Consider the following 70,506-nt stretch of genomic DNA (forward strand, 5'->3'; position numbering starts at 1 on the left):
TCGTCGAGATGATGGCGCTCGACCCGCGCTGTTGGCTTAACAGTTAGCTTTCCCTTCTTCCGTCGTATCTTGGCCGTCATGGTGATGCTTCCAGGGGCCATGATCTCCATCTGAACCTCGATCGGCGTCCCTCGTGGACAAGCACGTATACCAGTTATCTCGAAACATCCGACCTCGATATTTAAACGGCCGTCATCCATCTCTCCTTCCATGAGCTTGAACTTGACACCAGCTTGGTTCTCTTCAAAAGTGCTCAGCGAATGTGCACAGCGGATCGGAAGGGGCGAGTTGCGTTGGACTATGCGCTCCATGACAAGTCTTCCATCCGTATTGTACACTTCAACGCCGACAGATCTCGGAAGGACGGGGTTGATCTGAATATTCGGATCGGAGGCAATGCGACCGGCACCTCTGGCAATGCTCCTCTCGGGCTCGTTGGTCCTGATGGAGGCATCTCCAAAAATACTCTTGCATATATCTCGTACTGAAGGCATTGCGCAGGCCCCTCCGATAAGAAGAATGACGTCAGGATTCTTCGCATCCTGGCGTTGATCAACCAAATCCTCCAGTATACGTCGTATGGAGTCATGAAGTGGCTTCGATGACTCTTCGAACATGGACCGAGTGATCTCCACGGGATCAAGATCGTCAGTGTCCTGCAGAGATGGGAGCTCGACCACAACACGATCCGCATTTGACAAGGCTCGTTTCTTGCTCTCACATTCGAGCATCAATCTCCGGAGATCGACCTTCTCCGGGTCGACTCCCGCTTTGGAAAGCACCAGGTCCGCTAGCGCCTTGTCGAAATCACTGCCGCCCAACTGGTTGTCTCCCGACGTCGCTAGGACGCCGTATGCGTGTTTCTCGCCCAAGGCCTCAAAGGACAGCAGGCTGGCATCAGTGGTACCACCGCCAATGTCGAGAACCACAAGTCTGCGAATCTTCTGATGTTCTTGCATGTCGAGTTCGACAAAGTCGACCGCACCGGCAATTGGTTCTTCGACGAGCTGGACGATGGCCGGGTCGAATCCACCGACTTCAGCGGAATCCAATGTCGCCTGCCGTTGGCGTTGCGTGAAATGCGCAGGTACAGCAATAACCACTCGTTCCAGCGGCTGGCCGCGATACATGTTGCATACTGCAGCCTTGATTCGACCGAGTATGAACGCTGCAACCTCTTCCGCCTCGACGTACTGGTCATGAACCTTATATCGTGCGCCGTGTTCGCTCAATTCTGCGGCGGGGATAGACTCGACGTCTCGTGCCAGCCGACCGTCCTCGCTGCCGCGTCCGAGGATTCTCTTCCAGAGGGTCAAGTGCGGCCTCTTGGCGTCGGCAATGTCAGAAGCTGACACTAACGTCCAGTTGGTCCGCGATACTCGCACAGCAGATCGCTGTACATCGCCATATTCTATCGGAACCGGCTTGCCGTTCGCAAAAACGCAGGAGTATGTGGTGCCGAGGTCCACGCCGATCGTGCACGTTGTGTTCGCCATGGTCTAGGGCTGTCAGTAGGGCCATCGCAGCGAACAAGAGTGGCGGAACAAACCGTCAGTGGATCGCACAAGTCACCCTGCGCGTGGTTCTGCAGATGAGTGGCACGCTGCGTTTCGGTGCTCCTTCGCTGCAAGGCCTGATAGAGACGAGCAAACATGGCAGAAATGCTGACTCGGGGCGTTGGGCGCATGTCGTTCTTCCCCTCTGTGATCCAGCCTCTTGTTTATGTCGCGGACCAATCAGGGTCGAGCTTGGGCACCTCGTAATCTTACCACCCTGGCAAGTGCAGGTTTCGCGACGAGAGCTCTCCATCAACCTTTCGCATCATCCGATCTTCGACAATCCGTACCAATGAGCCGTTCCGCGCCAGATATATGCGAAACGCTTAACTTGACGAGCGACGGCCTCCCGCGATGTCGAACCTTTGCTGGCCCTCGGGATAGTATTCTGGACTACGCCGACCATGTGCGATCCCGACTCACGAACGAGAAGCGAATGGACTTCAATACGGTGGTGACGCGTTTGTTTGACAGTGGCGAACTACGACAGGATGTCTTCAAGCAGATGTTGGAGGAGAGTGCGGGAATATGCACCTGGGACTGCTGCTACTCGAGCACTCCTCTTTGGGACCTTGAGACACCACACATCAAGAACTACTTCGATAAGGGCAAAGTTGCCGACCATACCAAGAAGCGGCCGGCAATGCGAGCGCTTCAACTCTTCCCCTGGTCAGCAGTCCAGGAAGCCTTGCAAAACGCGCACATCCGACGGGTGTCTGGTTACAGCCGAGGCTCCGCCAAAGGCAGGCTGACGCCTGTCGACTTCGTAGCGGCATTGAAGGATCTCCAGGTAGGACTCGGCACTCCCGGCGGGCCTTATGGCTGACATGGCGAAGGGTGAAACAGCCGGCACGCCTTCACGGACCAGTCCTGGGAAGCCAGCAACGCGTTCCGTGCCCCGTGACTTTCTGCAAGCATCATCCGCACCTACCAACTCCACATCCACTGGTGACGCGGAGTATGGCTCCAAGTCAGATTCCATGCCACCAGATTCAGCCAGCAGAGCGTCGCCGACCCGTCAACGCAGCGTAAGATGCCGCAGGTGAACCCAAGTTGCATTCATTGCTAAATGCCTCGGCCAGCGTGAAAAGACCGTCACCGAACAGCATGATCAAGGCCAGCAAAGGAAACGGCGCGCGGCATCAGCTTCCCCATGCCCGTCAGTAATCATGTTACCGGGCTCACCCACTTCTGAGGAGAGTGTTAGCAATCAAGAAAGCCATGCGTCGAGCCTCACACCGCAGCCATACGTCAAACGACCAAGGCGAGCAAGACCCTTTACCGACGGTGTGGACGAGGCACTCGAGTCCTGGTTGGAGAGCCTAGTGCTTGGGCACCTATTAGGCCCCGACTTCGTATTTCAGGCTCTCGAATGCATCTGCGACTTCGCGGCAGGCTTTGAGGCTGCACAGCCCGGCTCCACGATTACGTATGAATCCTTGGGCGAAAATGTCACGAGACTGGTGCCCGTGAAAGTCAGCAACGACCATTGGATTCTTGGGCGGGTTCAACATGGATACCCCGTCATTCTTTACGATCCAAAGGGCTCCTGCGATTCTACCGCTGGTCTTGATCATGTTCGAACCGTTGCAGGTGGAAGGTTCTACCGCTCCTCTCCCGTCTTCCAGCAAAACGAAGGAGAATCTGAGGTTCTGCTTCTCTACATTGCTCTTTGCCTCGTCGGACAGAGCGACATCCCACCAACGGTCGACATGTCCTTTTGTCGACATCTTCTGCACTCTGTATTGCACACAGACTCTCTCGAGGAAGCTAGCGGCGCCACTCGCGTTCGTCTCGACATACAGCGCCTGCTCAATCCAATAATAGTGGATTCGAGCACTTGGGGTCGGGCAGGTGTCCGGTTATCGGACGCACGGGAAGCACTAGAGCGGATACGTGAAGCAGAAGAAGCGATGCGGAGTGATCTAGCTCTCATGTTGCCATCGGCGCATCACGCGGCAGCCCTTTTTGAGAAGCTCCTTGCTTCTTACTCTAATGTGCCTTCCCAATCATCATCTCGCATCAGGATTGGACTCGAGTTTTGCGATCGTGTCAAGGATGGAATTCACGGCAAATAGAGCCTACCTCGGTGGCAAGTCCACGATGTGTTCTTTCCACGGGCCCGCTTCTGGACTGCTTTTTGCCAGCTGCAGTGTCCACGTAGCATTCACGTGCGGCCATGTGGCGATGAAGGTCTCTTGGCGTGGAAGGTCTCGACGCGTCCTGTCACATTGGCTTGTGCACTGTAATAGGCGTTGGGGCTTGAGGTTCCTCACAGCACGAGCACCACCACGATTCTCATTCATGAAGATTCTAACGTCAGTGAACGCCTCGTCGAGTGAGTGCTCTGGCTAGTATTGCAAGTCGCTCTAGTCAGCGATGTAACACAGCTTGTTGGCCAGCACGTGGTACGGTAGCGGAGAGCATTTCTAGCTGACCACATATGCCACAATGACAATGAATACTGCGACAAGGAGCACAAGATCCATGAGCAATCCCATCATGACAGCCTCAATCGGTCCACCGACTGGTTGTGCCTTCGCCAGCCTAAAAGGCAGCTCAAACTTGGCCTCGCCCGCGTGCAGCGCGACGTCGTAATGCTGTACGACCAGGGGAGGCATAATTTGTGGCGTCCTCTTGTGACGGACGGGAACGAGCACATATGCGTTTAAGTGCCTTCGATCAGCGCGAAACAATGTGCTCAAGGCGTATTATAAGCTTCGACGTTCGAGCCACGCTACTTGAGAAGGGTCTTCACAACGGATAAGGGCAGTGGTGCCGCACACAAGACCCTAAAACGGCACAAAGCAACAATGAGAGGAAGCGAGCTGGGGCGGCTACCCCGACCAGGGGACATTGAGTTCGCTAAGCCAAATGCAGCAGGAAAATTAACTGCCATGTTGCCAAACATGAAGTAGCAACAGTACCTGCATGCGCAAATGCTGTTTGGAATCGAAGCGGTTGAAGCACGCCGCCGCCGAGTCTGCTTCAACTTAACTGGAGGAATGGGAACGACAAGCATGAGGAATTTCTGCGATATAGAGAGCCCCATTATTGTACGTTTTAGTATGGTGCAGACCAGACATTTTTGGGGCTATTCCTGAGGTCGATTATTACCCGCTCTATTCCCACTCTAATTGATCATTCAAAATATGCTACAATAGCAGAACCTGTCTTCATCACCCTCCCTGGTGCTGTACCCGGAGAAACACGGCTCTGAGGCTCTTAGCATACAACTCCATGAGATAGCGGCTACTACAAGATCATTTGGCAACTCAAACTCAAGGTGCCATGATATGGGCACATCGAGCTATGCTTCATTTGGGTAGTACGCTGAAGCAATGGCGAACAACAGGAACGACGCAACGAACATGCTTCCTTCGAGCCTGTTATTCCGGTCAGCTGACAAGCGCAATAAAAGCAAGGTCTTAACCCACCAATGCGCGAATTCATTGTGAATCACGTGGTTGACCATAAATATGGCTAGTCCAATGATAGTCACCTGGAAGCCATCGAAGATCATGTCCATAACCTCACCAGTAGCCCAACCAACTATAATAGCGACGGGGAACACGAAGAGTGATATCCGAATACTGGAACCGAACGCCGCATCGACTATCCAGGCTATACCCTCCCGGCGGCACCGCAGTGCATGCGAAACATACTCAACTGACGCCAACACTAAGGGCATTACTATGAGTCCGACGAAACTCTCAGAGAGATGCAGCGTGTGTGTAGGAGCATGAACACCCTCTAGCAAGAAGATTGACGCGAACACCATGCCAACAACCGCACATATTAGAACTAGAGCATCCATATACCAAGGACGGCGGGTGTTGCCTATGCCCGGGTGGAATTCGAGGGCTCCCTCACGAAGAGCCCGTAGTGAGCATGCTCCTTTGGATTCGTTGAGTAAGTTCGTCAGCTCCGGGACAGCATGCGTTGCTGACAATCCGGACGCTACCAGAGCCGACTGTATGCTCGGCGTATCTGAGGCAATGTCCACGTGGGTGTGATAGAAAAACCAGAGGTAGCAAAAGAACTCAACTAAGAGGACCACTGCCGAGCCACGCGACACCGCAATCAACCCCGTACTACTTTCTACGTGTCGTTAGAATTGTGTCCTGTTGTACTGGCTCCAGAGAGAGCTACCTTTGGAAAATAGCTGAAACGCGGTCGGGAGAGTCACGCTCACCAAGCTCACAACGAGCAGCTGCGCATTCAGTCGGGCTATGACGAGGGGGTAAAACTGTTGCCTATGGAAAATCCCCCCGCACACTAGACAGGTGCCAAATGTCATAAGACAGCTAGACACAATAGAACCAGTCAAGGCCGTTTTAGCAATCAGGTGTTTACCATCTACCACGGCTGTGATCACGAAGCAAATCTCCGCAATATTACTAGCAACACTTCAGTACTGGATCTTTGGGGGGGAAATATTCGACTTTACCCAAAAACGCCGCTGAATAACCCGGCTGCGAATTCATAATCGTTTTCTTGCATTCGGGTAACGATGCCCCGTGTTCCAAATCGAGTCAGTGATGAGGTACATATCACAGCAACAATAGCTGCCACGAATTCCTGCAACGACTCCCGCGCCAGGAAGTGAAACGCTGTACTTGCAGAGATCGACACCAGAGAAACTGCAATAGTCAAATACAAGGCATAATGTTCAATTTGCTGCTTTGTTTTCTTCCAGGAGTATATCATGTCTACAGCTGAGTTGGTTGCAGAATCAGGCGCCACAGAGTTGTAAACAGGGCAAAGAATTAGGCGCGTCTAGTTTAATCGATGTTTAAATGGGCGGGTGTCACCTCGTTTTGTTGAGAGCACTTTGGCTCCGCGGCATCTTTGGTCTATTGGAATTGAACTAAGAGCCCTAATTGGGCAAGTGCATCAGGAGCCTAGATGCCGTTACGTCTTTCACGGGCTCTCTACGCCGAGCCGGATTGTGGTCCTGTATGGCTGGATGTCGCTTTGTGGCGTCGATTTACGTTTCTGTGCTGATTCAGTCTCTTAAAGAAGGACCTAGGTGCCAACTATGTACTGTATTACAGATATATAGACCGCGCGTGGTCGTGTGGATGTCATAGGGCATCAAGCAAACAGCATTGAAGAAGAATGGATAAGGACGACTCCTCGGTTTCTAGCTTGGACTGGGGGGATAGCAGTGACGACTGCACACCTGAACCTTCCACAAAAGCTTCGAATCCAACTGAAACGAGAGATGGGCAGGTTCCAGCATTGCCCCAGCGCCACATAAGTTTCTCTGCAAAGCCAGGAATCCTGAGAGCTTCTGAGTGGAGCGGCGGCCAGGCAGCTTCTTCCAGTGGCTCACAGCCCAGCAGGTATCCTCTCACGGCACGAGGCACGCAAGGACGGCCACGGGCACCATCGGCTCCGGCAGTGGGCGGGGATAATATCCCAAGAACCGTCAATCTCACCGCCCTGAGCATTACTGTCAACCTCAGGTCTGGACAAAACCCTTCACTAACATGGGACTCCGACGAGAGACGATGGCGGGGTGGTCCGCCCGGCAGAGAAGTCTGGCCGGCGAAATGTCTGAAAGCCTGTCTTGGAAGCCTTTCAATTGAAGCCTCGTGCGGCGATGGTGTGTCAAATGTGGTGTTGGAGAATGGGGAAGGGACAATATTAGACTCCACGGGTTGTCACACTCAAGTAAAATTGGATCAACAACAGCAAGGAAAACTGCTGGAGACTACTAGAGTCGTCGTGGAGATTACCTGACTGTCAGTCAAGTATCACTCGGATTGCAACTCAATACATCAATGTGCTGGACCACATAGCGTTACTGCATACGCCGTTTTGCCTGCACTGGTGCTCCGTCGCTTAGACAGCGCCTCCTGGTTCTTACCCTGGCAGATGGTAGAAACGTAGCAATGTCTTCGCCAGCTCTGCTATTTGTAGAATCTCGTCAGGTACTGGGGTATGTCCTCCCACATATGACCAGCTTTGCCTCGGATGTTCGGCTTTGAGTCGGGTATCGACCAACTCCATGATTGTCGCTCCATCCTCTTCCGCCGCGAGCTGCAGAGCTGTGCGCGAGAGTGTGGTCGCATGTATGGCATCTATCTGCGACTTGTCGCATTCAACTTCGAATGCGTAAAACATCTGAGCTCGACGTCTCTAATCTTTACTAAAAGTAGATTTGACGCAGGTTGTCGCCTCGCAGAGATTGTGGTCCGGCTTAGCTTAACTCAATTGCAAGTCACCAATTTCATGTTGACAAAACCAATTGGCAGATCATGTATTTAGCTACTGTAGCATGGAACACTAAGTCATCAGACTCTAAATGCTGGATGTGGGAGTATGAGAATGGCAGCTACGGGACCTGTGCAGGACGATGTTCTTGTAAAGGGTAGCTCAACATGAAAATGGCCCGCATTTGCCCCTACTCGCCACTATGCTGTACAGTATACGCAGCTGCTCACTCCACGCTTCTACATCACATACATGGACGTGCCTCCATCGTGAGCTGTCCTGGGAATTCTTCACTCAAAGTCGTTGAGTTTCAGTCTCGGAGCCTGCATCGGGCGTACTTATGTGCTGTGCGCATCTTCTTGTGTCTGCTCCTTCTGTGCATGTCCAGTGGTCGCAATTCTGGCGCCGGTACTGCATGACCGAAGGCAGGAGGCGATATGGAGTAGCATGCTCTGTGAGGCGGCAAGATTGGCCACTACCCTGGTAAAACCGGCCGAAAGGCTCCTTCTAGCTACGCAGCCAATTCCGTCAACATTGACAATGGGTGAGGTTCAATGACGTGGCTGCGGGCTCTGAAACATCAGAATCTGGCTGTAAGTACCACAGCGTTGTTGCGGGACAGCGACAAAAGTCAAGAAATCAATCGACGAAGGACCTCCATCCACCGGAGCATGCACGCGGATGAACGCGAACAAGCCTTCATTGAAAACACCAGCACCTACAGTGACTTTAATCACTTTAGCGATCGTCCTACCAAATGCGTACTGCAGTAGCTGGCGATTGCAGTCTCTCGGAGATGGACAACTTCTCCGGCGACCAACAAGCATCCGGCTTGGGCCGAGGAAATGGCACTTTGGTTCGTACTCCTGCTTTCTAATAGCTATTACATTGCTATTACCACAACACTGCGCTCTGCAGCTTTACCTGACGCGCGAATACAGCGAGGCAGCTTGCGGCGCGATGCAATCATGAACACTGCGACAACTAACTCCAGTTGCGAGGAAGAAAAAATGCATCATCAACTACCGTCTATGACAAGTTCCCTTACCCAGAGCCTAGAAGAAAACACAAACAAGCCACCGGTTACCCCACGGCGGCTGTATCGTCAAGATTGTTTTCGAGAGCCTGGGAAGACGAACATGGAAAGAGAACACAAAGTCCCCGAGCAGCCAACCTGGGGCTCGGTACTCGCAGAGGCGACGCTGGCAGAGAAAAAAGGACTAAGATCTATATTTGGCAAACGACAGATTCCTCTAGGGGAACCTATCGCTTGGGTGTGCAATGGAGTCAGCGGCGTCCTGGATTGTGATGTTGGATTCCAGAGCTACTTGCGTGAGTCAAGAATAGTAGTGGGGCGCTGCGGCCACTGATATTTGGCCCTTCTGATAATCTCTTCCTGGGGCCGATGCGTACTGTCTTGTATTGTAAGGGGGCATTCACGAGCAGCACTTGATATGATTTGTGCTTGGGCTGATTTTTCAGACCGACGTGGCTGGATCCTCTCTATGGATCACTGTAACTGGCCGCCAAAGTTGTACCAGGAAACGACTTAATTCGTCGGCTGGAGCCACTGGAGAGAGCCCTGACGAATCCGGAATGATCAAAAAGACCTCAGCTCAAGGCCCGCACGCCTTCATGCACGGTTCTACTTGGGAACAGGTTATTCTTATTCATTTGTTATCCTGTTCGTCGCTACGTGCTGTGCTGGCAGAGTAACAGCTACTCACAACTCCGAAATCCGTGCTCAGGCGGCCTGGCTCGCGAGTGCTGATGATAGCACAGCAACATACAGCTCTCTAGTTCAGCAGTCAGACTCACGCAGAATCACGTTCCACCCTGCCTTGTAGAAGATCTGTCCACCCAAGGGCCAATCCGTGAGAGGAAAGATGCCGCATCTGTCACGGATAGCTTTCAATGCATTGGCTACCACCGTCCACGACTCTAGTGTCTTGGAAGACTTGGCCTAATATCTGAATCAGCCCAAGGCAGGCAGAACGAAACAGAATTCGAGACTCACATCGTTGCATAAGAACACAGCAGTCCAGTGAGAGCAGCTCACGCGGCTGCAAGACGCTGGGCCAGCATTCATTCGTGGCTGGCTTCCGAGGTTTTCTAGATATTTCTCTGCCTGCTCAAGTCCATATGCGGTGACCGAACCAAAAACTGAAATGTTCGTATTCCCCGGTGTACTGCAAATAATGCTGGCTTCCTGCGCGCCAAGGTCCCACTGAAATGGGGCAAGTGGCACGCTCGGAGGAGGGTCACCAGGGGTAAATGCATTTGGCGTGGCGAAAGCGCCTGCCAAAAGACTGCTCAATACTGCGTGTCGCATCATTTACCAATCGCGAGATGAGCGGTATAGATACAGCTTGCCTGTAAAAGTATGATACCTGTATACAGGGTGCCATAAAGCATATATAAATATTGACACTTTGATGTTCCGCACATTACTTTGCGGTTTTGCCGACGCAAGAACTATGGCAGGAGGAGATTGGACTTTGGTATCTGGCAAATCACCCGCTACAGTACCCTACGCCATTATTCGGCACTCTAGGACTAGATGCAATGGATCCTCCAAAAGTGGACAGCGGTGACGGTGGTGAAATCCAGAACACGGACTCAGGGTAGAGTACTGTACTGTACTGTACTATACAGTGGTGCAGTATTGTATACCAGGCCAACCAATCTAACAGGAGGCCTACCGGCTCATCCGATTCGCGAGTGCTTCTTTAATCCCAAATTGACTCATCAGTGAGCCATCAAGCGCAATGGGTCCACCAATTTCTCTTCGTTCGGCCACTCTGGATGGAGCAGACTGTCTTATGGTTTTCGTTCGGTACCCTGGAATCTCCAGCAGTCGCGTAGGGTTGCCGTCCAGCGCTCTGTCGTCCGTAAACCATTAGTGACGGAAGAGTCGTCATGACACGGAGCGAAATCTAATGCGAGGTAAATATACGTACGAAAACGCCCTGTCGTCTATTCAATACCACACTCCTCCTCCAATTATCGATTCTTTGTTCGATTGCGGGCAAGTCAACACAGCATTCAATTCGTTCGACGTAGCCTGCATGGTGCCGAACTGCGACAGACATACGATCTGCTACGAGTTCATCATTGGGCTGATGCATGGCGAAATTATCGTGATTTGTTCCCCATTCCATGTTGCGCAACGCTGGGCCCGAGGATAAGAGCAGCAAAAGGGCCTAGACTTGGCGCCAGAGCTGCGGGACGCTTATCATGGGGCAATGAGCTTTGCCTGCGAAAAATCACGAAGGCCGCTTCTTTGTGTATTAGAGCGAGGTAACATCGCGTCAGGAAATACACGCATCTGCTGTGGCATCGCGTTATTGTAGATGTTACACCGTGATATTGTTTTTTTTTGCGAGGGGGCGGGGGGGGGGGAACTTGATTACGGCTACAATACAATGTGCGGGCAGCAACTGCAGCCTCATTCGAGGTAACCGACATCAAAGTTCAAAGTTCAAAGTTCAATGATATTCTTTTCACCGTTCCCCACTGTTGTACATTGCCGCACTGGCACGCCAATCGCACCAATAGCTACAATATTCATTCGCACGATAGCAATGGGCTGAACATCATGCTTCGACTTGACTAGTCTGAGGCGCACGGTGTGTATTCCGTCACAACAGGATTGAAGTCGAAGGGATAACATGCCAACCAGTGGCCTGAGTGAATTGATCATGATCTTGATTGCTCCGTCTTTTCCCTCTTTCGTCGCCATTCCCCTTTCATGGCAAGTGAGCTACCATACAGTACACGCGGCATGCGTTTACCATGAATGTTTAATTGATGGCTCTCAACGAAGGAGCTGGCGCCATGCTTTGTTCTCTATGTCCTTGGCATGGCTTTGGAAACCCCATACCTTGCGGCAACCCATGCTCGCGAAGCTAAGAGCATTACCATTCGCTATGCTCTAGCTAGTTCCGAACCGATACGTCGAACTCGATCCTGGAATGCGGGCAGAGATGTATTTCCGGCCCCCCACCTAAACCAGGCACCGCCAAAATTCGGTAAAGCCAACGATCTGAGGCCGCACACGACCCTGGTAATAGAAGTACTAGGCACCCAACTCATATTGACATAAAGTCTCTTGCCGCTGCCTAACTTGGACGATAGTTTCCGTAGGCATTCGTAAGACGTTTCTGATCCAACGTGAGGCACGCTCACAAAAACTTTATCCACCTCACTCAAAACGTCATCGGATACGGGCTTGTCGCAATACCACAACTGCGTTATTGAATAGCTTTTCGAGGTATCCTTCTGCATTAACTTGCGAAGACTGCGGTAATAGCTCACCGGGGGGTCAAAGGGGTCCTTGATGGGTAGCCGTCCGATGTGAAAGCCATCAATTGTCGCATTACCGTACGGTCGCTGAGAGTAGCTGAGTGTACCGGGGGGTCCAAATGCAGACCACATCCCCTGCGCTGCTTGCGTCGCTTCCTCGTCTGACGGTTGTCCTGTTGCAAAAATCTCTAGCAGGACCTTCTTGCCCATCTCTTGGCAGCTGGTTATATTCCTAGACATAGCTGGAAGTTGCGTCTTGTCTTCTCCCATACGTAGCAATATGTAATATCTTGCTGCGGTCTGATCGCAGATTTCTTCTAAAGTCTTTGATTGATTGACTAATGGAGTGTAATAAATGGCGGTACCACTGCTTTGGCTCCCCAAGCTGTAATGAATTGGATCCGCACTGCTCGCTCTTGCAACACTTGACATACCGCATAAGCAGAGCAGTACATGCACCAACCCAGTGAATGAGAACACGGCATGCATCCTTGTAGCGTTAGCTTGCCGGCACAGATTGTACCCGAGGAAGCAGCAGTGAATCTGACCATACTGTACGGGTAGACTTATAATGAAGAAGTTGGGTGTTGGTGCAGCGAATTTGGGACTATTATCTCTGGAACCAGCCATCGGTGGCCGGATCGAGGCCGAAGGGCATGCGGAAACCGGAAGCGTCCAAAAGTGCTGCTCCTCTTCCGGTATTCGCTTGGCGCGCACTTTTACGATCCCACACCGCACCCTACCAATGCAGTTGTGCAGGTCGCGACTTCAGTGGAATTCGACCTGGTAGAATGAACAGTAATTATCGTTCGACATGTTACAAGGTCTGTGGTTGCGATTACAATCACTAGTTATAATACACGCTATAATCTTAACTCCTGCCACTATCCAAGAGTCTGAACACTGTACCAAGCACATCGTGAAACGCTTCCTGGAAACAACTCTTGAACTCAACATTGCAGAGTCACCATCTCAATTACTGACTCTACCATACCAGACATCTTCAAAAGATTCATAACGACCGTAGCTATTGTACTCTGCAAACGGGCTGCAGCTGTTACAAGTCCCTGCTTGGGTTGGATATTCACTCAGGCAGCTTGAGCAAGTGAAATGACGAGAGCAATAGTTACGATACATAGTCGTACCTTCGTCAAAGCTCGCCTTGCAATAGTGACACAGTTGATCATCGGAGTCGATGCTTGCTAGAAACTCCGGTGTAGCCACGGCCGGGAACTCCCCCTCAGGGTCGTCTGTGTTTCGCCTTTTTGAAAGCGTTGCCATATTCTGCATCACGTCCCGCCGCACGTCAGGCTCTTTATCTTGAAGCCAAATTAAGCCTTCCTTTCGACAGGTTTCTAAGGAGTCATATATTGTAAGTGAAAGAGGTGCAGTGCCATGGTTGTCTAGAGTCTCCTGCAGCATTTCGAGATACGGCAGGCCGCCCTGGGAGTATTCATCATGCAGGAGTTTTCTCCTGATAAATCGAGTGTTCAAGGCCGGAAACTCTTTGATCCAACACTGCTGGAAGAAAACCCGCGGTCTCTTGTCGCGAAGAATACGGAAATTCTTCATATCTTCCGCCCAGTCCAATAAGTTGTTAGTCTTTGATGTTATTACTGAGGGCATCGGCGTGGCATGGGTGTCAAGAGGTGGGAGTGGAGGCCGGCTTGTCAGACTTCGCGTGAAACCCGAAAATCTCCCACTGCCTGTCTGCAACCACGGCGGAACGCTATACTGTCGACCAGCCATGGTGCTGCTGTGCGGTTCATTTCAGAGCAAGATGAACAGCGTCGGCACAGGACTGCAGGAAGTGCCATTTTTGTATGATGTGCGGGTGACTGTAGATTGTACTAAACGGCGTTGCAGAGCTTCAATTCTGGCTATATGCCTCGCCGTTTTTTCTAGCTCATACCCACATTACGAGCCCTTTTGTGATGCTCTCTTGCTTGTCCTCCGTCCGGCAAATTTGTGATGGGGATCCCCACGTTCAGGTTCTGGCGAAACTGCTGGAGGACTGGGGACACCGAATGAAGGCGGCTCGCAACGGACGAAACGTCAGCCGCACAGAGCACACGCCCTTACGACGCGCACATGGGCGGTAACAAATGCAGTGCCTCTCAAAATGCCTTTGTCGTAGTGTCAACGAGATCTGCCATGAACACCGCAACCCAGAATCGTGGAAGGCCCCCACTGCGTGGACTCTGGCGTAGTGTCCAACGTAAAGTCGGTCTCCCAACTCAGGTTGCGGTGATGGTACTGTAGGGGACCTTGAGGGCGATGCACTCATACTGGCTTGCCCTTCCGCCCCGGAACGGGTTGGGAAAGAGGAGGGGCGGAGGAACGGCGGAAGCGGCAAAGAAGGATTGCAGCCGTTTCTGAATCGCGCGCGACTTGTGGCACCATGTCCTGGGCAAGGGGTAGTAAGACAAGGGTGTGCACATGGGTGCAGACACCCCTGCCAGTCAGCCCACCATCCGGGTCATTGCCCCACACCATCAACCATCACGCCGCGATCCTCCACACCATCGCGCTTGACCCCCTGTCCACGCTTCCCTGCAACGCTGACAGCCTCGTCTGTGCGCCGGCAATGGCTCGTTCTGGGTGAGGTCCTGGCGTCGGCGGGAGAGTCGATCCGCAGCTTGACGGTCCGTCCTCTGTCGTTGAAGACGCTGCAGTGCGTGGAGGAGTCGAAACTGCTTCGCGGAAGAATGTTGTAGAAACGGCCGCGGAAGGCTCTAGGACCGACGCCCCGGACCTTCCATGCCCGGTCCATTCTGCCACTTGGTCTCGTCGCAGAACCTGCACCGCACTCTACTCTACGCATGCAACGAAGCCTCCGAATATAGTGAGTTATTGAGGGCAACCACGCGTCTACGGTCGGCGTTTGCTGCTCGTCGATTCTCCCGCTCCAGGGCGTCGCGGCTTCTGCGATACCGCAGAACTGTGACCAAAAGGCCTATAAATCGTGTCGCTCCATCGATTAGCGAAGTTTCAAGAAATCATTACCACCCGACATGCTGGACAGGTTGCCGCCAGAGGTTTTGGAACTCGTCGTTCGCCATGTCTGTCACTGCATCGCATTTCGTCCAAGACGAGTGCTGACAAGTCACTTAGCTGCGAAAAGTAGACGCTATAGCACTCTCCGAAGTTTCAAGACACCATCACGCGATTGCCACCAAGTGGTTGTGGCAGTCGGTCACGATTAAGCCACCGAGCGAGGATGACTTACATAGATTGCCCCTGGCGGGCTTGCCGCAACCTTGCCTCCGACTCGCGAAGCAACTCCATTTCCACGCCGACGTCCTGTATGCTACGGCGCGTCGTTGCCCCCATAACAAACAGTACGCTGATCCATTGGCCTCCGACGAGGAGCTCGAAGCCATGTCCGAACATGATCGCAGCTACTGTCAAACACCTTTCGATCAGATCACGCACAAGGCTCTGTCGTGGCTAAGCCGTCTGGAGGACGACCAATTGCAGCATTTCAGGTGGCTAAGAATTCGATCCCCAGACTGACATACGTCGTTCTTACAAAAGGCGTGCAGCTGGACGCTAGGAACTTGCATCCCACCAGATATTCTCGGCGCCACTGGGATTGTTCCGCGCACACAGTCCCAAATCCGATCCTTGAGTCTGATAACAGACTACTCATGCACTCCATGTCTCCACAGAAGGTGCAGCATAGACTTATCCTCCTTCCGCCAACTTCGGAGTCTGACTTGGAAGGCCCCAAACCCTATCCACCTTGACGCTCTGTTTGTCGCCATCCGGGCCAATTCTGTACATTTGCAGACGCTGGAGTTGGACTTCGTCAACTGGGAAGATACATGGGATTTTCTGGCTAGCGATAATGCCGGTGATCACGAGGATACTGCCGCGCAAAATTTTCTTGTCCAAGGACTTCTCGGGCCGGACCATCGATTATCGCCCCTTGTCTTACCGGACATCCGCACACTGGTCCTCTCCCAAGTGCCAGTAACAGCATCACTGGCGAAGATGATCAGCTTTGAAAGTCTTGTATCGCTGACACTGCGAAATTGTCCTGGATGGGACACATTCCTGGCACGTGCAGCGCGACTTGAGTGTCGCATCCAGTTGACGACCTTTGAACTCCACTCAGAGACTGTATCGCCTCTGTGGACGCAGAACACTCTAGTCGAATTTCTGGACGCTTTTCGGGGCCTTGAGGAACTCTTCGTGAGCCAAGCTGGCCCAGTCGACTCCCTTGCGCTATGGGACTGCATTGCTTGCCACCAATCAACTCTCAAGAGACTCGTCCAACAGCAAAGCGCAATCAACACGGAGATGATGGCCCCCTACTTTGAGGGGGCGCATGTAATATGGGATCCCGCTATGTTCGGACGAGGCGCGCGCGACATGCGCGACGACCCTTGCCAGAGCCCCTTTGCGCAGCTCGAGCTCGAGTATGTTGGCATCGGGTACGCCCCGGAACGTCTGGTAAGTCTCAAGCTCCCAGAATCGTTAGCTCACTGACCAACCCATTGCGATAGAAATATGCTTTGCTCCCTTTCAAATTCAAGAATACGCTGAAGGTTCTCCACATCCGCCAGTCGACGTCGGACCTGAGAAGCTACCCATGCTGGGCTTTGATCCCCTCACGGTCAGGGTCCCGAGCAGGGAGCTCGTTTTTGAGTGGTAGTGGGCGCGTTTTGCGTACACAATTTCGCCAGTTCGCCGAGTGGGTGTTCGGGCCAGAAGGCATATCGTCCGTGTGGGTTGTTGTTTTCGGGGATTTTTCGTATGGCGGCCGGAAGCCCCAGGACAATGTGCTTCTCTGCAGGGACACTGCTGGAGGGACTGGATTTCGGCTTCTTCAGGTCGAGGACAAAGAGTGGATAGAGGTGCAAGATGCGTATCGCAGTGCGTTGGAGGCTTGCCCCTCGGAACAGGTTCTGGAACAGAAGTAAGGTGTGGGCCTGGAAATGACTGTGCGTGTATCGGCAATAGGCACACAACTCATATTGATACGCTCGACCGTGTCGCAGCCAAAGATGTCGAGGACGGTTGGGCTTTCATATGTTACGCATGTAGTTAAATGCAACCATTCCGTACTCTGGCTTGCAGCAGCACTCGATGTCGCGCAGGGTACTGGCACATGTGGAATACCAGGGCAACGCTGACTTGCTGAGATTTCAACGGTGCCGATAAGACGCGCAGACGAGAGTACTCCGGGTGAGTGGGAAAAGATGCCGAAGTAGACCCTCGAACTTGAGAGGCGCCGAAGCCACGCGCCGGGTGGTTTACCATTCAAGACTGATGTAGATCAAGGCCTCGATGGCGATGTCGACAAATAAAACGGTAGCTTTGTAGGTATCTGCCATTGCCAGCTGGAAAGGATGCTTAAGGCGAGCTATCATCTTAGGGATATTGAACAAACAAACCGTCACTCATTGAATGCTTGCGACGGGCTTACAGTAGAATAACATGTTCGCCACGCTTACATTTTATTACGCCCAGTAGGAATATCCCAAGAGACTAAGCCTCGCATCTGTTGCTCACTTGCTATACACTGGGTTTATTATATCTTGGACAGGAGGAAGCTTGTGTTTTATCATGTCCCGGCGGCGAACTCTATCATTCTTAATTGCTGGTGTAACACACATGGACCTGAGTCATCTCGAAGATGTTGCTGCGGTAGCGAACCTACCGATAGCCTCGTACAGAATCGATCGATATGTTGGAATGGTCACTGCGCATCTAACTCGCTGTTAGAGTTCATCACAGAATGGTCAGAGCAACCAGATTGTGAGGTGCAATGTATTCGGTACGGCATCGACCCTTCCACTCGACGAAGCCCATCAGTTAATGAATTTTATGCAGGAGGAAGAACCCAGAAACGTCACTTCTTGGCCACTTGACACCTCGTTTCGCACCCTAGCGAAGCGAGAGTGAAGCCTCAATACCCCTTCAAACTTCGCGTCAGGCATGGGTTTTTCCCTCAGGAACTGCCTCAGGCCAGCAGAATAATCTGTCCAAGCCTCAGGATCGATCACTCGGTGAGCATGCGCATAGGCCGCCTGCATGACATACTCGTACTCCCTACATGAGCCAGCCATTAGCGTTTGCTGTCGCAGCCCACTTGGATATCTCACCGTTCCAGAAACAACCGTCGATCATGATCGCCGACGTTGCGCACGGTCTGTAAAAAGCTTCGTAATGCGCCAAGTTCGTAGAGGCTGGCATTCGCTAGCGGACCATTATTCGACCAAGTGCAACTGAATGCTTGCTTGGAAGCCTGGGCAACGAAGACTTTCAACGCGTATAGTTGAGCTTTGAAACGTGGGGTCGCTTCCACATCCATAGGCCCTACAGAATCGGTGAGTCGGTTCAGATCGGTCAACATCTGCGTGTATGTATTCTCTGACACGGGGCTTGCACGACAAATTTCTACAAGGATTTCAGCCATTCGTCGAGCTGGCGGGTGCAAATGCCCGTCCGGTGGCAGCGCCGGTGGTAGATGCTGCATAATTGGCCGTATGCCGACAAGCAGCGACCTGGGCATTATTTCACTGAGGGGTTGTCAGCGAACGAAGCCAACTTGATACCACAGAAGAGCGGGCGCGGACAAGTAAAGTAGTACAAAACCCCAAGCTAGAACATGGTTATCAGGGTCCGTCAGATCCAGGATATTGTTTTCCCTGTGATATTGCTTTAGTTTTGTCGCATATAGTTTTGTCTTCCATAAGGCGCTCACATCATGTGCTGCAAACCTCGGACGGCAGTGCTCATGTAACGGTAATGCGATCCATCCCCAGAGGTGGCGCAGTAGATGATCAGGAGAATGGCAAGCATATACAAACGAAGGTCGGCAACAGTGTTCAAAGACAACATCGAAGCGTCTGTCAGGAGCTCAGAGGTCCAATCTGGATACTGACAAAACGGTTCATATGCCGCGGCGCCCAGTCTCAGGATGATGCAAGCCTCCAATCGCCCGCCGGGCTCTGCTGTGGTGGCGCCATGCACCTGAGCCATGATCTGTGGAATCAGATTCTTGAATGTTGTTGGCGTCAGGACCGGATGGTAGAGTAAGACATTGATTTCGAAGCTCGTCAGCCAGTCTTGCAGCTTCGCCGCTTGGCTACGGGAAGGGAAGGAGAATCGGCCGTCAAAAATATTAATTCTGAGGCCTTCCTGAGTCATAGCCGACGGTATATCATTCTCGAGACTTGGAGAACCGTCGTGTGCGGGAGTCTTGTAACGTTGAGGTCTCATCTCGAACGCCGGACAGGCGCTCGATGTCATTGTTCGAGGTGTACACTGACGACCCTTGTGCTTGCAACGCCCGCACGGGTCCTCGCCGTCGCACTTGACGTGGTCGTTTCTCTTCATCACCGCCGTTAGATCCGGACATAGGACATGCGGGAAAGAGCAAACTCACACATTGCTGACAACGATATGCCGCCTTGGGGCGTTGTAGATCCACCCCGCTGGCGCCTGTACAGACTGGTGAGTCCATGTTCAATGTGGTGCTTAGTCGAGCCCAGTGGTTGGTGTCGAATCGTCTTGCATCATGAGGAACGACGATGTAGCTAGATATATTTATATGGCCTGAGCCGGCCCCCAAACTGACGAACATGAATACTATGTGCTACAGTGCACTGGGAGAACCGACTTTGGTGCTGATTTCACTCTTGAGGTGAGAGAGCGTACTATCACCTATGGCTCAGTTGGCTTGGAAAACAAGGAGCTGCACCACGTGTGATGCGATCCCACCCCCTTGTACACCATGTGTAATTTGCCTATGACGTGGCAGAACAGGTGATTATATTCGCCAAACAAGTGTCGATCATACATCTGGGTCACGCCATTATTAGGCCAATCTCGCAGCATGGCTTTCCGCAGGACGTGCCCCAGCCTGGCTGCGTAGGCTCCTTGTATTGGCTATATTGGACCATCCAGCGTTGTGAACAGCTGACAGCAAGCCAGTGCTTAGTACAAGTGGGCGACGCGCCAGTGTCTTTCCCCGACGCCGTCGGCGATTTAGTATCCTGCGCACATGAACAGATCGAGTGGCAGCACAAGAGGCCTAATTCAATACCTCCCGTCACTCTCTGTGTGGCCGCGTGTTTCGTTAGTGCCCCCGCTATGCGTCATTCCTGTTGCTTTCGCGCCATGAACAGGTTGAACGCAGAGAATGCTGCGGCTCCTTTACAGTCAAATGCCAAGTGCAGGCAAGGGATTGGGATTCCTTGCCCTTGCTAAGCACATGTTCGACGTCGTGTCTGGGCTGGCACAGTTAACCCAACCATACAGGTCAACGAGAATGCGCCTGAGTCGCCGCGACATGCTTTAGACCAGGTGTCTCGGCAAAAAGGGTATGTGTGCTCCGGAACCTCTGTGACCGGTCTTTTTGGACATACATGCGTATCAAGACTGCGGTCCCTGCTAGACGTTGTTGAGCCCCTCCGTCCCGTGTTGTGCATGTCTACATCGATTGCCAAGACAAAAGGTGGTCTCCATAATCATAAATTGGGCTCGGTAATGAACAAAGTTATCTGCCTGCAACAACGACGTGGCTGCGATGTGACAACATCACGAGGAACCACACAGGTGCGCCGGCAGCCGCGACCAGAAGTAATGTGCATTTGGCCATGGAAAGGCAATAAGCGGTAGGGTCTCATCAGTCATGCCGTTATGGTTTGGGGGTACACTGCATTGGAATCATACGATCTGTCCACAGGTCCCCGTCCAGCGCCTTAGACACTCACTGAGTGATAGATCTGCATGCAGGCCGCCCGCGATGCGGTCGCGGTTGGCCGTTCCTCGGGGTCTGAGTGTGCGGCGCATCGTTACGGGGGCCTATCGTCACTCCAGAAGGCATCAGCCAATCATGTGTTCCTGTGTTGCCAAGTATGGGAAAAATACGACGATATGATTGGCAGGACCTTGCCCGTCTTTTGTCCCAGTGGCTGTGTTCCGCCGCCTTCCAGAGAGGCGCAGGTGAACATTTTCGTCCTGTCGACCTTTCGGGAGGCGCCTCAGCGAGTCGGTCAGGTACGAAGCAACGTCAGTCAACTCCATCCTGCCGCCCTGAAGCCCGACGCTTCACCCCTGTTGCAAGTCCTGTGAAAACTAGGCAGCTTCTGAGGTCCTCACCTACCTGTCACAACAATTACAATGGCGGGGTACTCTTTGCGATTCTTCCACGCAATGGACGCCCAAGCCGAACATGCACCGAACCCTTCCGATTGGACTGACTGCCTATGTCGTTCCACCTGTCCTCCGTGTTGAAGCTGAACGGCCCACTGCAAATCATGCTGTTGTTGGTTTGCGCAGAATGCACGAAGTTATGAGTCGATAGATCTTGCAGGACTAGTTCTGGGTGCCGTAGCTTGAGTAGTACAAAGGTACAACATGTGTTAGACTGTGTCCGACAGATCCCAAACTCTGTCAGAGATGATCATCGCCTCGTCTATCGTCTTGTCAGTGTTACTGACGATGGGGCTAGAGACCCAATTCAGCGCACCTGCGGACCACATTGCAGGCTTCATGTCTACCAACTTTACCAGACCACTGCTGCAGCGGCCGCTGATAGGATAGAATGCGTTCTCCCTTCTGATCCACCTGATAGGCTCTGACTTGCCTACCAAGAGGAATTCGCATCTGCAGGGCTTCCCAAGGCTGAACACGTCCATCCTACGTCCCGCTGAAGAGACCAAGTGCAACTTCGAGGCCGCATCGGAGCGCAGGAGCCATGTCCACGATACCGTCCTCGTCAGCCCTTACGGCTTGTACTATGCCAACGACTGCGCCGCCGACGTCGACACTATCGCAAATTCTTCTGCAAGGCCTGGGAGGGACTAAAGGATTGAGGGCATCAGTCGATCTACAGCGGGAAACAGTGCCGAACATGAGTGTTGTCATATGATTCCCAGACGAGGGCTCACAGATGAACCCAATCATCGCCAACAGATTCGTGTATGGTGCAAAGCCTTGCCTTGCGTGATGAAGTCTGCACTGCACATGTTGTGCTTGCGGGTGGTTAGAGCTTCCAGGGTGCTCTCTTGGGCCTACAACTCGGAAAGACAAGCGCCTATAAAGAGGCCAAACCTCCCCAGGGTCTCCCTAGATATTCTGGTATCGTTCCTTCCTCTGCTCATAATCCAGCCGATCTGTAACCACACATCATGGATTCAACAGCTTCGACCCGTCACTATGCATCTCCTCCGCCCGGACACCCCTGGACGTTTCCCAAGTATCCTTCTGCAGTGGCTTCTCCACCGCACGATACGGCGATGGATCGTGCCTCGGATTCCAATGTGGACCGCTCGGTAAAGATTCGAGACGCTTGCTATCCGGGGGAGACGCGATCTGACTCCGAGGCTGCGGCAAGCGCAGGCGGTACTGCCACGTCCATCCAGAGCCGCGTTGATGAAGACAGTCCGCCACACCGCACAACCCAGCCTACCGCCGACCGAACATCGCTGGCCAAAGGTATTTCCATCTCTCAATTACTTCGTCTTCAAGAGTACTCACATTGTCTAGAGAGTAGTATCGGTGAGCGCACCGACGACGGGGATTTCATCATGATGTCAGCTCGACAGTGGCAACAGCAGAAGTCTAGGGAGAAGGGCCATACGCGCGGCAGGAAGACTCAAATTGCTCATGCTAAAGAGCGGCATGGCCGTGGTGAAAATGGATATGCCAAGGCAGATACGCGCCTTGCGTTTCCCTTTCGGCGGCTAGTCTCCGTGCGGCGCGGTCGTGACGGGGGATTCGAGTTTGAGGTGGTGTGGGACACAACTTGGGTGCGCCGGAAGGATCTCAAGGGTCAGAGGGCGAAAGAGATGGCTGACGACCTCGTCGAACACTTTTTGCGGCGAAGTCAGCATCTCGGGGTATGACGTGTAGCTCGTCACAAGCGGCAGCTCAGATGGTTGCTTGGTTGCTTGGCCGCGGGATTGATAGGTGGGCTGGAACGTCGAAGATGTGAGAGGCACTGCTATTTTAGTCGGTTGAATAAGTAAGCCTGCATGAACCCCTTTCATCGTGTGACATAGTGTTCACTGGCACCAAAGCCACGCCATGGCGGCATAGCGCAATACACACCCACTGCACAGTGACTCTGCTACGTAATTTGAATGCGCACTTGGCCTAGGCTTCTTCGAAGGCTGCCTGGTATTGGTATGCCTCCTTTTCCACGTTCAACACCGTGCATCAGCAACCAACTCCTGTGCACGTGAGCTGCTGTTAGTACAGGTAGTCAAGCCCGCTCCAGAAATCCGACAACACCCCAAGTTCTTTCCCTTCATTGGCCCGTTCATAAACCGCCACGTTCATCACGGTGCTCAATCGGCCCGCGCGTCCTGTGCCTTTAAAGTCTCTCTTTTATCCTGTGGATACCAGACTTCGCGATGCCTGTCTCACGACCGGACTCGGGAGCCTTAGCGATCACGGGCCCCGCCATTGAGATACGCCCCTGTCAGACTCTCCATGTAGTGGCCTGACAATCGTGGCGAAAGAATCGTACGGACCGAGCGGCGTTGCGAAGACGAATACGGACTCGAATGTACTGCCCAACAACCCTATGTGTCCGTTAGAGGTGGTGCCGGCCATGGACTCGGATCCACTAATACTTTGTTGGCCGTCCTTAGATGTCGTCGTTGATGACTGGTACGGCCGGATACGACGCTTCAACTCTCTCGAAGTAACGCAGAACACATTGGTCGACCTCGTATCTTGCATGGACAGCAACCAGATCCGGCAACGGTGGTCGGCCGATTCTCTCATTGCCAGCGGACAACACCACTAAAGTCGCGGGGTTTTCAAGTATCGCTTCGCTAGTCTTGCTGTGCAGTTCTCCGTAGTATATCGTAGCCTAGCGCATCCAATATCTGTTTCGCGCAGGACAAGGACAGTGGAGCGTGTCAAGACCAAGTCAGGAGCGACGCGTCTGCCAGGGGTGTGAGGTGGCCTGTCACTTTGAGCCTATCCCCCACTGATGCGTTTCGATGCCATAGTAGGCCACAGTGTAAGGTCTCAACAGTGATTGACCACAACCAATTGACCCGTTTAGCTCCATCATCATGGTGTGACCGACAGATCGGCCTGTGGGTAACGCATATTGCACACAGATATGGACAATCACCAAAGTTATGTCTTCATCGTTTTTGCAGTGGCCTACAGCCTCTTTATTATCGCTCGTGCCGACTTGTACATTGTGCTCGCGCCGATGGGCAGGCTGGTCGACGACAAGAAGAATCAAATACCGGCAAATCCCCCTCGGCCATACCAGAGCGAGTTGCCGTACTTTTGCGCCATGTTCCGCCCCATTCGACTGCGTTTAAGCGGACGCCCTTGCTTAGGTGATTCTGCCAGACCCATCCACCACCGAAACCCCACGCTAGCCAGGCCGTCACTGCCTTCACGGCCTCCACTGTACATCGGTGCGGCATAATAACTTCAGTGCGGTCGAAACTCGGTCGTCATAACCATGTATATAAAGACGACAAGCAGAATAATGGCGCCGGGAAGCGGCAGCTTGTCGTCCCTCAAGCCTGGTCGTTGGTTGCATCTGCATGAGAGGCAATGCGCACCAGCCATGCCCGTTGCTACATCCTCATGCCAGACCATTTCGGCCATCTTGTCTGAGAATTCGTTGTCGGAATGGTCGAACGAAACAGAAATGCCGTCATTGTCGTCTGGTTCCTCCATCTCGTCGCAGTAGTCCTCCTCCTTCTCTGAGTCGTTCAACGGAGGATGCGAGGGATCCGGAGCGTGCGGGTAGCTGACGTAGCTGATGGCGCCTCGCACAGCGCACCTTTGGTGGTGTCTAGATCCCATATGGTTCGTAGAGGAAACGTTTGGTTGAAATGAAAGGTCGCAGGAACCGCTACAAAGTTCCCGGGGCTTTCCACGTTTTTAACGTGTCGCGCCTGGCACCATGCTGCATAATGGAGCGGCCTCCTGAGCTGGGATGTCTGCCACTGCATCGCTTGCAACTATTCTTGGCTCCATGCCACAGATTCCACTCGTTGCGACAGCCATGCAAAGCCCAGGATACTGGTAGCGGCGTATTGCATTACGGGATTGACGGCTACGTGCGGCAAGGCGGGGCTTCGCTACACATATGTCCGCGACCTCAATGTCATCCGGTCATCTTTGTTTACATTGCCGAGTGTCCTTCTCGACGTGACAAGGCCAATCTTGTATCAAAGCCCTAGCCTCCTCCATGGGCAATGCAGAAGCGTAAAGATAGCCTACTTGTTTGTGCTTGCAGCAGAATGTTGTTGATCTAGAGATTAGAGTTGGCACCTGATGCGATTTCTTAGACTGAAGGACCAGTCGACAGCTCGTGAGATTGGGCTGCGGCACGGGTCAGTTCTGGATGAGAGAAGGAAGACATGACGTTCGAGACAGCTCAAGCCGGCTACTCACGGGCCAAGAGCGGCGCGTCCATGAGAGCCGTCATCATCACGAGGTACCAGGTGCGAGTAGCAACTTGTCCGACACATCCAACCAACACTCTAGGCTCCACTGCGGTTGACGCTGTGCGAGTGAAAAGAGGTGAGCCCTAGGTACCCGATGCCAGCCCCCGCGGACTAACAGTGGTCACACGGCTACGTAGAACTCCGGTCACATGAGATAACAATGGCAAAGGGCGAGTCCGGGAGCTTGGCTCAGGGGTTGCCGAGATATTCTCGCAGCTCCCCGAATCGGACGGCCCGGAGCCAAGAATTCTGGACCCATAGGCTCACAAGCGTGGCAACCGGTCACCTGCAAAGGGGGTGGCGTATATGTAGGAAGAGTTTGCTTGATGGAGGGGTGTCCCATCAAGACGGTGAGGCTGGAGGTAAGGGGCAGGATATTGTCAGCCCGATCACCCTAGCCCCTGGCGGCAGGAGGTGAACTTGACCACCTGACGCGGTGGGACAGTCAGGAGCGAGATCAACCGTGTCATCATGAGGGCAAGCTTTACTTGCCGTGCTGAAGCTTTTATCCTTCGAGCATGCATCGCGACAGGTTGGCCACCGCTACCCACTGTTCGTGCTAAATGGCACGGCAGGCAGAAATGCAGCAGCATCGCAACTTCTACAGGTCGCTCAGACGAACGAGGCAGCTCGAACCGCCTGACCCACTTGTGGGGAGGGATACGATTTGCCTTTCCATTGCTTTCCCGACCGTCTCTCGTCTACCTTTGCTCTCTCTCTCCTTTCCTTCAACTTGCTCTTCTGGCCAGTCGCACAATCGCTCACTCACCTTACGAACCGACCGAGCTCAATACGCTATCTTTGTTTACTCCATGCATAGCACGACGCCCAAGCAGGCCACAGGTATGGTGCACTCTATGCTGGGCTTCAACCTTACGAATACCGGTCCAAGGCATCCCCAGCAGCAGCCAGGATACCAATGCATCCCCTCCCGCCCCAACGAACGATGCCGCCGACGGCGCAATCCAATTGCATGCAATTTCTGCAGGAGGCGAAAGGTAAAACAAGATCCACGGCGAATCAACACACAACCGGGGCTGACACTTGCCTAGATTCGATGCGCTTGTAACCAGGACACAGCAAATGGCCGCTGCGACAATTGCTACACGAGGAATTTACGATGTATATTTCAACCAGCGGGAGGATACTTGACGTCTCCCGCAAGAGATGCATTTCACACACGAAACACCCCCAACCCGCAAGCTCGTCCAGAGTTGAGCGTGGAAACATCATCGGCATATCCTCAATACTATGCAGCCGCCAGGGAGGCCAGGGCCCATCCGCCAGGCGACCGAACACCTGCCATCTCTTGCAACAGCTCAATGTGTCGTCCATCAGGTCGGGAAACGGTGACGAACCAAAGCACAGTATTCACGGGCACGAAGAGGACCATGTTCGACCCTGTCAGAGCAGCTGCACGGGAGCTGGGTGGGACTGAGAAGGAAGTTGATGCCGGAGACCTGGGTGGTGCTTCTGCTCTGGTCATATTGGCAGAGGGAAGGAATGCAATGCCGAAGGTCAGTGTCTGATGAGGTGGTGCAACCACCTCATGAGAAGGCTCCACCAGCAGCACCTTGTGCACTCAGCTTCGTTTGTGTGGCGTGTACGGGCAAGCATGCTAGCCAAGTTGTGTCCGATTTCTTGTGGAGCGGCCCATGGCATTCATGACACCTCGGACACCCCGCAACGCAACTCCTTAACGGTCTCGGTAGGAGGCGGCGAGAAATAATAGTTCTCGTAGCAATCCAGAACAGAACAGGGCTGCCGCCCCGCCTACCTGCACAGGTGGTGTGCCACCCATGATTAGCCCTAACCCGCATGGGCTGGAAGTAGAAATACACTTCGTGACCATGACGCTTGGGTGTGAATGAGGCAGGCAGTCCGCTGTGGGAGTTCTCTCTCTACACTGGATGTATCAGACCGGGTAATTTTCGTGTCTCTTCGAAGTTGCGGATTCTTTTGACTCGTGTGACTGCCTATGCCTTGTTCTGCCTGTCCGCTGTGTTCGATCTGACGCCTACCCAAGCATCGCTGTTGGTCTGCCCAACAGCCCCAGAGGAGACGTTGATGGGGCAGGCCAAAATGCAGTGAATCATGTGCTATTGATAGCTCGTCGCCACTGGCGGGGGCTGTAAAACTGCACCGCCATCAAGAGTGTACCGTGACCATAATTCTAGTGGCGTATGGTAGGGTCGCCTTCGCGGAGTCCTGCCGCGGTGGCACAAGCCAACATCATATATCGTATATAAAAGGCCGGGCATCCCTCTCAATATCTTGTCGTTATCACGAAGAGAAGTTGGGCAAGATACGACACCGAAAGTGCCAAACCTCAAGAAAACCGCCCTACCACCAACCATGACGAAGCGGCCTGGGAAGCCTCTCAATGGTCACGAGAAGCGACTATGCAACGCAATCGTCCCGAACCAGTGGTCCCGGTATTTTGACTCCCAACAATGGAAACTATCCCAACTCGATTCAACTTCAGCAGACGCACACGTGAGCCAGACGAGGCTCAAGCTCCTAAGAATGGCTGCTACAGAGCGCGACACTACTTTTGTGGTGTTGCATCAACTCTTCTGTCAGTGGTCACTGGACAGGGCCCGTGTACACAACCTTCTTGGAATTCCTCCCGAGACTGTCGATTCAGCATTTGAGATGCTGTCGTGTCTTGGCCCGACTAGCAGCACTGGGAAGTTAACGATGTCCTCTATGCAGCTGTTTGCCTCGTATCCGTTGCTGGATGCGGACTACAGTGCCGGAGCGAAGCTTTATTCCGACTTCCTGCAAATCCGCGAACAAATGGCTGTCCTTGCTTCTCATTGGGACAGCCTTGCACTCAGAGGGCCATATACAACACCAGACAGCGCCGTGCTCTGCCCGTCAGAGATCGTGGGAGATGCTCTGCGGGATTGGGTTTGCGTCACGGGCGGTCGAAGAAGCAAATTACCCGACCTTCCAGCAGAATTGGTCATGGAGATTGCGTCGCATCTCTTGCCTACAGATGTCACCTCTTTGATACTTTCATCTCGGAGTCTCTACAGAGCAATGGAGACGCAACTACCTCACGAGAAGAAAATTCGGTGCTTGGTTGGAGGACAAGAGCGGCTTGCTCCCGCACCACGCAGTGGAATACCACCTTGGGATGCATGGCAATACCAGATGCCAGCTTCCACAAGCATTCTCAACCTAATTATCCAAGCTTTCAACGACGAGACGGACTATCCTCACCTTCCGATCTTGGAGCGCTTCCTGGAAATCAAGCCGGACCTCGCCGGATGCCCCATCATGGTCCTTGAAGATGAGATGAACTGGCCTACGCTCGAGGTTTGCTGCGGGCTCAATGGCAGAGACATGCCGTGCATGTCGTCATGCGGTCGCATTCGTGGTGTGCCGCTCGCCCCGGACAAAGACGGTTCCATTTCCGACGACTACATCATCCTGGAGCCACTGCATTTGGCCGTGTATTTCGGACTGGATGCCTTTTGTCAGACATTACTACGAGCTGATGCTTCCATAATTGGCCATGAAGCCCGAGGACTGCCGGGTCTCGGCAAAGACTGGGTCTCTCCGCTGGAAATTGCTAGGAGACAAGGGTTTCGCTATCTTGCAGACATGCTTGACCCATCAAGCGTGAGACCAGATTTGTCTCGAAGAAACCCAGCCGGAGCTAAGGTTCCGCCACTGTGGTCGTCAAATCCTTTCATGTTGCAGAGAGGAGGTGAAGTCGTCTGGTATACAGCCCCTCATAGTCGCGGATGGTGGCTGGGTATATGTACGGATAGCCGCGGCATGAACATCATCCCTTTGCGTCATTCCATTCCTGGGAAATATGAAAGACCGGAGACTATATTTCCTTACAACCGTCCGCCCCGCGACAATGAGCAAGTCGATAACGAAGCAACGAAAGCGACCGCTATTGCTATCAATGCGCAACACTCGCTTTGGGGGCGCTTGGACACCACTCTGGACTCCTCTAATCCTCGCTATTACGGATGTTTCCTCGGGGCAGAACGAGTTGAAGTCGGCGATTGTCTGCGACTTGATGAATGTCCCTGTTCTCCGAATCGTCGACGCGGCCGTTGCCCCGCGAATTCGCGCGTTCTCGCAGTACGCAACATCTTCTGTTCAGGCAGTGGTATCCTCACATTCCACGGCGACATTTACCATCTCATCAGCGGGAACGCAGAAACCCCGAATGAGCTGCCATTCGTATTGGAGGTACAGTCACGCATTGCATCATCGAGGGCATCAATATTAGGGCTACAGCCACGAGTTTGGCGACGTTTCCGAGCCGATGTTGAACGCAGGCAGCACGAGATAGCAGGTCGATATTACCCACGCTTTCAGCAGGATTGTCTCAAGTCCAGGTTTCTCCCCTCAATGCTCACACCAGCCCGACTTCACGGATTAAAACTCGTCGGAAGGTTGTCAACTCTGGGACCGTGTAACCTGGTTCGACTCGAGGGTACGCAACGAGCGCGCTGCGGAGAGGCAACAACTCAATGTTAGGAAGTCATGCACTGTGATTGGCTTCTTGTTGACCTCTATTAGACCAGGTCGAGACCCGTCAGCTGGAGAGGTTCTACTGGCCGCTTGAATCTATGGATGTTTGCCTTGCTTACCTCGCCAAGCGAGACATAGTTTGGTAGTGCTAAGAGATTTGTGTCAGACGTCGCAGCGGCCAGTAATTGGCCAAAACCGCTGGAATCAATGATCACGAGGGAGTGTGTGGTGCACTTGAGGGCAGAGACGCAATTTCTGCGGCGCGCACCGTGAACCTGGCACACTCCATAATCCTGGCCCGGAGCTTTGGAATCGTAATTCTGAGTTCTGGATCCGGGTTGAAGATGTCAGACAGAATATCGTTGAATTCGTCTGTCAAGGGAAGGATCGTCTTGAGAAAGCCCCGGCGTTGGGTAAACTTGCGGTAAGCCCGGTCTTTCGGCAAAGCCTCCTTCCACGGGTTCCGGCCGCAGGTCAGATTGATGAGAACGATACCAAGCGACCAGACATCATGCGGTCCGCACTTGTAATACTGGTCACAGCCAGAAGGACAAGTGACCAGGCATTCTGTGCCATGAAACACCATGGTTCAGCGCCCTGCACTCAGAGCTCGATAGAACTGGAGGTTTGGGTGAACTTACCTGGGCTCATATATGTCATGGAGCCGCAGCCATACTCATTGGATTCGCTGTCACAAGTTGCAAGGCCAAAGTCAGCTAGTTTTAGAGTATCGCCATCATCTGACACCAGAATGTTCTCGGGCTTGAGATCCCGGTGGTAAATCCCTAGCCCATGGCAATACTCTACCGCGTCTAAAAGTTGGACAAACACCTTCTTGCATAGCTCGTCGTTGCCAACATACCGCCTGAGCTCGGTGATATTACGGAACAGGTCACCCTCAGGATAATAGTCCAGGATGACATAGGTGCAGTCAGGGTAATCCAAGATCTTGTGTAACGATGCCACGTTCGGATGAGCGGACGCTAAAGAGTGTAGCCGAATCTCCTCTCTCTGGTGGGCGATGGCCCTGAGGCCTAGAGGCGTCCCGTCCGCGCTGAACTTTTCGAGGCACTTTGCGGCATAACAGTCTCCTGTCTCGGCGTCCACAGCCAAGTAGACGACACCATAGGCTCCGGTCCCGAGTATCTGATTCAGCCGCAAATTACCCTCCAGGGTTATTCCCAGCCTCTTCTCAGCGACAGCTGAGAGACTTGGAGGCTGTTTGGGCGGTGTCGCAAACGTTGCTCGGATACCGCCTTCGGTATCTCCATCGTGTGGTGAGATCGGGGGGGAGGGATATGGGAACGGGGCAGGGCGGCGCATGTTCTGCCTTACGGATGTATTGTTAATCCAAGACGTGAAAGAACGACGCAGTGGTGAAAGGTGAAGAAAGGTTGGGTTAGACGTCAGGAAAGGGAGAGGACCTATTCGGGAATTACTCAGGGAATGTTCTAGAACAACAGTGCTTCTGGCGACGTCTGCGGGTAACAATTTAACTGTAAGGGGGGCTGGGCCTGCCAGGGTCTCGGCATGCGCTCTCGACCGGGGCCCACACCAGCTCTGGGTGGCGCTATGAGTATGTTAGGGCCGCATCAGCAGGAATCTCTTCGTTTTCCAACTCAGGCGACTGTAGGGGTTGGAAATGAGCGTCAAGAGTGCTGGTACGCGCTCCGCTGGCCATGCTAATACGCGACAGGGGCCTCACAGCCAATCGAATGGGCGGGGATGGCTGGTGACTAAACACGGGGATTGGATGGCAGAGGAACGATGAGTGGTGAGAGTCGTCTTCTGGACCCACATATTGGCTGTCACTCGTGGTGTATGGTGAGACTACCATGCCAAGAGGCATAAAGGGCGAGTGGCCTCCCGCCGCCCGGTTGTTTTCAACCTAGTGGTTCTCCTAGATTTTGCTCTCTGCCTTGATATTGGGCTGGCTCAGTGCTCACGACAATCAGCGACGAAGCGTTATTTTGACAACGATGCAGCGTTGCTGTCTAGCCAGCATTGTTTAATCGGTTTTCTTCTGATAGGCAACGAAGCGGGTGTTAGCCATGACCCAGCGGAATGCCTTTGCTACGCCTTCGCAAAGGAGAAGACGAATACGACGAACTCCGATACTTTTGACCAGACTGGATCCTCGGGCTGCGCACTCTCCCCAGCTGGTGCCGGGTCACTACAAAAGCACCACGACAGCATGGATTTGCCCTCTTTTTACCTCTGGTGTTCTCCATGCCCTTGCGGGCAATGAGTCATCGATTCGTGAGAGACTCGAGCAGGAGATGCCCTCGGTTTGGGCCGCCGACAGCGAACCCACGATGCAGGATGTCGAGAGCTGGAGAATAACTCTTCTTTTTCTGCTGGCGGGATTGCAGAAACAGTATCGTTTGCCCTTCGCCTGGTTTCTCATCAAACCCGGCCCAAAGAGGCATTGTGGGCAGCGTTCTCTACCCGTTTGGCGAATTTTCAACAGCAAGGCGTTTGCATCTTTCTACCGCACAGAGAGCTTGCGACAGAGTGCAAAGAAGGACGTGGTCCGTGCCGACGGTGGACATACTCTGATGTGTTCCCCAGAGCTTGAGCAATTGTACGAAGACTATTTTGGTACCAACAAGGCAGATGTTTCTGTTTTGGACGGCGTCAGCTCTCTGGCGGGAGATCAAGTCGCTGTGTGGTCAATCCTGATGGCTTTGTACACAGTCGGTGTACTTGGCTTTGCTGCTGAGAGCACCGTTGTGGGGCAGAGAGTACAGAAGATCGTGGATGCTCTGTGGCCCTGTGTCAAGCGTGTGGCCTTGGGACATTCGCCCTTTGTCTAACCGCCCACGGGGTGGATTAAACTATTATCTAGTAAGGATTTATGATCCCTCTATTCCACCCTTGCACTTGACCGCTCTTTTAATGCCCAGGCTACATTTGGTACAGTAGTGGTGCCTCCGGCAGGGAGAGTCTCGCTGCGAAACGCCACCATGGAGATTTGCCTACGGGTTGTTTACCGTTGGAGGACCGAGCGTCGGCGAGGCATAAGTCCTTTCGAACATTGTTCGTGCAAAGACATCACTCTTATATCAGCGTCATCGCGAATCCAATTTGAGTCGAGCGGACTTACGGCCTGAACTCGCACTGTTCGATAAAACAATGTCGTGACCTTCAACACCGAGACGAGCAGTATCAGGCACCACCCACAAGTCGTGTCACTATATTGAATACTCGAGGCCCCACTACTGTTGTCTCGATCAGTTATGGCTCGGACTATACGAGAGACCGCCTGAGCAATGTCCACACTCGAAGGGCCTCGTGATAAATTTTACTGGGGCAAGGGTCCTCGGGTCAGGAATTCCGTGCATCGCCTTGAACAGGTGCAGCCTGCAGAGAAGACACCAAAATCGGCCACCTTAATTTACTCCTTTAAAAATGTCCGCTACCTTTTGTGCGCGTGCCACCAAACCCGGTGCCTTCGACGTCATTTTGCGGTTGCTTGAGCTTGCTTCGTTTGCCTTGTGATAAGATCCGATCCGGCGAAGCTATAACAGCAAACAAATCTCCAATACAAAGCGATCTGTCAACTTCTCTATAATCCACCTAGTCCAGCAGTAGGTGCTACAGCCCATCTATTTGCAGTGAATTTTAACTGTCCTTCCCGCCTCATTCTGTTCGGGTCGGCATAGATCCGAGCCCCGACAGCATCGCTAGTCATGCTAAACACGCGGAAAATTAGGTATACCGAGTTCTCCGTTGTGAGCTCAGTCATCTGGATTTCGTCAGTGCTAAACGAAGCTCTAAGGTTCGCACAATGCTGAAACATGACTTACCAAGTTATACTGCCGATCACTCATGAAAAATGGCAGCGCACACTGCCCAAATGTACTCTTCACCTCGATATAGTAGTGCACGCCTTGCCGGTCTGTCCACGTCCCTGCATCGAGATATCCGTTGTCGATCAGGAGGCGTGTGAATGCACCGTTTATGTCCCTGTATACGATGTCTGTGGTCTCGTCTTGAGCTGCACCAGTCCAAGGCTCAATGTTCGCATGGTCTGCGTGGCCAGCTGGGCCCGTCACGAGCCGTCGCATTGTGCTTTGCCAGCACTGGGGTCCAAAATCTTCCAGAAGCGAACTCAATAGCTCATAAACGAATAACTCGCCCGCGGCCCCCACCTTACAATCTCGCTCAATCGACGTCGCGGACTCACGCCTCAGCCAATCACCGTGTGTGTCCCCAGAAATAGCTTGTAGTGCTGGAACGGGCGGGGTGGCGGGCGTTGACAGGCTAGCAACGCCGTACCGTGGCATGGCAGTGGCTCGAGCGCAGGCAACGATGTGTTGGAGTAACAAGCGATAGCAGTCGCCACTAGTCGTGGTGATTGTTGAGAGGGGGCGATAGGGAATCTGCCGGTGGCGGTGGTGGTGAGATTGAATCTCAATGTATGTGTCGTGACTGAAGCTACCCTCAGGGCCATTCGGGATGCCGGTGTCGTGGGGCGCTCTGGAACCAATTGTGGGGGACGGCGCTGGTGTACTCATGGCAAACTCATTCGCGAGAGTCGATGATGACGTGGAGTTGCTGCGGCTCCTAATAGAGAAAGTGATCGACTCTTCCTGATGTTGCGGCCTGTTTGGTTCATCGATGGCCGTACCAGTACGGCTTTGGTCAGTCTGCTCCAAAGCAACAACAGGCGGTTCGATGGCAACGTCAATGTCGACGATGCCCTGCATGTCAAGAATACGCTGCATTGCTGACGGCGATCTTGTCCCTAAAACGCCCGTGACAACTTTGACCATAGACTCGGCCATGCTGCCGTCGATCTGCAGCGTTGTGGGATCTGTTGCCATCCACTCGACAAGCTTTTCCGGGAGAGCTGAACCGAAGCAGACATCTTGCGATTCTTCGTCCCGTGGCACGTAAATGTTGAGCATATCGCCCTTGTCATCGATGCAGACCTCGCCCTGCTCCAACTCAACAGTGGTATGGAGGCCGTCCTGGGCCAGAATAAGCGTCGCGGAAATTCCATTGGTTTCCCATGTCTCAGTTTTCAGCAGAAGAGCGTAGAATGTCTGAACTTGATCAGAGCTGCGGGCGCGAGGACTTCTAAGATGCGTCGCGATTCTGCTAAGGCAGTTAGTGACCTGGGGACATTCTGATAGTAATACTGCTTACCGTGTTAGCGCGTGTGCTTTCCGTTTGATGTCCCGGACAGGGTCTGAAACCAGCCATGTTAACTCTGGATCTACAACACAAGAGTTGTGCCTGACAGCTTTCGACAAGTATCTGTCGCCTAGATTCATCCAGCTCAACAATGGCTCGAGCCTCACGATTTCGACAAGAGTAAAATCGAGCAACCTGACTCTATCTCGAAAGAGATTTTCAAGCGGCCGCCGGTCGACTATAGCGAATTCGACTTCGGCGGAAACAAGTCGCACGTCACCACTTGCATACCTGACAGGCAGAATAGCCCTTTCGAGCAGCTTGGCTGCTGTTTGCGTTGGCTTGAGCTTCTCAGTCTCCAGAAGCGTGCAAAGGATGCTCAATAAACTCTTGACGTGCTCCAGTGTGACGTTGGCCCTGTCAGCTGTATATAGCTCGTCGTATATCATGTCAATGGTGACTCTAGACACCCCAAGAGCTGTCACAAAGAAATCTTCCAAGACGTCATCGTAGTATTTGTTCAAGGTGATCCTGTTTCGAATATCGGTCGCAGTTGACCAGAGACACTCCGAGGGCTTGACCCACAAATAATCAGCATGGTTGTCTTGGAGGAAGATCAGAGCCTCAGATTCAAAGGCGTCCCTTCTCGCAGCTGTTAACGTGTGACGTACTAGATGCAAATCTGATATCTCACCTCAAAGTTCCCAAGTTAATGTCCGTCGCAGCCCACTTGCCTCGATGTTGGTCAAGCCTTTCGTATTGGACACGGACGCGATCAAAGTCGCATCTGTCTGTATACTTTAGGTATCTCAACTCATCTACGAGGTGTTCCCAGCTGAAAGTCTCAACTGCAAGTGTGATGGCGAAAAATTGAGAGAGGGTGTTGAGATTTGCGTTGGTGAAAGCGGCCTGGTACCTAGCTAATAGCGGGTATTTGTCTTCGTAGTCTAGAGGTGCATCGAGCACGCATTGGTCTCTGGACACCCAGACCCCTCCGTTATCTTCGAATTGCGGGACATATAACAACAACATAGAATCAAATACACTCCTGTGCAATGTTAGCCGAAAGTGACGCCACAGTAAAGGCCGCAGAAGCTTACCGCACTGTTTGACGCGCCGCTGCTGGATCAGGAGCCTCTTCACACCTCGAATGAATCCTAGAGTATACGCTTACAACTCGTGATGGATTCACGCGTTTACCTCCGCGGCATGCTTTTTTCATATAAGTAAGCATGTCCAGGTAGAAGCAAACGTTGTCGTCTCTGCCCACCCCGAGGCTCGAGCTGAGGAATTCCCAGTTACCAGCTTTCACGTTGCTCGTTAGACTCTCACCAAACTCAAGGAATGGGAAAAAGTCTTTCCCCAAGAAAGCATCAGACTTTTCTTGAAGGCTGGGAAGCGGCAAATAAGTGTCCCGTAGCGGCTTCAGCACTGCTGTGCCAGTAGCTCCCCCCTGGCACGGAACCATTAAGCTCTGCAAAGCGTTGACAACTTCATTTCTCGATGTGACTGACTCTTCTTCGGTCTCCCAAGCGTACCGCAAGAAGTGTAGGAACTTTGAGGGCATCTGCTTAGCCACATAAAGGCAAGCGGAAGCAAGCGGTTCTCCGTTTCTGCCCTGGAGCTGTGGCCGATCTCGCACTCCCAGCAAAGCAAGCCAACTTTTCCAGGTCAAAGGCTTGTCTGCGTCGAGTGGATTTTGAAAATACTTGCAGTGGACGAAAGAAATGTTGGATTTAAACCATTCGTCCTGACCCTCCTGCGACAGCTGCCAAAGGCTGTATGGGTCGTCATTGGCGAAATAGCAGTCGGCCACGCTCGGCCTTCTAGCTCGGCCCTCCGTGTCAAATAGTACCAGATATCTGAGCTGTGAAACATCCTTCTCTTCGTGAGTGTGGTAAAGGAATGTGAGATGCGAATAAGACATTTCCAGTGAGACTGAGCCGGGCCTGTATGGCAAAGATCTCTGAACACCGTACTTCAGTAGAATCCTTTGTCGAATATCGGGCACATTGGCCTGTACAGCTCCGAGGTTTTTGAAAAGCTTCGCTCTTTCTGCGTTACCACACGCAGACAGTGCCAGTATATTCAACTCCAAGTCCACAGGGATGTGGATGCCGTCACCTATGACGGGAAAGAAGACCTCGCAACCATTCGAAGAGATCCACCTTCCGTCAGTTAGCGGTAAAATAGCCAAGGCTTTTGTTTCTTGGATCCTGGGGGTCCACTGGTTGCGAAAAGACAAGTCAAGGGATTTTGCTGCCCTAGTGTGCCAGGCCTGGCTTGTTGCTGGATTCCTCATTCGAGAATCAGTCCGGCTGAGGTCGTGCTTCACTCTTTCCAGGAACGCATCCTGAGCCATATATTTAATCCCAAAGTCGCGAAGGATCTGCAGATCATCGTCCCGATAGTCCGTAGAGATGTATTTCTCTGCTCGTCCTGGGAGGTCTTCGAAGAGTGGGTTGCCGTCCATATCACAATGTATCCGAGTCAGGGGCTTGAGATCGGAAACAATCCGTGGGGAGCCCCTACGTCGAGGCTCGAGAATCTCGGCCGTTGCGAGTCTATTCTCGATCTTCTCAACCAGCCTCTTCCAGAAGGCTTCCCACGGATATGTCTTCATGTTACGCAAGTAACGCATCCATTGATACCTGAGCGTCTCGTGGTTGTACATCTGATGAATGGCCTTGATGAAAGCGTCGGCGACATTGTCCAGGAGAGCCAGGTTCCTAGAAGAAGAAGAAACAATGTCTTCCCTATTGGCCATTGTAACAAAGTCGGTCTGGATCAGAAACTTGGAAGAGTTAGCACATGGAAAGAAACCTCCGATGAAGGAAGAACCAACGTTAAAGCCGAGACGACGAATGGGCAGGAATGCAAAGACTTGTTGCGCTTCTACAATCGGTGTGGAATCCTCCGAGATGGGGAAGGCGAGGATAACATCGGCCGTGCTGTATGATCTGGAGTCTTGGCCCTCCGTGTACGTTCTGTTGTCGCTCTTCGCCAGTCCAGTCGCCAGATGTTTTGTAACGTGACAGTAAGTCCGAGTCGTTTCAGAAGTCCCGTCTTGAGTGTGAATCCTTTGCAGGCTGGCTTTGTGCACTTTTTCATCCATAGAAACTGCCAGTGCCGTTGCGGATACTTCCACGTCATCACCGTTGTAAATGCGAACATCGATCCGTTTCAATCTTCGCAGGAAAAGTAACATGGTGCTTTCCAGTTCGCGAAGTTGCCGCGCAATGGACTCGTAACGTATAGTTGCTTGGTCGTCGTCGATCAAGTAAAGGGTGATTCGAGTTTGCTGCCGCGAGGGCTCTTTGGAAAAGCCCTCCCATTCTGGAGAGATCATGCCCATTCCCGAGTCGCCAGGCTGATGAGTAAAAGAGAACGAAAAATCGCCGGATTGGATATGGGCTTTCCAGGCAACCTTGAACACGGATTTGAACCCAATTCCCTTCTCGCCGGTGTAACCATGATTGCTGACTTTAGAACTGTTCCCGATGCTGCAAATAGCGCGTAGGTGGGCCTCAGTAAAGCCATCCTCGTTGCATTCGACGATAACCTTTTTGTGGAAAAGATAGAAGGCAGCGTATGGTGCAGAAGTAGCATTAGAATAGGTGTTATCATCTGCATTCTGCAATAGCTCGAAGATGAAGCGGACGTCTTTGGAGTAGAGCTCTCTCGCAAGCCTACAACCTGACGTTAGCGCCAGACAGTTCTGCGGCAAGGAGAAACCCGTACAGCATGGCGGAGCTCCCAATCAACTTGTCTTTGGCGCCCATTGCCGCTCGGACCTCGCGGCGCATGTCGGAGTCCATTCGTGCGTAGACGGCCTCGCGTATGTACCCGTGTTCCAATGCGATACTTTGAACAAGGCTCTTGGCTGCTACTTGCCCTGTGGTTGGGCTGTTGGGCGCCATGATGCCTCCGGTATACAAAAAAACAATGTTCTCGTCGTTGGTGGGCTTGGTGCACTTGAAAATACGTGGAAGCCTAGGTGGTTCTGCGTGCTCTGAAGTACTTCAAGTCTCGATGACAAGGGCGCATTGATGACCATGTTTGGGGTGCAAGGCAGGCTGCATATTGTGATGGGTATCTTCTCCGAAGTCCGAGGCCCCTGCAGCCGTGTTTGTCGCATGCGGGTCGCCGCGGGCGCGTAGGGAGGGTGCTATGGTGTGGGGGTGTGGTGCACTAGCCACTACGGGAGGATCGCGACAATCCCGCGCGTCAGGGTCCAGCACGGCACGGCTCCACCCCGGACGAGCAATGGATATTTGGCCACAGTCCTGCGTCGGCGTTAGGCAACAGGACGTGCAGAAGCGCACTTGTTTTCTCGGCTCCCAACAGCTCCAGACCCTGCCACCCCCCGGATAGCGTTGTCTCGTCGAGGTTTCTGTCCGCCGCACCTGGACAGGACGCGCAAGCTTGAAACATAAATGGAGCGCTTGAGTATCCTTAATTAACAGACGCGTTTCTCTACTTTCGCACAGATCGCACCGCCAAGTCTAGGCTACAGTGCCACACTGTCACGAAGAGGCTGCCACCCTAGCCCGACAGCCCGCGATGCCTTCAACTCCCCTCCGCAGCCCGGCCAGCCCGCAGCTCGTAATGCCTTCATTTGCAGGCACAGCCCCGCAGCCCGCAGCCATAGCCTACCAGCCTGCGCTGCGGCTACGTGCGCAAACAGCTAAAATGGCACTGCAGCACTTCGGAAGACCTATTTTTAGGGCTCTTGACAGGGACTCTCAGTGGCTGGTATGGCCTTGGCAATGGAGTTGTGCGAAAATAGAAATATGCGTGTGTGAAAATATGGACATTCGGGACCTTAACCTTGACCTGCCATTGTTCGCAAGAGGGGACGGTGTATATAGTGGCAGGCAGTCGCCTTGTAGCTGCGTTGGTGCGATTTGACGCCTAGTATTGCGGTAGGTGGCGATGCATAATCGGCACCGAATGTGACGGTGCCGCAAGGCAGGCGAACGGCCAGAACGTGTGCTCGAGGCTCCAGTCTTACAGGGCTCAACGTCGGTGAGGTGTACTAACGAAACGCCTGCCGAGCAGGCTCACGAGCCAGTGGTGAGAACTTGGATCCCTCGACTCGCATGTCTCTGTTGCACACAGCGAGCACGTTACCTAGGAGGAAACGCGTCGCCGTCTACTTTCGATGAAATGAGCCGCACTATACAGGCAGATAGGCCGAATTCCCGACTCCTTGACGCTACAAGAGCTTCTGATTACAGGTACCTCCGTATGACGGTACGTATAGTGATCCTGCCGCGGGGGAGAAGGGGGGGGGGGCGGGTTGGCCCGTTGGACTGGCGTTGGGGCAATGCGGCTGGATCCGAGGACCAACACGCTCTCGCCTCAGTAGTGCGTGGGAGCGACGCGGCAGGCTGCTACCGCCTGTTTGTTGCCGAGGCAGTGAGTGAGGTGGGTAAGGTGTTAGATCCGCGACGGGAATTATGAACGCGCACACAACATTAATGACGGCACTTAGATCATCTTCGTCATCAAGACTGAGGTTATTATTGGTGTCCTCTTGAGTTGCTTGGGGATTGTGTATCTCTCCTCCTCAGGTTCTGTTTTTGTGCGGAATGGCGGTCTGGCCAGCATGATCCCGCATATTGCATATGCACTGCGCGACGATGCTGTCCATACGTGCACCCCAAGTATTTTCATCAGGCCACTCCTTTCCTCCGTTTTCAACATAAGGTAGCCGGGTGCCTGTGCGTACGTGTGTACGGCCATCCAGCCAACCCGGAAGCCAGCAAACAAAAGGAAATTTCGAGTACACAGGCGGGGCTTCTCCGTCAGCCAGCCGCCCCACGTGCTGTAGATCGCGAAGAGGTAAGTTCCGAAGTAATGGGGACGCGTCCTGTACTACAGTGATATACGCAAAGCCAGCTTCGAAGCCAATCCATCACATAACGTGTTGGTAATGTAACCCGTTGGTCCAGCGATGCCGGCCGTTGTTGGTTTGGTGCATGTTGGTTGATGGTGGTACGTTGGCAAGGCTGGCAGATTGCGAGCCGGGGCAATCCTAGATGTGACTTCACCCTGGAGATTGGCTGTTCTCCAATAGGAATGCATCCAGAAGTCATGGACCAACAAATAGCGCAAAGTTCACTCCGAGCCATATTCACGTTCATCCCCTCAGACACAAAAGATAAGGCGGACTCAACCCTCCCTGTGTGGTTGTCAGCGTGGCTGGTGAGTGTCAACTGTTGCTCATGGAGCTCTTCAGGCTAGAGTTGCGGGAGGGTGCGGCTGCCGAACCCAGTCGAGTGCTTCCGCATCCAATCGAGCCTGTGGATTGATCAAAAACGCGAAAGTACCTCCGGCGTTCGCGGGAACGTTCACTGCGCTACAAGCCGAGGCCGACTGTTCAACATTCCGTCTCTCTGGGGTCGATCAACCTGCCATGCTAGCGCAATGGGCGATGAGAAACTGCGGCGGGTGAAGTCCAGAAGACCAGAAATCGTCAGGTACCGGCCTTCATCAACCTCTTCAAAACGCCCGAGCTGCGCTCACAGGGTGAAGGATTGGTGGTGTGGGGCAGAGACATTTTGATGACAGCTCGGCGCGTACCTCACCAATTACAGTGGTTTGTTCTCCGAAGGGTCGCATCGGGCGAATCCCGAGATGAGCTGGCCAGGGCCTGCAGGACGAGGTGCATTAGCAAGTAAAGCCAGGCAACAGCCATGCACTGCGCCTGACTCGGAGTGCTGCACTTTGCTTGCGACGAAGAACGCTTCGGCTCTCAGCACCGCCCCGGTGTTCTTTCCATTTGCATCAACATATTCATCAATGCCATGGCTGAAGTCTTTGGCATTGTTTCAGGCTCTTTGAGCGCCGCAGCGCTATTCAATAACTGTGTCGACTGTTTTGAGTACATACAGCTTGGCCGCAAGTTCGGCAGCGACTACGAACGATGCCGACTGAAGCTTGATGTCGCTAGGCTACGTCTCAGTAGATGGGGCGAGGCCATCAGAGTCAACGATGACCCTCGATTTGCAAGTGGCACGCCGGACGATAACGATTCTCGCGAGGGCCGGGTGATCCTTGAAGAGCTTGAACTTCTCTTTCAAGCTGCACAGAGGTCATCAGAGCGATACGCGAAGCGGGCACAGCGGGAGGAGTTGGTGGCGTTCAAAGATGAAGATATGGACGAAATTGCCCAAGGTTTGCACAACCGGCTTGGGCTGATCGCTCGCCAAAGACAGGCGCGCACTAGTCTCATGAAGAAAGCAAAGTGGGCTTTGTACGGTGCCAAGGAGTTCGACAGGCTACTCGACCAGATCGCGTCATTCCTAGACGACCTTGAGAATTTATTTCCAGCTGAAACCGCAAGCCGGCGGCTCATGAGCCTCGAAATCGAACAAGTGGCGGACGAAGCGAGCTTGTTGGCACTCCGAGATGCAGCCACCGGCGCCGACGGTGCCTTGTCCGATGCTGCTGCACAGAAGTTGGAAGGCATTACTGGGAGGAATCATGCCAGGGATATCAAGACCGAAGAGACGGCAAGGGTGCTACTCGGGAACACTTGGAGTGAACCAGCCTTGAGCGGGGGATCGAGCATTGCGGATCAAACGATGAACACCGCCGGCTCCATCACGGCAAGAGGGGGCTCAGCGGTTCAGGTCGGCAACCAGTATGGCGGCCGGGGTTTCTTCCACTCGTAGACCATAGACTTTCGCTGCGGTGCTACTAGAACGAGCTGCCGCTGCGAACACGAGATACTGGTGCGTGGGAGCTAAGTTCACGCTGGTTGCACGATCGTATTGCTCAAAACATGACCAAGTGGCTTATGGGCCAATTGATTCTGCTCCGATGATACAGAGTTCGTCATATTCCACCCTTGCAGCAGCGTCGCACGGAGATTGCGCCGAGAATAATCGCAACTGGGTCAAGCCCAAGCGCCCCGCTGGGTAAGATGTCACGTGTAGCGGTCCTAACCGACAAATAATAGGGAAGAAGGCAGGTTAAATCCCTCAGCAGCCATGAGGTGTTGGCCAGAGACACCCCAACATACGTTGGTCGTGGGTTGCGCATATCGTGACTCCAGGCTACGAAATATGAATTTCGTGGGCTCGCTGACGGCCGATGGCCAAAGTAACAACCATATCGGAGATGTCATTAACGTTCATTTCTCCGGTAAGCACGGCCAGCAATGCGAACCAGAATGAAGTCTGACAGTGGCAGGAACACCCGACAGCGAACTACTCAGCAGCCTCTACGTCACCGATCCATCAAACGACCTGCAGTCTCTCAAACGGAAGAAAGGGAACAGGGTCGAAGGTACTTGCGAATGGATCCTTACGACTCCACAGCTTGTCAAGTGGATAGATATCCCGGACGATTCTTCCGTGGAACCAGTGTCCCGCATACTGTGGCTCCATGGGAGACCCGGCCAAGGGAAGTCGACATTAGCTATGTACATCACCGAGGCATTGACCGCATTGTTCAAAGATGATTCGACGAAAGCATTGAGCTACTTCTTCTGCGACGCAAGTTATGCCACTAGGACAACTGCCAACTCTATTCTTCGAGGGCTACTGTGGCACTTCTACACTTCGCATGCTGAGCTCATCCCGACTTACGCGAGACAACGGTACAGCCAGCTCGGAGACAAGTCATTTCGCGACTTCGACTCCCTTTGGACCTTGCTCTTGGAAACGGTCGCAGCGAACGCTTCTCGCCAGCTCTATTGCATAATTGACGCATTGGATGAATGTGGCGAAGAGTCCAGGATCGACATTCTGCGGCAAATCGAACAAACCTTTGGAACTGGCCGTGGACCTACAAACTTGCATTTTCTACTTCTCAGTAGACCTTACGCTTACATCCGAGACTATCTTGGCCAATTCGAAAGCCTAGACCTGACGTCTCTCCCTCAGGTCAAGAAAGATGTTAGGCAGTACATCAGTCTCGAGCTAGAGAAGCTCACCAGGCTGAAACAATATCCTTCAAGTCTGAAAGAAAAAGTCAGATCTGCTTTGGAACGAAGGGCTGAAGACACTTTCCTCTGCGTTGGCTTCACCTGCCGCGAATTGCGGCCCATTCCTTCGATCGATGTGCTTGGCTTTCTCAAAGGGTTGCCCGTAGAGCTAGAAGGGTCTTACCAAAGGGTTTTCGCCTCCCTTCTTGACCCTAAAAAGCCCAGGGCTGCTGACGTACAAAGAATGCTGACGATTGTGGCAACCTCTGCACATCCACTGACAATATTGGAGTTGGCTGACGCTTGCGGTTTCGATGTGGATGAAGATATCGAAACCAGAATGCAATATATGCGCGACCGGGTAAACCACTGCCTCTTGATCATCGATATCGTACTAGATGGGGACGACAGTCAGGGCAACACTATCTGCAATCGGCTGATTCAATCCAGCATGGGAGCTCAGTCCCAAGACGAAAGGGTTGTTCTCTTGCATCAGACAGTGAAGCAGTTCATGTTTACATCAATACCTGGACTTTTCAACGGCGGCAAAGAACAGTCACATGCTATCACCGCCTATGGATGTCTCGATAAGGTTGTTACCTGTTTATCGGAGACCCGGGGCTTCCGGGAACACGGCGGTTGGCTCAGATACGCGATCCATTACTGGCCTTACCACGCTCGACTCGCTGGGGCGACTTTCCAAGTTCAAAAGGCCCACGAGCCATTTTTTCTGGATCCGTCACCACTGCGAAGCAAATGGCTAACATGGGTGGGCGGCTACAACCCCGGCGTGGTCATTGCCAGGCATTCGACAGGGCCGGCCTTGCCCGTTCTGAACGTGGCGGCCCTATGGGGAATCCCAGGTCTAGTCGACTATGTTTCTGGCCGAGCCTCCCCGGGTTTGCAAGTCGATCTCGCGCAGCGTGGTCATGACGATATCATTACCTCTGTGCAATCACCATTAACAGACGCTGCGGTGGGAGGTTCAATCAACACATTTCGAAAGCTCCTAGAGCTTGGCATCCCACTGACGGAGGAGACTATTGCCTCTGCTGCAATGCAGGGGAAAGGGGGGATATTGCGCACACTACTGGAATCCCGAGGCGACGAGATCAGGCAGCGAAGCGACCTAGCCAACTGTGCCGCTACGTATCTCAGCTCCAGCGAAATGGCCTTCATTGTGGATCACCCAGATTTTACGATAACAGAACCACTATTCTATGGTGCCATGGTTAACGAAGATCATGGCCATGAGGTGCTTTCGATGTTGTTATCCCGCACCCCTATAGACGCCATCTCAGCCACATCGCTGCTCGAGCAGACAATTGAAAACTCGAGCGTGGAGTCAGTCAGGTTCCTGACGGACTATTTTGGCAATCGTCTTGCGATAGAGACACCAATGGTGTTGAGGGCCGCCGAAAATATCGTGTACGGGCCAGAGATTATCAAACTCCTATGCGAGCGTTACCCTGATATGGAGGTATCCGACGACATCATTATAGCCATCTTGAAGTTGCAGGAACTTGAGGCATCCCACATCCATGATGTGTTGAAGGTGCTGTTCAAGTTGCTTGGGCCGAACTTTCGAACCACGAAGCAAATTTTGCTACATGCTGCTCAAGCCGAGTTTGAGTATGACGACGAAGCAGCTGTAGTCGAACTCGTTCTGGATCATGCCAATAATAGCCTGGAAATTACACACGACATCTTCATGGCCATGGCGCAAAACTCGAATGCAGGAGAATCCATTCCGCTGCTCTTCAATCGCTACGGAGCCACGATAGACCTCAGAGACGATATTTTACGTGCTGCAATCCCTCATTTGCCCGCAAAACAATTATTCTCTGTACTGGCTGCCGCCGGCATCCTAATAACTGAAGAGATTGTTGCCGTTGCTGCAGAGCACTGGAGTCGAACCCAGTTTGCAGAACTTCTACAAAACGTGGACTCGCACATTCAGGTTACTGACAAGATCCTGGTTGCTGCTACTCATAATGCGGACTACGGACATTACATTTTGCTTACCTTGTTCAGGAGACAGGCTCAAAATGACACAGTCAGCATCAAAATACTCGAAGGTGCATTAATGAGTACTAATGAGGCCATCATGTCCGTCATACTCAAGCGACGAGGAGAAGCAATTCATCTCGACAAAGAATTGATACAAGGGTGGCTGCGAAGCGAGCAGACCTCCGGGAAAGCATTGAAATTCTTGTTAGAATACAAAACAAGCGAAGTGAACAGTATTGTCGACACGATGTCTCCTGAAGAGCAGGTAGGATTCATGGAAGAACGCTCGAAACTCTTCAAGCGTTTTGAGCACGACTCTTGGGACGACGTGTTTTGGGTGGAGGGGGCGAAGGGATGAGGCTGTAGAGTGCCATGAGGACAATATCGTGGGCATGCCTTGACTTGCTACGCCTCCACTATCAGCCGGCTCCGTAGCGAGTTAGATTCGTCGATCATTCGACAATCGACCCTTTGCAACCATGGCACGCTGTGCTGATGCTAGAATAATCCCCATTTATGTCTGCGTCTGTCGTTGCACCGAAGCAACACCCTGTCTTGAGGATGGCGTCAGAACATTTTCCGCGTTGGGTTGTTTCTCATTGATATGGAAGCCATCGGCGCACCTTTCTTGCAGGATGACCTCAGGCCAGCCGGTTGAATGCAGCAGGTTTGATCCATCTTGGTTACTCACTAGCGTATTATTCTGATTTGTACTCAAATACCATAGTTGTTGGTGATGCCCGAGAATGTGCTCGACATCGTCGGCTGCAGAGGAACTTCACCTTGCCTGTCGCAGTATGCCACAGTTGGCGAGTCCGAGAGCGGAGCAAAGGCAGGCTGGGCAGACAATGGCGTGATTTTCAGCTTCTGCAGAGCGGCGAGCCGCACCCGCAGCGCAAAGGATTCTTCGCGTGGGGCACTGTATGGTTCAATCCCACTCTCGGCGCCTAGACTGCCAATCACTGTGCGTGCTGTGCGTTAGCACAACCATGACCGCCAGGGGTGTTCTTCAATGTGTTACATGGTGCGAATCTTGAGACGAACTAGCCACGGTGGCTGCAGGACGAGACAGCATGCTACAGCTAGGCAGCCAGGCAATGCCCCTGTGTGGTGAGAGTCTTGCCAGCGACGCCGTGTGCTTCGGCTAGCGACGTACCGTCCGGATACCTTCTCACTGGAAAGAGCAGGGGAAGATTTAAATCCCTCAGTATACTTTTTGCTTTCGGCGAGCGAGTATCCTGACTGCCTCAGTTACACGTGTTGCACACATGTGCTCCAGCACGGCATTATGAATCTCGTGGGCTCCCTGATGGCCACTGGCCAAAGTCAAACCCATATAGGGAATATCTATAATATCAATGGTAGAGACTGAGGTCCTTGTACAACAGAAAACGGGCTGGCAATGATAGGACCCCCGAATGACAGCGACCTTCTCGGCGACCTCTACGTCACGGATCCATCAAATGACCTGCAGTTCTTGAAACGACGAAAACGGAACAGGGTCGATGGCACATGCGAATGGATCCTCACGACTCCGCAGCTCGTCAACTGGCTGAACTCTTCGCGCAACTCCTCGATTGAACCCACGTCTCGAGTACTTTGGATACAAGGGAATCCTGGCCAAGGGAAAACGACATTAGCCATGTACATCACGGAAGCATTGACTAAGTCGTTCAGTGCCGATGCGAGCAGATCACTTGGCTATTTCTTCTGCGACACTAGCTACGCAAATAGGGCGAATGCCAATGCTATTCTTCGGGGCCTGTTGTGGCAGTTTTACACTTCGAATCCCGAGCTCATCCCGGCTTACGCGAGACAACGTTACGGCCAGCTCAAGAAAAAGCTGTTCCGCGACTTCGACTCCCTCTGGACCCTGTTATTGGAAACGGCTAGAGCGAACTCCACCCGCCAGCTCTTTTGCATTATTGACGCGTTGGATGAGTGTGGCGATGAGTCCAGAGACGATCTCCTTCTTCAACTCGAACAAACTTTTGAAACTCCTGATGGACCTCCGAACATACACTTCCTGCTTCTAAGCAGACCTTATGTCCACATCCGAGATCATCTTGGCCAATTCGAAAACATAGAGCTGGCGTCTCTTCCTCAACTAAAGGAAGATGTTCAACAATACATCGACTACGAGGTGGAGAAACTCACCAAAAGGAGGCGGTATTCTAAAGCTCTCAAAGAAAAAGTCAAGACTGTTCTGGTAGAGAAGGCAGAAGACACGTTTCTTTGGGTTGGCGTAACCTGCAGGGAGCTGCAGCTGATCCAGTCGGTGGACGTGTTGAAGTTTCTCAGCCGCCTGCCTCAAAGTCTAGAGGTTCTCTACTCCAGGATTTTGGACTCTCTCGTCAGCTCTGATGCCCCTGGAGCCGCCGATACCAAGAAGATTTTGTCTCTTGTGTCAACGTCACTTCGACCGCTTACTTTGTTGGAACTCTCAGAAGCTTGCTATTTTGACACAGAGGACGACCATGAAACGAGACTCCAGTCCATGCGCGACCGGATCGATAGGTGTTTCTTACTTGTTGACATCACAACGGAGATGGGGCGCAGCTTCGACAGTCACGACAATGAACTGGACGAATCATCCCAGTCCAATCATGAGCGAGTCGTTCTTTTGCACTCAACTGTAAAAGAGTTCTTGCTCACATCCTCTGGACTTTTCAACAGCTCGGAACACGAAATTCATGCCGCTGCAGCCAGACGGTGCATTACTGAGTTGATCAACCACTATATACAACACAAAGGTCACTCTTACCCAAATGGGCACTTCGTACGATATGCAAGTACCTACTGGCCGCAGCATGCTCGCCTTGCGCAATCAGCTCTCAAGGTTACACACGAAATTGCAACATTTTTTTCAGACCCGTCGCCAGTACGAGACGAATGGCTAAGACAACGAATGAGCCGCGACGAGGAAGGCCCGCTCATGCTATGTTGGCAATCAATAGAGGAGAACTTGCCGCTTCTGAATGTGGCAGCACTATGGGGTATTCCCAGCCTGATCGATTACGCCTTTGAGACCTCTAACCAGGGCACCGGGATTAACCCTGGGCAATATCTGGATGAAAACATGTTCTCGCGTTTGAAATCTCCGATATGCGACGCCATAGAGAGTCGTTGCCTTCTCACCTTAGCAAGGCTCTTGGAACTTGGTGTACCGCTGACCAAGTTTTCCATCAAATGTGCGAATCGGGCCGGAGGCGAAATTCTGAGCACGATACTCGAAGTTAGGAGAGATGAGATTGTATTAACGCCTGGTCTGCAACAATCTGCTGCTGCATGCTTCAATGCTAGCGACATGCTATCCCTTATCACTCATCCCAACTTCGAGGTCACGACTTCAACGCTGCGCTCTATCATGGCCAATGAGGACCATGGTCATGAAATTTTTGACCTGCTCAGGGATCATCCAGAAACCGACCAGTTCTTTGATCAATCACTATTGGCAATCGCAATCACAGACTTTAGCAAGGAGATGGTGACATACTTTCTGGATCGACTTGGCGAAAATCTGATGGTGACTGCGACCATGATTACAGAAGCCTCCAGAAACTGCAAATTTGGACCGCAAATCGCCGAGACTCTCCTCGACCGTTTTGCCAACGACATCCGCATAAACGATGACATGATCCTGTCCATTATGGAGGTAAACTCAAAAGACTTCACCGACTCTTCACGGCAGGTCCACGACGTCTTGGAGCTACTTTTCGAGCGACTCGGACCAGAGTTCAAAGTTACAGAGCGAGTGCTGCTGGGTGCTGCTAGGTCAGAGTTTGAACAAGGTGAGGCAGCAGTGGTGTTCAAGCTTGTCTTGGATCGTTTTAGCGACACTTCGCCAATCCCAGACGATGTCATCATGGCAGCAGCGAAAAACCCGAACGCATGGGCTGCTATGCCGCTACTCCTTGGCCGCCGCGACCCGGAGATATGCATTACAGAGGAGATTTTGTGTGCTGCAATCCCAAACATGTGGGACTCGTACTCATCTCTGCTACACAATGCAGCCAAGCACTCTATAAGAATAACTGAGAAAGCCTTAGCGACCGCTGCAAAGGCTTCGGATAGGGATGCTTTCTTACAGGTACTCAAAGCTGCCGACACCAATATTCGAATTACGCAGGGTATCCTTCTTGCTGCTGCCAGCAATGGTAATACGAACGGCACCCAGATTATGTGGCTCCTGCTCCGAGAATCTATGTCTGCGGATGAAGTTGACACCGACATCCTCGACGAGGTTTTGCAAGGTGACAAGTGGGGCATCATGTCCGTTATACTCAAACGGCGTGGCGCGACGATTCGCCTCAGTAAGGATCTTGTACAGCGTTGGATCTCCAACGAACGGACTCCAGGGAAGGCATTGAAGTTCTTGTTGCAATACAAAACAGCCGAGCTCGACAGCATTCTGGACATTATGTCTGCGGATGAGCGGGCAGAGTTTGTGGAACGACGGGACCAACTTTTCAAGCGGTTTGCGCGAGACTCTTGGGAAGACATATTTAGGAGGCAAGCTAAATAGGCCATCTACTGTCACTGGCCACTGCCTGATCAAGTGCATTACCATGACCAATAACTAGGCGTTCTCCTCGTTTGATCATAATTGTCCCTGTCCTGGGTTCTCGCCTGCGTGATGCAAGACATCGCTTTGGATCCACGCGTGTGGCGGCTGCGATCCATGTTTGGAGAGTAATAATACGCATGCTCGAGTGAGCTAAGCTGCTGTGACTCGATCCAAGCGGATCTTGCCACATCGAGCTTCAATCTTCAAATCTCGGCCGAAATGGCGGCTAAGCTGGATTTGCTGGGAGCAGTCGACGCGGGTGTTGGACAAGGCGGACATACTCAAAGCGCTGACCACGGTACCGAAGACTTCAGCCATGCTGGTCGTGGACGATGCGTTGATTTGTGTTCTCGCTGCTTCGCTGCTTGGTGCAGGCTGTAGCACTCTGTGAAGAGGGAAGATACGGAGTAATCGGACGGATTCTGCACTACAGTGAAAGACGGAAGCTGCGGAGTAATGCTCCCACAAAGTAAGACGGGCCACAAGATCGTTGGCACGGATTTTAGGGCCTGTGCATCTCTCAGGCTCGTAAGCTGAGGACCAATGCATCTCGTAAAATGCGACTAAGCGTGAGCCTGTGTCATAATAGCCGAGGCGGGCCGATCCACGCGCCTGCCAAACAAGGTTGGTGGGGCAAGACCAAGTGGGGTTGGCCATGGGGCCAAAGCATAATAAAAGGGGGATCAGCCCATGAGCGTCCCCACATGCCCGCTCGCTGGGTCGGTGGCATCAGGCGCGCTTTCTGCAAGACGAAATGAATTCCGTATCATCGCTGATGGTCGACGGCCAAAGCACTGCTCAGGTCGGGAATAATTTCATTTTCAACTTGACTGCGCCCGGTAAGGCCAACTGTCCTTGTGATGACTCATTGAACTAATGACAATAAGGCGCGTGTCAGACCGACGACGAACCGTCATTCCAGGTCGATGATTCTCCACTTCTTGGGCATTTGTATGTTACCGACCCATTCAATGACCTTCAGGCTTTGAAGCGAAAAGTCGATCGAGTCCAAGGCACGTGCGAATGGGTTTTGAACATACCAAGCCTCCAATCATGGATGAACTCCCCAGACGATTGCTATTCCACGGAGTCAAAATCGCAGGTCATCTGGCTCCACGGAAATCCTGGCCAAGGGAAATCGACGATGGCGACTTACATCATAGAAACATTATCCACTTGCATCTCGGCAGATGCGAAGAGATACCTGTCGCACATAGAGCAAGCTTCATATTGCATAACATCTGCACTGAGAATATTTGCCCGCGGAAGCCGATGCTATAATCCGTGTGTTAAGGTCGAGCGCCTGCACGCGTTGTGCTTTGACTTCGGTTGAGGTCAAAGCTCAAACACTGGTTGCATATATTTGCACACCAGCTTCAATTACAGGGACTTTGCACCACAAAGCAAATATTTCCTTTGTGTATAAAGAGCAGCGCACTGTCGTGCGCTTGCAGATAGCTCTTCAAGATAATTCTCATCAATTACACGATGCCAACTGTGATCCCTGTGGAGCCAATTGTCTGACAGTTATGAGCCCGTTAGCCACTCCAGAAGCTAATCGTTGCTGATTCCGACCGTCGCGCAACACAGTCACGCGGCGCCTTATTCCACAAATCACCCAACGTTCTTCCGCAATCATTGCTTCCCTTTGCTAGGTGGTCCAGCCCGACATGGCTGCCAAATCTGAGGTCACGCTTTCCAGACCATCAGAATGGACTGCCTGGTACGAGGATTTTGTTTCGAGGGCCGAGACTTCAAAGATCTTCGCTTTCGTCAATATCGACAAGGATTCTCCTACACTCGAAGAACCAATGGAGCCCTTGACCTCTGACGAAATGCTGGAGCGACTCAACAAGACAGCGCATGATCTCTGGGCGGTAGCTATGCACTCGGATGCCACGACAGCTGGGCCAAGGCCTGAACCGGCCGCTGATCTGACTGATGCTCAGTGGGTCCGGCTCGGTCGCCTCCAGGCGGAGTACAAGGTCAAGCTTGCGACATTCGCCAGTCGACAGCGCGCTTATGCTGAGCTCGCTATTTGGGTCCGATCAACAGTTGACAAGGCTTATTTGGGCAATACCACCTCCAAGTCCGATCTTCGCACTATCGTCCGAGACCTAAAGTCGAGCCTGGCACCCTCTGAAGACGAACAAAAGGAGGACGCACGGTTGAGATACCGCCAGGTCCTGCTCCAAACCAAAAGGATCAAACCAGAGGACTGGCTCGTGGTATGGAATAAAGCGAAGCTCGAAGGCGAAAAGCACAAGATTGCCGAGCTCGAAGGTCAATCTGCCATCAACGATTTCCTCACCGCGGTCACCACCTTCGACGCGACCTGGGCAAGCCAGCAGAAGGTTCAAATCATGAACAGCAAGAAGTTTGGCCTGAAGATGGATGTCAACCTCCGCGCCCTTGGCGAATTGTTCCATGAACACGTCCGAAGCAGCAGGGTAACAAGTAGATTGTCCGACAGTGTGTTTGCAGTATCCGACACAACACAAAGCCACTGCCCGTGCGGATTGTGTTCGTCCAAGCACCGATGGAAGCCTGTTGATTGCGCCGCTGTGCAGATCGCGATCAATGGTGACTCCAAAGACGGAAGACGAGTCAAGCCTAACCGCGTCAAGATCTGCAAGGAAGCTCTGAAGCAAGCCAAGTGGAAGAGCCTGATTGACACGGTCAAAGCCTCAGCACCCAAGTCTGATCAGCAGAATGAGAACGAAAACACCATTCCAAGGTCACGCAAGCACGGCGACTTCGTTGGTTTGACTATCGACACCAACGGCCTGACAAGCGGAAACAAGGACTCAGTATTTGCGGCGCTGCGCGAAAAGCACCCTCTCTACAATTCGACGATTTATGATTGTGGTGCGACCACGCACATCGTCAACGACAAAGGTCTGCTTACCGACATCCGTGAAACTGCCGAAAGTGACTACGTCATGATCGGTGAAGGCTCACTGAAAGTCGAAGCGCGAGGCACCCGAAGAATGGAGAACATACTGGACGGCGAAGAAGGAAGGAACACACGCGCGCTTGTCCTCCTTGACGTTGCGTATGTTCCGAGATTCCACACGAACATCGTCAGCGCAAGAAGACTTGCACGAAAAGGATTATGGCATTGCGGAGTCGACAACACGCTTCGAGTGGGAACCTACGAGGACAACGACATCCTCTGTCAGCTCATAGATCATTACGACCTCGATGTAGTCGAATACAAGCCCATTTCCCGCTCCTGCTTCACTCTTCCACAATCCCCGATCTCCGTGTTCAACGCGTTCCAAGATGTGTTCTCACCTTTTCGAGAGGGCAATAAGCCGAAGCGACAGGGAGTGGCGATCTCAAGAGCTCCGCTTCCGTCTCGTCAAGACACTGCTGAACTATGGCATCTTCGCGCTTGCCACGCAGGGCCGCGAGCACTAGAACAATTAGTCTTACAGACAAAAGGCGTCCGGATCAAGGGACCGACTACTGTTCAGTGCACGGCCTGCGGCACTGGCAAGGCGACAGAGATTATCTCCCGCAGGGAATCACCGAACCGGTCAAGACAGCCGTTTTACCGGGTATTCCTCGATATCTTCGAGTTCCCTGCGGCATACAACACACACCGCTACGTCCTGCTTGCGACAGATGAGTTTAGCGGAATGATGTTCTCCTGGTCCATGGCTTCGAAAGCGGAGGTCAGCAGGATCATCAAGAACTTTGAAGCACGAATTAAACGACACACTGGTGCGTCGATTTGCAAGATACGAATCGATAACGAAAGAACCATCATCAACCTACCACATCAGAAACACTCCGAGTTCCAAGTTTGGGCCGCAGAGGCAGGAATAGACATTGAGCTCCCGCCGTCACACACCAAAGAACCGACCGGCGGAGCCGAGCGACCTGGTGGGATCAATCAGGAACGGATGCGATGCATGACAGGCCGGCTTCCGCAAGAGCTTTGGCCAGAGTTCTACCGCGCAGCCGTTTGGGTACACAACATTCTTCCCAGCCGCAGGAACGCTTGGATCTCACCCAAGGAGAAAATGGACCGGTGGTTCCACCAACACTTTCGATGGTACAGACCACCAAACGTCGACTTTGATGCTACGAAAGACCTACGACCGGAATGGCACGGGATTCATGCCTATGGATGCAAAGCATATCCCCTTGACAGCCGTTACAAGGCCGGGAAGGACATCAACCAATTCAAGCTTGGCCCACGAGCACACGTCGGATACCTGGTTGGCTACCACGCCAGCAATATCTACCGCATCTGGGTCCCCAAGCTCAATCAAGTCATCTTGTCCCGAGATGTGCGATTCAACGAAGACGAATTCTTCGACCCAGGAAAAGAAGAACAGCTCGAAACTGAACAAGCGGTAGAGTACAGGCCAACGCCACAGGGTCTTGAACCACTTCTTCAGCGAGAGTGGGACACAATACTGGACGAATTTCTCTATGAGTTCGATGAAAACATCTTGGGTTTCAACCCAGACGGTTCGAACTCGGGGGTGGAAGATGCGATAAGAGCCACCACGGGAACTGCTGACGATACGTCACAGCCTATACAGCCTCTATCTCAAAGACTTCTCACACCTCTGGGCGAACCCTCCATTCTTCCGACGCCGGACCCAACACCGCAGCTGGTCAGAAGGGACGCCTCTCCAGCCTCCGGTTCAACCGACTCGGACATTCAAACGCCAGACACCCCGTTGCAAACAGGATCGAGCTCCCCTGCACAACGGTCTCTGGCCGCTTCAGACAATGAACCTGATGGACATGACATAGACACATCTACCTCGCAGGCGCGACCTCTGCTTGATCAATCACGATCAGCAGACAACCGACCGCAGGATCACGATGCAAACATTGCCAGTCACAGATCATCTGCGTCACGCGATCATAATCCTGTCGAGATCACTCTGGACACGATCGTTGTAAAACCGCTGATAACACGCCGGCGACCCTCCTCAGACGGTCACAGCATGCACCCGGACACTCAGTCGTCAAGTGATCTACAACCCCAAGCAGCTCGCGGCGCAACGCGCACCCGCCGCAGCCAACGGGAACTCTACGGTGACCAGCCGACCCGCAAGAGCAGTCGGACACCCAAACCAAGACGGAAGCACGGTGATGACGTCCACAGCGTCTTCACTGCCCTACTTCCAATACATCAACATCCTGAGGGAAGCCTCAAGACTTTCCACAGCATCTTTCTTGCAGCCGTGTCAAAGGCAGCGCGGGACCACCGATTCCACCGAGATGACCTGGTACGACTGCCAAAGCGGTATCAAGATTTAATCAATCACCCAATGAGCATCGAGTTCAAAGAAGCCATGAGGAACGAACTGAGAAACCTTCTTCAACGAGGCACTTGGAGGCTGATTGAGCGAGAAAAGGCTCGTGCGCCCCCATTTCCTCTAAAATGGGTTTACAACTACAAGTTCGATCAGGACGGCTATCTTCAGAGATGCAAGGCTCGCATATGCGTGCGTGGGGATCTCCAAGAAGACGATGACGGGCTTGAGACGTACGCAGCCACGCTCGCAGCAAAGACGTTTCGCGTCATGATGGCAACCGCCGCACGATTCGATCTTGACATTCGACAATTTGACGTTGCAAACGCGTTTCTTTACAGCGGTCTTAGTAAAGAGAAACCCGTCTACGTTCAACTGCCAAAAGGTTACGTTGACCTAGGCTTCCTAAAGCCTGGAGAAACGCCGACTATGGTCGCAGAACTCGAGAAGGCACTGTATGGTCTTCGAGAATCTCCACTTCTGTGGTACAACGAGTTTTCCCAGGCACTCAGGGAAGCAGGGATTGATCGTACGGATGAAGAACCCTGCGTGTTTACCAACGGCAAAATCCTTGTCCTCGTTTACGTCGATGATATCCTGGTCCTCGGCCCTCGACAAGAAAAGGCAGCTGTAGACGACCTCGTCAAGCATCTCCAGTCCAAATACGATATGCGCGAAGAAGATTTCCAATGGTACCTGGGCATCAGAGTTGTCAGGGACCGACCGAATCGGAAGATCTACCTCTGCCAAGATGCTTATATTGAGAAGATCGCTCGCAAGTTCCAACTTGACGACTCGAAACTCCGACCTCCAACAATTCCTATTACAACTGTACCTCTCAAGAGATACAACGGGCAGGCTTCCAAAGATGAAGTCAAGGCGTATCAGGAACGCGTTGGGTCATTGACATATGCCGCAGTTATGACCAGGCCGGACATAGCGCGGGCGGCGGCCCAGCTCGCAAGGTTTCTGACAAACCCATCACCTGGACACCTCGCAGCTGCCAATCAGTGCATTCAGTATCTCTACACTACGCGATATCTCGCCATAGTCTATGACGGACTGCATGGAGGAGAAGCACTTGTCATTGCAAGCGACGCGTCATTCGCCGACGACGTCGAGAGCCGCCGATCATCGCAAGGATACGTAATGATGTTGTTCAACGGACCAGTCGCATGGAAGGCTGGACTCCAGGACACAGTCACTACTTCTACGACTGAAGCAGAAATCCTGAGCCTTGAAAAGACCGCAAAGGAGAGCTACGCTCTCGACCGACTACTCAGAGATATCTCCCTCGACCTTGGTCCGCTCAGGATATACTGCGACAATCTTCAGTCAATTCGTCTTGTGGTGGAAGAGAACCAACGAATCACTACGAAGCTGCGACATGTCGACATTCAGAACATGTGGCTGAAGCAAGAATTCAAGAAAGGTAGGTTCTCAGTGGAATATTTGAAGACTGATCAGATGCCAGCCGATGGTTTGACCAAAGCTCTACCGAGGTCGAAATTCGAGCGCTTTCGGTCGATGCTGAACCTGGTTGATATCAAACGGCAGGTTGACTTGAAAGAAATGACAACTAAGTAGCATGATGTGACGGATTTGCTGGTTGTGGCATTCCGAGCAGCGTTGACTTGATCACTCAACGCTGGGGGGTGTGTCGCACATAGAGCAAGCTTCATATTGCATAACATCTGCACTGAGAATATTTGCCCGCGGAAGCCGATGCTATAATCCGTGTGTTAAGGTCGAGCGCCTGCACGCGTTGTGCTTTGACTTCGGTTGAGGTCAAAGCTCAAACACTGGTTGCATATATTTGCACACCAGCTTCAATTACAGGGACTTTGCACCACAAAGCAAATATTTCCTTTGTGTATAAAGAGCAGCGCACTGTCGTGCGCTTGCAGATAGCTCTTCAAGATAATTCTCATCAATTACACGATGCCAACTGTGATCCCTGTGGAGCCAATTGTCTGACAATACCTGAGCTATTTTCTCTGCGACTCGAACTATGCAATCAGAACGTCTTCGAAATCTATTCTACGCGGAATTTTATGGCAGCTGTGGAATTCTTATCCAGAATTGATTCCAGAGTACGCCAGGCGGCATTATGATCAGCTCAAGAAGAACCTATTCGACGACTTTGACCACCTCTGGACCCTCTTCATGGAGACGGCGAAAGCGAACGACTCCTGTCAGCTGTACTGCATCATTGACGCACTGGATGAATGCGATGAGGCGTCTCGAGACGACCTTCTCTACCAGATTGAGCACATCTTTTCGGGCTCGGTTCGTACACCTTCCAATATCAACTTCCTGATTCTCAGTCGGCCTTATGTTCAAATTCGAGACTATCTCGGCCAATTCGACAACCATAGCATTGCATCGTTTCCTCAGCTGCAGCGTGATATCGACCTCTACATCGGCCATGAACTAGAGACATTGGCCAAGATGAGACGATACCCGAAGGTGCTCAAAGAAAAACTTGGTCGTGCTCTACGTACGAGAGCCGAAGAAACATTTCTATGGGTCGGCTTAGCCTGTCGGGAGCTGCGACGTATTCCCTTGGTCAATGCACTGGAGTTTCTCGAGCGTTTGCCTCGGCAGCTGGAATCAATTTACTCACAGATGTTTGATTCCATTCTCGGCCCCGACGCCCCTAACGCCGCCGATACCACGAAGATCTTGTCCTTTGTGGCTACTGCTGTGCGCCCGTTGACGCTCCTGGAGCTATCTGAGGCATGCGCTTTCGACACAAACGAAGAAGATGTCGAAACTAGGACACAGTACTTGCGCGATCGGATTGAAAATTGTCGCCTAGTACTTGATATTGTCCCAGTCAAGAACCGTAACGTCCTCGATGGGTTACAAGACTGGAGCGATGACGACTCAATATCAGAAGCCTTGCTCGAAAGTGAACGAGTGGTACTATTGCACCAGACCGTGAAGGACTATCTTTTCACATCGCGACTGGAGCTTAACGGCGGTGAACAACAGTCACATGCCATCATGGCTTACAGATGCCTCGACCAGATCATCAACTGCATGCCAAAACAAGGTTTGGCTGGCCATGGCAACTTTCTACGATATTCGATCAGCCACTGGCCTCAACACGCGCGACTGGCCCAATCGTCGTTTTCAGTTCAATACACCCATGCTTCGTTCTTTTCAGACGCGTCTCCGGTACGAGATCACTGGCTTTCACAAAGAGAAGAGCGTCACGGTTGGAGCCACTGGAGCTCTCCACTGTACAGGCTGCCACTTCTGAACGTCGCGGCTTTGTGGGGCATTCCAAGTCTGGTCGACTATGCATCGCAGAGGCGTTCTCTAGGAGTCAATTTCCACATTGAGCTAGATGAAGAAGAAACAAAAGGATCCTCACTGAAATCACCGGTTACGGACGCAATAGAAGGCGGTTGCATTCAAACATTCCGAAAACTTTTACAGCTCGGTTGTCCGCTGACTGGAGGAGCTATTGAATATGCTTGGACAAAAAAGCGAGAGGCAATACAGCGCACCATACTAGAAGTCAGGAGGCATGAAATTGTGCAGCGTCCCGACCTACAAAAGTCTGCCGCTGCATATTTCGATACTAGGGACATGCTTATCCTCATGGATCATCCTGACTTCACAGTGACGGAAGCATTACTCCATGGTGCCATGGCCAACAGAAAGCATCGGTCTGAAGTGCTCGACTTACTCCTACCCCAGTCCAGAATGGACCCCAGGGACCTCTTACAGCAGGCAATTGCCGACTCAAGCATCTCCTCGGTTCAGTTCCTTATAGACAAATTTTCGCTTGATCTCAACGCAGACTCAACCCTGATTGTGAAAGCTGCAGAAAACTCGAAGTTTGGGTCACAAGTAATCGACTTCCTCCTTCAGCGTTTCCCGGATATCAACATAACTGACGACATCGTTCTCGCTATCATCAGTTTAGTAGACGAAACTGGCGCGTCGTTCGTCTCCGACAACTTAGAAGTGCTCTTTGACAGACTTGGACCAAGGTTTCGAGTTACGAATCGAGTGCTATTGGCGGCTGCACGAGCCGAGCTGGATCACGACGAGGCTGAACTGGTTTTCAAAGTTGTCTTACAGCATGCCAGCGGGGAACTCGAAATTACAGAAGATGTTGTCATGGCTGTCGCTCAGAATCCAAACGCATGGGCTACTATGCCACTGCTCTTGAGTAGTCGTGGAGCAGAGATCTGCATCACAGAGGAAACTTTATGTGCTGCAATCCCGAACATGGACGGTGCATACTCATCTCTGCTCCGCAATGCGGCCAAGCACTCTACAAGAATCACCGACACGACCATAGCGGCTGCTGCAAGAGTTTCAGATCGTGAGAGTTTCTTGCAGGTGTTGAGAGCGACCGAAGCCAATATCCGAATTACTCAAGATGTTCTTGTTGCTGCTGCTAGCAATAACAACAACGATGGGACACAGGTCATGTGGCTTTTACTACAAGAGTCTATGAACGCGGATGAAGTCGGCACCGAAATCCTCGAGAAAGTTTTGCAGGGTGACAAGTGGGGCATCATGTCCGTTATACTCGAACGGCGTGGTTCGACGATTCGCCTAAGTAAGGATCTCCTGCAGAGTTGGATTGCTAGTGAGCGTACTTGCCGGAAAGCGTTGAAATTTCTGTTGCAGTACAAAGCAACCGAGATTGACAGCATCTTGGAGGTCATGTCTGCGGATGAGCGGGCAGAGTTTGTGGAACGCCGGGACAGACTGTTCGAGCGCTTTGAGCGAGACTCTTGGGACGACATATTCAAAAGGCGAGTTAAATAGGCCATATACTGTCGCTGGCCTCTGCCTGGTCAAGTGAATTGCCATGATCAATGATTTGGCGGTCTCTTCATTTAATCATAATTGTCCCAGTCTTGGGTCCTCGCCTGCGTGATGCGAGGCATCTCTCTTGGGTCCATCCGTGTGATGACTGCGAGCCACGCTCTTGGAAAGTATCAGTAATATGCATGCTCGAGTGAGCTGAGCTTCTGTCACTCGATCCAAGCGGATTTCGGCCACCTCGTTTCGATCTCGAAGTTTCGGCCGAAATGGCGGCTAAGCTGGACGTGCCCAGACGTGACCGCCACTCCCAACCACTCGGCCGCATTTGTCCCACCACCTCCTTCGTAAACCCAAGCACACATAACAAACACCACGCCTTGGTAAATAACGGTGCATTCTAGACCCCTCCCATTCCATGGCCAAATGAAACGTGGCTAGTGATGGATTGCGGGCTGACATTTCACATCATGCATACCCAGCCGTCGTTTGGTGGGCAAACACTGACGACCCTGCGACAAGACTCACTGTCCACACCTGTTTGCGTTTTTTTGTTTCGGAACCAGGCCGAGTATTTATGAACCGTCGACTACTCCCGCCCTACAGCGATGAGCATGCCCATCACATCGGCCGCGCGGGGAAGGCCGACTGATTGAAAGTGCGGATTGGGACAACCAGCGGGACTTGTTCCTTGTAGGCTATGCGACGCTGTGACGGAGCAGAACTGCTCCTGATTCTCGGTTTTCTCGCTAAGATTATGGCTGAAACCGTCGAAGCGTCTGCGATGGTTCAGCATGCCAGACGTCTGGCTCCCACCGCATATTACGCCGAGACGCCAGTAGCCCTAAACCTGAGCTCGGGGCGGCGCCACAGGGCATCAACATTTTAGATCCAATGCATCTGTCAGTATTTTCTTGCACTATCTCGGAGCTGCAGACCGGGGAACTGACCTGTACAACTGCACAACAAATCTCCTGAGACTAGCTATACTCTCTCCCCATATTCTATAAGTAGACGGGACCTCTTTCTAAGAACCTACTTGCGGGCACGCCACGAAATCCAACTCGACCTACTTACATTTATCTTTTCGCATATTCATCTGCCAACAAACCATGACCTTATCCGCACAGAGCAATTCCGAACCCCCAGACGAAAGGTTTAGCCACCTGCGTTCCGTCCACTCCAGCTACCGGCTCAACCAAATTGAAAATATTAGAGCTCATGGAGTTGGAGACTACGTGTCACTGCCCCAGCTGGTCGTTTGCGGAGACCAGTCGGCTGGTAAAAGCTCGGTCTTGGAAGGCATCACCGGAATACCATTTCCGCGACAGGAGGGGCTGTGTACGAGGTTCCCAACAGAAATTGTCCTACGACACGCCGACAGCCCGCAAACTTCGATACAAGCAACCATCCGTCCTCATACAACACGTGATCAAGAGGCAATCAAGCGCCTCCACTCGTATCGGAGAGTTGTCCAAGACTTATCGGAGCTGCCCGACATCATCACGAAGTCTCCAGGCTTTTCTTCCTGGACTTTGCCGTCCGGAGACCATCCTGCCGGTCGTATCGAGTCAGAGAGGTAGTAGCATTCTGAGTACAGGTGCCTGCGGCCACAGAGGCATGGTGGTTTTCTGCCTGGGCTTCCGCTATTTGGCTTTGGTGTCTCCCCCTCGCCCTCGTCTTGGAAGATGGCGAATGCACTCTTGGGGCCTGAGATGTCGGAGGTGGTCCGGTATGACCGTTCGAAGATTTCGCTGATCTTGATGCCGTTCGGGAATGTCCTTTGCCATTCGTCGTCCGAACTGATCATTGCTTCTCCCTCCATACGATTGATCCAATATCTGGAAAAGGTCGGGTCAATTGAGCCGACGGCTTTGAGGAAGTGTCGTGTGGGTCGTAGCCCTTTCACGTCAGGCAGATCGAGGTTCTTGGCCTCGTTCAGTACGACCTGCCATTTAGACACCCATTCCTCAATCTTGGTTCGATTTGCTGCCTTTAGTGTGGCATAATACCGGTCCGTGACTTCGGTCTCACGAGCCCAGTCGGTTGGTTTGATCCGGTTCTTCAGGATCATGAGTTCTTTGGCGACATCATCCTCCTTGGCGATGATGTTATAGTAGCTGCCAACTGTCTTGACGATGTGCTCTTGCAGCGTGACGAGTGCCTTCTTTTTGTCTTTGTAGACTTGAAGTTGGCTGCGATAACGGGCTTGGAGTATCTCGTACTTGCGTAGATCGTCTCCGATCAGCTCGTTCATGCTAGCAGCGCCTGCCTTGGCTTCGCTTGCGGCTGGCTCAGCTGGTGGAGTCAGTTCCGCCTTGTCGGCCAGGCCAGGATCGACATGCTCCCAGACATCCTGGGTCTTTGCGAACTTGCGGACTATGCTAATCCACACGTCCCAATTACCGGGTCCTTTGAGGACAACCCGGGAAGAGACTTCGAGGTCAGCAGCGGGCATTTTCGTGGGCGATTGCGTAGTGGAAGGTTGTGCCTAATTGGTGTCACGTCCGTCTGATCAGCGCTTCTGATCACTGTGGCATGCTGTTGTGCAACGGTTCTGTGGTGCTCAATTAGGTCGTGCAAACCGGGCTCATAACTGCCGCACTGCACGTGTGCATGACTAACTGACGACCGGGCTGAAGGTCCCCAGCGAATTGGGCAACAAAAGACTCTTGATTCTTCTATCTAACGATTGACTGTAGTCGGTATTTTATACCTGTGCCGATTGAGGCAGGCATCTGAGACACGACAGGCAGAAGCCAGGTTGCCTGAAGCTATCGCCACCGATAGTAGGCAGCAGTGCTGGTAACGGTCTACGTGAATGAGCGGCTTGATATTGACATCATTCCTGCCAGCGCTCGTGGACGTCCTGGCAAACCAACCCGAACATTTTGCCGTGTAACCCATCGAAAACTTCGCTCTTCAATCGCAGTACATTTACATCCTCTCTGATTGTGAATCGACGGTACCGACCTCCGCGGTACTCAGCCGGCTTCCATTCGAAGCGCCATCCGTCCAAGTCATGACATCGTCAAGGCCGCGGTCGGGAACGAGGACAGCGGGGCCAAGGTAATGAGGATCGTGCTAGACCGGAATAGGGCTCAGGTTATCATTACGGAGGCAGCTGTTGCTGCCATCTTCCGGCTCTTCTCAGGGTCGCCGAATGATGGGAGTGGGGACGAGATGTCACTACTGACATAGCTCGTCCTGATAAATGTCAAAAGCGATCTCACCACGCAGTTAGAGACACGAGGCGATGTGTGCAATGGACGCAAATCAGTTCGCCGTTGTGCCTTGGGCGGACACCGCACCCTCCGGTGGAACACGACTTTGTCAGTGGAATCGCCCACCGGGGACTTGAATGGGGATAAACCGTTTACATAGGCAGTTCGCAGAGACTTGTGTCCATAATTAGTCCCTAGCCTCGTTTGTCTAAGTGTTCGGCAGGATGATAACTCATCTATCGGAGGCCAGGGCTCGTAGCTCGGCGCCTGGGTCGACTTATCCTGATGACAACCCACGGGGTATCAATTACTCTACTTCGCAGAGATGGAATAGCGGCATGCAAGTAAATTTACATAAGGCAAATTATTCGTTAGATGGAGGAGCTTCAGCTTCTATGGACTGTGATCCATCGACGGTATACAGAGACATACCCGTGACGGCCCAAAAATTCACTTCATGTGCGGTACTGCACAAGACTAAAGGGACTAAAGGCCGCAAACCATCGTAGTTACACTGCAATATTTTCGGATAGGCTGGGCAATCAGACAAAGTAATAACGCCGACACTCTACTCCGCCGGTCGTCTGCGCATCGACTTTGCCGGCACATGCTCGCAAGGCAGCCTGTATTCTACTGTGATGCAGGCTGCGCTATCATTTGGTGTACTTAGTGCCCTACCAGGATGCGAGATGCCTAGCAGACGATGCATGTGTGTAGGCTGGTAGGAGTAGTATGATGTGGTCGGTTCATATTTGTATGAATGGCTCCGGACAGTTTGTATTCCTGGAACTGCATGGGCCTATCGAGATATCATGCCGTGCTGCATTAGTAAAGCGAAACTGCGACATTTGACTCCGGTTTCGCTATGAAGCACCTCTGGCGAACAATATCGTAGATCAAATTGGAATCTACTTGCAGCCTCTTAAGCTTCTGATTGCCCAAAAGTACACTGCATGGTCATTAATGTCTCGTACTTTGAACCCCCCCTCGGAGAGTGCCAAACCGTTTGCTGGCCTGTTGCCTTCGGGGAGTTCGCATGAACGACGAATCTGGGCGGGCGGGGCGGGCCGCGCGCCCACCGGCCCGCGTGGCGGATCTGTGACTATCGGCTCCACGGTGGCGTGGCGGAGCTCCATTGGCTCGCGGCGCTGCTGGTGGTTACGCTGAATGAGCAATGCAGAGCTTATTTGGGCGACATGCATGCTTGGGGCTACCCAAGCGGACCTGTTAGCACCACGTAGCATACCAGGCGGTGATAGTGGTAGCAGCGTGCCGGCTGACTCTCGCAGTGATGTTGGCGCAATTGAACCTCCAGTAAACCATAGCGCCCCTTAGCAACACGGAGGGCGCCATGAACACTTCCGCCTTACCTCCAACAAGTCTTCCGATCGCTCGTAAGCAAAACGGCGACCCCATCCCCCCCAGGGCGCAGATGATCCATCTGACCACTCGAACGTTGTCATCCACTCTGTTTCCACGAAACGCCCAATTGCAAGGCGTGAAACATGGTTAATTATGTCGTCACCCTTACGCTCCGGAAGTCAATGAGCACTAGGACCGTTACCATCTCCCTTGGCACGAAACAAGCTCCACCTGCTCAGCAGGAATCAACTCAGACTGTGCTGCCGACGCATTCGTCTGCGCTTGCTGCGGCGGGACATGGCAACGGTGGCAGTTCCGACGTAGTCGTAATCGTGCTTGGCGTGATAGTAGGGCTCTCGATACTTTTGAGCATTGCTTTCGCGATATACTGCAGAGGACGGGCATACGGGCGGCGGGGCCGGAGGGGCCGGAGGGGCCGCCGCGGTGACGTCGGTCGCCAAGGAATACCTGGACCTCAAGGGTCCCAGGGGGATAAAGGCGATATGGGAGAACGAGGACCGCGGGGAGACCGTGGCACGAAAGGAGACACGGGCGACACGGGCGACAAGGGCGACAAGGGTGACAAGGGCGACAAGGGCGATCGCGGCGAGAAAGGCACACAAGGAGACCGGGGTCTTCAAGGGGAAAAGGGCGATAGAGGCGAATGCGGTGAGAAGGGCGGGCAAGGAGACCGAGGAGCTCAGGGTGACAAAGGGGACAGAGGCGATAGAGGCGAGCGCGGGGAGAGGGGCCCTGAAGGAGATCAAGGTGCCCGAGGCGAGAGAGGCCCTCAAGGTGACAGAGGCCCCCCAGGGGAGAGTGGAGGCCACACCCGTACGATAGTCAACTCCACGGTTGTAGTTGGTTGACATCAGGGCAAGGCAGAGTAGTTTCTCAGGCTTGTGGCTGGCTTTTTGGCTGATGAGCAGCCGAGCTTGTGACTCGATAATCCACTGCTTCTACTCACACTAACCTCTGGTGTCACAGTACAACATCCTCTCCATGGCACCGACTATCCGAAATAGCTCAGAGTACTCCTCGCACGGCTCAACTTAAGCATATGGCTCGGCGAACTAGCACCTAGCTAGACCGCCCAATCCCGATGTTACACCGCCGCGGTCGATATGCTGAATTCAGCAACGACACTTCGCTCGATAGAGGCAACTTGCTGACATGATACGAACTATTGTAAGCCCAGTTCTTGTGTTACGAACAGGCCATTATTTAGACTAGTTGAGGCGCGCTATGTAGTGTGAAGACATAGGTTCAACGAGACGCTCAAAGAGGGATGCTCTACTCCGTCACCATGCGGCCGGCCACCGCTCATTAGGTTTGCAACCTGTACTTGCGGTTCATATAGCAAGACGTTGCATGCAAATGGCGGAGCCATCGGTGGAGAAGAGCCATATAGTCCATAAGCTGGAGCCACCGTGGGTACGCAACGACCAGTTGCATCCCTCGGAGATACCGTACCTTGACCAGCCCAGGGCGCAAGCACTATCTATGTTGCCATGTTGAGTAGGCACCCTTGCACTGTAGGAAGCCGTGTCTAGTTCGCCTCCAGGACTCGCATCCATCATCTCGCTGCCGTTGTCCAGCGATGTGCTGTTCTGGAAGAAACAGGCCCCGAGACCAATTATCTGACCGAGCCCAATCGCACTTTGCACCAAGCCTCCGCTGTATACCGGCCAGTCGTAGGTATGTTCGAAAACAAGTGGAATGGACTGCGTGGAAATAAAGACGAGTCCAAATGCGAAGGATGACCACAATGTAAAAAATGTAACGGTAGGCTCGGTCGCAAGGAGAATCACCGACCGCATGAGTGTCGAGTACAGTTCTCTAGTAGCTCCCCTCTTGTTCTGGGAACCGTCGGTACTGGCTCGCTGACTGGTAAACTTCCGCTGTAAGACTGGTCCTCGGGTTTCCTTCACACAAAGAAAGACCAAGGGTGCACATGAGGCGCATATGATAAGCTGAATCCAAAAGACCCTGTCAAGTGTCAGTGTCGATGACGCAGTAAACAGGACGAACCTTACCATCGCCAATTCAGTGGTTGTACCACAGCACCGAGAACAGGACCCATCGTCACTCCAAAGGTGAGAGTAAAAACGTATCCTGTGAGTGGTAAGACCCGATCGCGATGATGCTCAAAGATATTGGCCGCAATGCCATCAGCGGCATTTTGTAGCGTGCCTCCCAGTGCTCCAGCAATGGCTCGACAAACTATCAGTGATGCGAAACTATTTGCTAGAGCTTGCGGTATGAGTAAAAGTGCAAAGAGAACGTAAGCAGCCTGTTGTTATGTATTAGCTCGTGGCTAGGTACAGAGACATCCTGAGAGCGTACCAGGTAGCCATATCTGACACCATATGTATCCATTAACGGGAGAGTAACTACAGGGTTTTCATTTAGCTTGCCCACTAACAATATCCTATCAGATTTCCTGTATCGTGAAGCCGAGAACTGGTGAAAATCGAAGCTCTTGCGCCAGCATCAACCCCCCCCGGATTTCGGTGGAAATCTCTCCACTGCTAGTTGAATCTTGACCCCATTTTCAACCATATCAATAGTGTAAATGTGTTCCTTGGGCACATATTCAGAGCCTCCACGAAGAATCTTCTGTCTTTCTCTTCGGTTCTCCAGTTTGACGTCATCGACGAAGACTTTCTTCGTTATATATATGCCACATATCATGACCACAATCCCAAAGTCTTCATCCTCGTACACAACTGACGTGGCATTCCCACTTGCTGATGACCAAGACGCTTCAGGGCCAAGAGAGGCCACTCCGGTAACGTCTATCACGAGACCGATCGTCACTTCGGACGACTTAGATCGAAGAAGAGACAAGGCACAGCGGCTTGTCTGGTAGGTCTTTGTGATAATCCATAGTCCGTGCTCCCTAATCTCGTTCCCAAATCTTTGCATGATGGTTTTCGCATTGCTCGTCACCCATTGGAGTAGAGGTCGATCATCCACAGTCATCGTTTGAACGATTGGAGACGCCGTGACCATAACGGCGCCGCTTTCGAAGCCATCCTTTAGCTTGAACGTGCCGGACAGCTCAACGCCCGGCGTCACACTGCTACATACTTAGCATATTGTTGATTCCCGTTGACACGCACCTCCAAATGCGACTTCATGCAAGACCGAAAGAAGAGTCAATTGATGAGAATAACTTACGGACCGCCGACCGTCGCATCTACACTCCAGTCATGCATTTGTCCGGAGAGCTTTGGTCCCCAGGCGATTTGACCCGTGTTCTCCTTGATCTCGACGGACTTCTCAAGCCGAACCCAGCTATCGCGTTGGAGCTGCTCGTCCTCGCGAAGCTGAGCGATCTCTTTCCAGGCGCCGTCGGCGTCAAAGTAGCCGAAGGCCCCGGGCCCAAGATCCGACGATGAGAATTTGTTCCACAGAGCCCAGCCTTCGTCATTTACCAGCAGGCTAGCAAATACTCTGTCGCTTCTTGCAGTATTTACCATCGTGGGCAGCTGTGCGCTTCAGTTTCCGATGCTTGTACCGCCGGCTCGTACTACTGGCTGGGATGATCTGCAGGAGGATGGCAGGGAAGAGGGAAGGTTCAGGTTTGGGCCTACCCCGGCAACTGAAATAGCCAGCCGGGGCCGGAATAACTATGGCGCGGGGGCCGTTCCAGCGCAGCAGCATGTGCCAACCCGGCTCCATGGGGAGCCCTAGACCAAGCCACGCAGGCCTCCACCTTTCGCGTGGGAACACCTCCTCAGTTCCAAGCTTTTGGCAGATTTCAGTGTTTCGCAACGTGCCTATTGCGGCGCGAGATGGGAAGCCCAGAGACATCCATGTCTTCGCGATGCCGATCCCCGTTTACCAAAGAGGACGGGGACCCAGACGCCTTGTCCCCCCTAACGGAGGCTCTGACGGCCCCTTCTCGAACAGAGTCGCATCTGTCACTACCGTCGCGACCTATTAGTTCCTTGTCCCAGACCACTGCGAGTTCGTCACTAGGAAGCTGCCAGTACTTCGAATCCGTATGTTTCTAACACAAGATTTGTGCAGGCCGCAGCGACGACCCGGATCCCTGTGCGAATCCATGCAAACACCACCCCACCGGCCGTGGCGGAGCTCCCCATGCTAGTACCCTGGATAGATTTGTGGGGGATATCGTCAAGTCGCTGCGGAGAGTTTACCCCCGTCTGCCGGGAAGCTATCGAGTCTACGACCAGGCCCACATACTGCTCCTTCGATGGGAAGATGACGACCTCAACACCCAGACGGAGATCGATGAGCTCCGGAAATTATTCGAAGACTTGCGCCTCACGGAGGACGCGAGCAAGTTCACCATCGGGGAATACTGCATTCCTTCCGAAGATTACGAAGACCAGATGGATTCTTTGATAACCGAAACGAAAAACAAGTTTGCCAAAAAGGCGACGGACCTGCTGGTGGTATACTACGGTGGTCACGCGAAGATGGATTCATCGCAGCGCTGCATTTGGTATCCCTCTCTGGATGTCCCAGACGGGGTTTTCTCTATGCCCGAATTGGATTGGACTGAGCTCCAGAACAAGTTTCAGTCACGAGCCGCTCACGTCGTCCTCATCCTGGATAGCTGTCACGCCTTGGCTGCTGCTCGCCAATCACGGCACGGATCCCCATGGAAAGGAGTCAAGGAACTTTTCGTCGCCTGCGCCAAGAACGAGCGGACGGAAGCAGTCAACGACAATTCATTTACAAGGGCGCTCCTACGGGAGCTGCAGGAGTTCCAGAAGAATGGTGATTACTGCACGATCAGCAAGCTTGCTTCTAACCTCGCGACCAAGTGGGAAAGTCACGGGCTACGTAACGCCCCTCTTCGCATCGGCTTGTCCGACATGGCCAACGGGCTTGAGACTTGGCATCTTCGCTTCCGCAGCACCGAACCTCAGTCAACGCCTGGTTCTCAGAGCTCTACAAATATCCATGATCGCGACACACGTGTACTACTCTCAATTCGCCTCCACAATCCAGCTGACCCCGTAAAAATCGACGATTGGGACCGCTGGCTAAAACTACATGCCCCGAAAAACATTGCCGACATCGAAGTCTCTTGGACAGATCATGTTCGCCTGGAAGCTTCGTACGACCATGGATCCACCTTGTTGCTTCTCTCGGTCCCGACAGTCGTC

General features: G+C 52.7%; 10 protein-coding genes across 10 annotated transcripts in view; 7 read left to right on the top strand and 3 right to left on the bottom strand.

The window, feature by feature from the left end:
• The window catches only part of PLICBS_000039 (major heat shock 70 kDa protein Bb), a gene marked incomplete at both ends in the record, with an annotated part of 1,504 nt that extends 8 nt beyond the window's left edge, over positions 1-1,496 (bottom strand). The window contains 2 exons of the mRNA XM_065599478.1: positions 1-28; positions 174-1,496. The exon at positions 1-28 is cut by the window's left edge and continues 8 nt beyond it. Of these exons, the coding sequence (XP_065455550.1) occupies positions 1-28; positions 174-1,496 (1,351 nt within the window). The remainder of the gene's footprint in view (positions 29-173) is intronic.
• A 352-nt stretch (positions 1,497-1,848) lies between these two features.
• Positions 1,849-2,382, top strand: PLICBS_000040 (uncharacterized protein; the record flags this gene model as incomplete). Its single annotated transcript, XM_065599479.1, has 1 exon — positions 1,849-2,382. The coding sequence occupies one exon, from the start codon at positions 1,849-1,851 to the stop codon at positions 2,380-2,382; it is 534 nt and encodes a 177-aa protein (XP_065455551.1).
• Positions 2,383-16,774: 14,392 nt separating this feature from the next.
• PLICBS_000041 (uncharacterized protein) lies at positions 16,775-17,011 on the top strand (the record flags this gene model as incomplete). Its single annotated transcript, XM_065599480.1, has 1 exon — positions 16,775-17,011. A coding segment is annotated over one exon (237 nt), but the record flags the coding sequence as incomplete, so codon positions are not given.
• Positions 17,012-30,271: 13,260 nt separating this feature from the next.
• On the bottom strand, positions 30,272-31,360 carry PLICBS_000042 (uncharacterized protein; the record flags this gene model as incomplete). Its single annotated transcript, XM_018328412.2, has 2 exons — positions 30,272-30,604; positions 30,679-31,360. Coding segments are annotated over 2 exons (1,015 nt in total), but the record flags the coding sequence as incomplete, so codon positions are not given.
• A 3,117-nt stretch (positions 31,361-34,477) lies between these two features.
• Positions 34,478-39,099, bottom strand: PLICBS_000043 (uncharacterized protein; the record flags this gene model as incomplete). The annotated part of the gene is made up of 8 exons (XM_065599481.1): positions 34,478-34,482; positions 34,554-35,140; positions 35,471-35,821; positions 35,874-35,913; positions 36,718-36,734; positions 37,528-37,973; positions 38,025-38,868; positions 38,921-39,099. The coding sequence occupies 8 exons, from the start codon at positions 39,097-39,099 to the stop codon at positions 34,478-34,480; spliced, it is 2,469 nt and encodes an 822-aa protein (XP_065455553.1).
• Positions 39,100-41,991: 2,892 nt separating this feature from the next.
• PLICBS_000044 (uncharacterized protein) lies at positions 41,992-42,861 on the top strand (the record flags this gene model as incomplete). The annotated part of the gene is made up of 1 exon (XM_018328751.2): positions 41,992-42,861. One exon carries the CDS (start codon positions 41,992-41,994, stop codon positions 42,859-42,861), a length of 870 nt encoding a protein of 289 aa, XP_018172672.2.
• Positions 42,862-47,529: 4,668 nt separating this feature from the next.
• Positions 47,530-48,608, top strand: PLICBS_000045 (uncharacterized protein; the record flags this gene model as incomplete). Its single annotated transcript, XM_065599482.1, has 2 exons — positions 47,530-48,539; positions 48,596-48,608. 2 exons carry the CDS (start codon positions 47,530-47,532, stop codon positions 48,606-48,608), a joined length of 1,023 nt encoding a protein of 340 aa, XP_065455554.1.
• Positions 48,609-49,494: 886 nt separating this feature from the next.
• On the top strand, positions 49,495-50,652 carry PLICBS_000046 (uncharacterized protein; the record flags this gene model as incomplete). The annotated part of the gene is made up of 1 exon (XM_018328006.2): positions 49,495-50,652. The coding sequence occupies one exon, from the start codon at positions 49,495-49,497 to the stop codon at positions 50,650-50,652; it is 1,158 nt and encodes a 385-aa protein (XP_018173401.2).
• A 7,338-nt stretch (positions 50,653-57,990) lies between these two features.
• On the top strand, positions 57,991-58,960 carry PLICBS_000047 (uncharacterized protein; the record flags this gene model as incomplete). The annotated part of the gene is made up of 4 exons (XM_065599483.1): positions 57,991-58,003; positions 58,060-58,448; positions 58,608-58,893; positions 58,956-58,960. The coding sequence occupies 4 exons, from the start codon at positions 57,991-57,993 to the stop codon at positions 58,958-58,960; spliced, it is 693 nt and encodes a 230-aa protein (XP_065455555.1).
• Positions 58,961-69,180: 10,220 nt separating this feature from the next.
• The window catches only part of PLICBS_000048 (uncharacterized protein), a gene marked incomplete at both ends in the record, with an annotated part of 4,539 nt that continues 3,213 nt past the window's right edge, over positions 69,181-70,506 (top strand). Inside the window, 2 exons of the mRNA XM_065599484.1 lie at positions 69,181-69,334; positions 69,398-70,506. The exon at positions 69,398-70,506 is cut by the window's right edge and continues 2,819 nt beyond it. Of these exons, the coding sequence (XP_065455556.1) occupies positions 69,181-69,334; positions 69,398-70,506 (1,263 nt within the window). The remainder of the gene's footprint in view (positions 69,335-69,397) is intronic.

The sequence above is a fragment of the Purpureocillium lilacinum genome (genome assembly GCF_023168085.1).
Source record: "Purpureocillium lilacinum CBS 284.36 DNA, scaffold_1, whole genome shotgun sequence".
In the NCBI taxonomy this organism is placed as follows: Eukaryota; Fungi; Ascomycota; class Sordariomycetes; order Hypocreales; family Ophiocordycipitaceae; genus Purpureocillium; species Purpureocillium lilacinum.